Source organism: Callorhinus ursinus, unplaced genomic scaffold (assembly GCF_003265705.2).
Source record: "Callorhinus ursinus isolate GAN/ISIS: 27379988/994484 unplaced genomic scaffold, GSC_fseal_2.0 scaffold40, whole genome shotgun sequence".
Lineage (NCBI taxonomy): Eukaryota > Metazoa > Chordata > Mammalia > Carnivora > Otariidae > Callorhinus > Callorhinus ursinus.
This window is the reverse complement of record NW_027397102.1, coordinates 4,096,043-4,168,131: the sequence shown is the minus strand read 5'-3', so window position 1 is coordinate 4,168,131 and position 72,089 is coordinate 4,096,043. Positions and strand designations below refer to the sequence as shown.

Genomic DNA, 72,089 nt, shown 5'->3' with positions numbered 1-72,089 from the left:
TGGAAGAAATGGTTGCCTTCCTGGAAACTTATAAATTTCCAAGACTGAAACAGGAAGAAATACACAATCTGAACAGACCAATAACCACTAATGAAATTGAAGCAGGAACCAAAAACCTCCCCAAAACCAGATGGCTTCCCAGGGGAATTCTACCAAATATTTAAAGAAGAAATAATACCTATTCTACTGAAACTGTTTCAAAAATAGAAACAGAAGGAAAACTTCCAAACTCGTTCTATGAGGCCAGCATTACCCTGATCCCAAAATCTTACAGAGACCACATCAAAAAGGAGAATTACAGACCAATATCCCTGATGAACATGGATGCCAAAACACTCAACAAGATCCTAGCCAATAGGATCCAACAGTGCATTAAAAGGATTATCCATCACAACCAGGTGGGATTTATTCCTGGGATGCAAGGATGGTTCAACATTTGTAAATCAATCAACAGAATAGAGCACATTAATAAAAGAGAAGAACCATATGAGCCTCTCAATCGATGCAGAAAAAGCATTTGACAAAATACAGCATCCTTTCCTGATTAAAACTCTTCAGAGTATAGAGATAGAAGGAACATACCTCAATATCATAAAAGCCATCTATGATAAGCCTACAGCTAATATCATTCTCAATGGGGAAAAACTGAGAGTTTTTCCCTTAAGGCCAGGAACAAGACAGGGATGCCCACTCTCACCACTTTTGCTCAACATAGTACTAGAAGTCCTAGCCTCAACAATCAGACAACAAAAAGAAATAAAAGCATTCAAATTGGCAAAGAAGTCAAACTCTCTCTCTTCACAGATGACATGATACTTTATGTGGAAAACCCAAATGACTCCACCCATAATTTACTAGATCTCATACAGCAATTCAGCAACGTGGCAGGATACAAAATCAATGCACAGAAATCAGTTACTTTTCTATACACTAACAATGTAACTGTAGGAAGGAAAATTAAGGAATAGATTCCATTTACAATAGCACCAAAAAACATAAGATGCCTAGGAATAAACCTTACCAAAGAGGTAAAGATCTATACTCTAGAAACGACAGAACACTTATGAAGGAAATTGAGGAAGACACAAAAAGATGGGAAAAGGTTCCATGCTCATGGATTGGAAGAAAAAGCATTGTTAAAATGTCTATGCTGCCTAGAGTAATCCAGTTTCAATACTTTCCCTATTAAAATACCATTGGAGGGGCGCCTGGGTGGCTCAGTCGTTAAGCATCTGCCTTCAGCTCAGGTCATGATCCCAGGGTCCTGGGATAGAGCCCCGCATCGGGCTCCCTGCTCAGCAGGAAGCCTGCTTCTCCCTCTCCTGCTCCCCCTGCTTGTGTTCCCTCCGTAGTTGTTTCTTTCTCTGTGTCAAATAAATAAATAAAATCTTTAAAAAAATAAAATATTATTGGCATTTTTCAAAGAGCTGGAACAAGCAACCCTAGAATTTGTATGGAATGAGAAAAGACCCTGAAATGCCAAGGGAATGTTGAAAAAGAAAAACAAAGCTGGGGGCATCACTTTGCCTGACTTCATGCTATATTACAAAGCTGTGATCACCAAGACAGCATGATATTGGCATAAAAACAAACACATAGATCAATGAAACAGGATAAAGCCTCCAGAAATGAACCTGAACTCTATGGTCAACTAATCTTTGACAAAGCAGGAAAAAATATCCAATGGAAAAAAGACAGTCTTTTCAATAAATGGTGCTGGGAAAATTGGACAGCTACATACAGAAGAAACTGGACCATTCTCTTACACCATACACAAAGATAAACTTAAAATGGATGAAAGATGAGACAGGAATGCAACAAATTGTGAGACAGGAATCCATCAAAATCCTAGAGTAGACATTAGGCAATAACCTCTTCAACATCGGCCATGGCTACTTCTTTCAAGACACATCTCCAAAGGCAAGGGAAACAAAAGCAAAAATGAACTTTTGGAACTTCATCAAGATAAAAACTTCTGCAGGAGTGCCTGGGTGGCTCAGTCGTCAAGCGTCTGCCTTTGGCTCAGGTCATGATCTCAGGGTCCTGGGATCAAGCCCCACACCAGGCTCCCTGCTCAGCAGGAAGCCTGCTTCTCCCACTCCCCCTGCTTGTGCTCCCTCTCTCGCTGTGTCTCTCGCTGTCAAATAAATAAATAAAATCTTAAAAAAAAGATAAAAACTTCTGCACAGCAATGGGAGAAGATGTTTGCAAATGACAGTACAGATAAAAGACTGGCATCCAAGATCTACAAAGAACTTATCAAACTCAACACCCAAAAAACAAATAATCCACTCAAAATATGGGCAGAAGACATGAACAGACACCTCTCCAAAGAAGATACACAAATGGCTAACAGATACATGAAAAAGTGTTCAACATCACTTGCCATCAGGGAAATTCAAATCAAAACCACAATGAGATACCATCTTACACCAGATAGAATGGCAAAAATTAACAAGGCAGGAAACAACAAATGTTGGTGAGGATGTGGAGAAAGGGCAACTCTCTTACACTGTTGGTGGGAATGCAAGCTAGTACAGGCACTTTGGAAAACAGTGTGGAGGTTCCTCAAAAAGTTAAAAATAGAACTACCCTATGACCCAGCAATTGCACTACTAGGTATTTACCCCAAAGATACAGATGTAGTGAAAAAAAGGGAAACATGCACCCCAATGTTCATAGCAGCAATGTCCACAATAGCCAAACTGCGGAAGGAGCCAAGATGTCCTTCAACAGATGAATGGATAAAGAAGATGTGGTCCATATATACAATGGAATATTATTCGGCCATCAGAAAGGATGAATACCCACCATTCACATCAATATGGATGTAACTCAAAGCGATTATGCTAAGTGAAACAAGTCAAGCAGAGAAAGACAATTATCATATGGTTTCACTCATATGTGGAACATAAGGAATAGCAGGGAAGACCATAGGAGAAGGGACAGAAAACTGAAGGGGTGGGAATCAGAGAGGGAGACAAACCATGAGAGACAATGGACTATGGGAAACAAACTGAGGGTTTCAGAGGGGAGAGGTTGGGGGAATGGGGTAACCGGGTGATGGGTATTAAGGAGGGCATGTGTTGTGATGACCACTGTGTGTTATACGCAACTATTGAATCTTTGAACACTACATCAAAAACTAATGATGGCTAACTGAACATAATGAAAAAAAGAAAATAACACCAGTATTTTTGTTTCCACAAGGGTGGTTTCTTTATAGTCCTATACACATTCTTTTGTCTATCTTCAGGTTTTTTGTTCATGCTATGCCTTTTTCCCCACCCCTATGTGGAATTTTATCATGACTTGCTCTGTATCTATCCAACTCCTACCCATCCATACTCAAGATCTAGTTACCTTCCTCCACAAAATCTTCTCTAATAATTCTACATTCAGATCTCCCTTCTCTTTATTCCAATTCTATTGTGATCAAGATTTAATTTACCTTCAAATTACTTACTGCCTGTCTATAGTCTGTGATAATCTATTTGACCTTCTCATTTTACCAATTTGATTATAAAAAGGAAAATTATTATTTTCTTGTTTCTCAGCCCCAAGACTGCTCTAAGACAATCCTGAGCTTATGGGGGATTTAATAAATTTAATCTACTCTGACCATTCTGATAATAACCCATGTATAGGAAATACAGTGAAATAGATGGATAACAGATGAAACAATTTTATTGATTCTGTTTCCACTTCAGCTGAGGTCAGCAAATGCATAGTTGAGGAAGAAGGCATACATTTAAGTGTAATATGTCCCTGAAATGGATTGTGAGAAGTAGCAGAAATCAGAGGATGGACTAGGGTATGCCTGTCTACCTGACTACAAGAAATCGAATCTGACTTTTGTTCCATACAATCTCTCTTTAACATTTTGGGGCTGATTCAAACTGTCCCTAGTTATCAAAAGCTGCTTTAAATTAATAACTGTCTAAAAATATATTAAATGGAAATAAACATTCAGCTGCACACCTGTGGAAGTTCTTTCCCTCTCAGAAGAGAAAAGTTAGCATATACAGATTTTGATTTCTATGAGGAATCAGCTCTGACAAGAAGTAGGAATAATGAGGTCAGAAAACTCTTAGTCAGTTGAATGTAGACAAACATCAAAGAAACCAAAATGAAAGGGAAACAACTTAGATTTTAAAGTTTTCCTCTTAGAGTCCCACTTGTTTTACTGAGTGTGTACCTCAGATCATAAGCCAATGCTGGCAAAATCTGGAAAATTCCACAAACTCAGTTGGGTGGCAAAAGTTTGTTTTCATATGAGAAGGGGAATTTTCTTACTCTCTGAAATCCCTAGGAGCTCTTTGAAGACCTCAGAAAATATCAGACCAACACAATTCCAATTTAAGTAAGATTAGGGCACCTTCTTTTTTTTAAGATTTTATTTATTTATTTGACAGAGAGAGAGAGAGAGAGACAGCAAGAGAGGGAATACAAGCAGGGGGAGTGGGAGAGGGAGAAGCAGACTCCCCACCAAGCAGGGAGCTCGATGCGGGGCTCGATACAAGGACCCTGGGATCATGACCTGAGCCAAAGGCAGACACTTAACAACTGAGCCACCCAGGCGCCCCTGGCACCTTCTTTTTATTATTCTTTTCCCAGGACATTTGGCAATTAGTACTTCCTAAAGTTAATCGGTTATTACCTGAAAATAAAGAAAAACATTATGGAAACCAAGTCTCCATGGTGAGAGCATATCAGGATGAAAAGTAAATAATTTAATAGAGCTAGGGTTTTGTGTGTTGCTTTCCTGATTTATTAAATGACCTAGCACTACATATGTAAGTTAGCAACTCAACTAATTTTTTTCAGTAATTAGAGCAGTTGCTTGATTGAATTGATTGTTTATCAAGAGAGGTAAGACCAAAGGCACAAAGATTGTGTTTGGTTCTGTCTATTGTCATAAACAGAGAACAAGAACTGCATTGTTAATGTTTTTCAAGGACTAGATTTTTTTAAAAAAGACAACATTTTTGAAGAAGAAGCATTCATTGTTAATTGACAAAATCAATTTCATAAAAGTACTGACCCATAAGACAATTGTGAAGTAGACAGTTTCTTCTAAGGCCTCTTACATCTTAGTCACTTAAAAATAGAAATGATTCCTGGAATCTGGTTATTTTATTAATTAATGCTTATTATTATTCCTTTATTAGCTAGTATTTATTGTGCCCAATTGTTTATGTTAATCCTTTCATTTTCATAATAGCCCTATAAAAAGATATTAATATCTCTATTTCAGATGTATAAACTGAGCATCCCTGAACTTGGATGACTTGCTTATTTGCATAATTACAAAGCAATGGATCAGGAATTCTGGTCCAAGCAGTCTGACTTCAGAGTCCATGCACTTAACTCTTATTTTGAACTGATTTACCTTATAACCTTCCTTCTTTGTTAATCTATTCAGGCCTATTAACGCAGAGATGTAGTTTGGAATAATTAAGAAGATGGACCTCATAGTCATCAGTCATCCAGTCCAGACCTGGATTTAAAGCCCAGCTCTACCACTTACTAGCTGTGTGACCTTAGGCATTTTATTTAACTTTTCTGATCTTACCTTCTTTTGCTTCAGTAAAATAAGCTTAGTAACAACCAATTGACAGAGTTGGTGTGAGGATTAAATTGGCATGATGAATATCACATGTCTGGCACAGAGTAGATGTTCAGTTCATTATCCTCTTTCCTCATAACAGCTTCCTAAGTAGATACCCATTGACCACCATGGATAGCCCTTGGATATTTAACCTGTTTAATTCCCCACTCTTATTCCCACCACTAGCACAAAAAATATTCAACTAGGCCTCTCCTTCCTTTGCCACCAAGTCTGGTAACACCTCATGTTCATGTTCACATTAGAGTTCATGCTTCAGATCATTTTTCTCTTTTCCCAAACTTCAAGTTAAACATTTCTGTACTCCACGAGTGATAACGGTTATAAATATGTTACTTTTCCAAAGCTCAATATTTATTTGCATTTTACTGGGACCACCTAAAGACCTTATCCCAAACATAGCATCTGCTTTCACCTTCCCAACACCATCGATCCACAGAACAAAACAATTAGTGTAAGTTAAAAAGGTACAAAATTAAGACTCATTGTATAGCTTCAGAGTGACAAAAAAGTTATAGATTGCTCTGGGTAGCATAGACATTTTAACAATGTTTATTCTTCCGATCCATGAGCATGGAATGTTTTTCCATCTTTTTGTGTCTTCAATTTCTCTCATGAGTGTCTGTAGTTCCTAGAGTATAGATCCTTTACCTCTTTGGATAGGTTTATTCCAAGGTATCTTAAAGTTTTTGGTGCTATTGTAAATGGAATCATTTCTCTAATTTCTCTTTCTACAGTTGCATTGTTAGTGTATAAGAAAGCAACTGATTTCTGTGCATTGATTTTGTATCCTGCCACATTACTGAATTGCTGTATGAGTTCTATTAATTTCGGGGCAGAGTCTTTTGGATTTTCCACATAAAGTATCATGTCGTCTGCAAAAAGAGAGAGTTTGACTTCTTCTTTGCCAATTTGAATACCTTTTATTTCTTTTTGTTGTCTGATTGCTGTTGCTAGGACTTCTAGTACTATGTTGAACAATAGTGGTGAGAGTGGACATCCTTGACTTGTTCCTGATCTTAAGGGAAAGGCTCTCAGCTTTTCCCCATTGAGGATGATAGTCGCTGTGGGTTTTTCATAGATGGATTTTATGAACTTGAGGAATGTTCCCTCTATCCCTATACTCTGTTTTAACCAGAAAAGGATGCTGTATTTTGTCAAATACTTTTTCTGCATCAATTGAGAGGACCATATGGTTCTTCTCTCTCCTCTTATTAATGTGTTCTATCACATTGATTGATTTGCGAATGTTGAACCACCCTTGCATCACAGGGATAAATCCCACTTGGTCGTGGTGGATGATCCTTTTAATGTATTGTTGGATCCTATTAGCTAGGATTTTGTTGAGGATTTTGGAATCTGTATTTATCAGGGATATCAGTCTGCAATTCTCCTTTTTGATGAGGTCTTTGCCTGGTTTGGGGATTAACATAATGCTGGCCTCATAGAATGAGTCTGGGTTCCTTCTGTTTCTATTTTTTGAAACAGCTTCAGGAGAATAGGTATTATTTCTTCTTTGAATGTTTGGTAGAATTCCCCAGGGAATCCATCAGGCCCTGGACTCTCGTTTTTTGGGAGGTTTTTGATCACTGTTTCAATCTCATTACTGGTTATTGGCCTATTCGGGTTGTCAATTTCTTCCTGTTTCAGTCTTGGCAGCTTATAGGTTTCCAGGAAGGCATCCATTTCATCCAGATTGCTCAGTTTATTGGCATATAGTTGTTGCTAATAATTTCTAATAATTGTTTCTATTTCCTAGGTGTTAGTCGTGATCTCTCCCCTTTCATTCATAATTTTATTAATTTGCGTCCTTTCTCTTTTCTTTTGGATAAGTCTGGCCAGTGGTTTATCGATCTTATTAATTCTTTCAAAGAACCAGCTTCTAGTTTCGTTGATCTGATCTACTGTGTTTCTGGTTTCTAATTCATTGATCTCTGCTCTAATCTTAAATATTTCTCTTCTAATGCATGGCTTAGGCATCGTTTGTTGCTTTTTCTCTAGTTCTTTAAGGTGTAGAGTTAGTTGTGAATTCCGGATTTTTCTATTTTTTTGAGTGAGGTTTGGATGGCTATGTATTTCTCCCTTAGGACCGCCTTTGCAGTAGCCCATAGGTTTTGGACCCATGTGTTCTCATTCTCATTGGTTTCCATGAATTGTTTAAGATCTTCTTTGATTTCCTGGTTGAACCAAACATTCTTGAGCAGAGTGGTCTTTAGCTTCCAAGTGTTTGAATTTCTGCCAAATTTTTTCTTGTGATTGAGTTCCAGTTTTAAAACATAGTCTGAGAATATGCAGGGAATAATCTCAATCTTTTGGTATCCATTGAGACCTAAAATTTGTATGGAATCAGAAAAGACTCCGAATCGCCAAGGAAATTTTGAAAAAGAAAAACAAAGCTGGGGGCATCACGTTGCCCAATTTCAAGCTATATTACAAAGCAGTGATCACCAAGACAGCATGGTACTAGCACAAAAACAGACATAGCGACCAATGGAACAGAATAGAGAACCCAGATATGGACCCTCAACTCTATGGTCAAATAATCTTCGACAAAGCAGGAAAAAATATGCAATGGAAAAAAGACAGTCTCTTCAATAAATACTGCTGGGAAAATTGGACAGCCACATGCAGAAGAATGAAACTCTACCATTCTTTAACACCATACACAAAGATAAACTCAAAATGGATGAAAGACCTCAGTGTGAAACAGGAATCCATCAAAATCCTAGAGGAGAACATAGGCAGTAATCTCTTTGACATTAGCCACAGCAACTTCTTTCAAGATACATCTCCAAAAGCTAGTGAGACAAAAGTAGAAATGAACTTTTGGGACTTCATCAAGATAAAAAGCTTCTGCACAGCAAAGGAAACAGTCAACAAAATAGAGAGGCAACCCACAGAATGGGAGAAGATATTTGCAAAGGACACTACAGATAAAGGGCTGGTATCCAAGATCTATAAAGAACTCCTCAAACTCAACAACCAAAAAACAAATAATCAAGTCAAAAAATGGGCAGAAGACATGAAAAGACACTTCTCTGAAGAAGACATACAAATGGCTAACAGACACATGAAAAAATGTTCATCATCATTAGCCATCAGGGAAATTCAAATCAACACCACATTGAGATACCACCTTACACCAATTAGAATGGCAAAAATTGAAAGGGCAAGAAACAACAAATGTTGGAGATGTTGTGGAGAAAGGGGAACCCTCTTACACTGTTGGTGGGATGCAAGTTGGTACAGCCACTTTGGAAAACTGTGTTGAGTTTCCTCAGAAAATTAAAAATACTGCTACCTTATGACCCAGCAATTGCACTCCTGGGTATTTACCCCAAAGCCACAGATGTAGTGAAAAGAAGGGAAACATGCACTCCAATGTTCATAGCAACAATGTCCACAATAGCCAAACTGTGGAAAGAGCTGAGATTCCCTTCAACAGATGAATGGATAAAGAAGATGTGGTCCATATATACAGTGGAATATTACTCAGCCATCAGAAAAGCTGAATACCCAACTTTTACATCAACATGCAGGGACTGGAGGAGATTATGTTAAGTGAAATAAGTCAAGCAGAGAAAGTCAATTATCATATGGTTTCACTTATTTGTGGAACATAAGGAATAGCATGGAGGCCATTAGGAGAAGGAAGGGAAAAATGAAGGGGGGGGGGAAATCGGAGAGAGAGATGAACCATGAGAAACTACGGACTCTGAGAAACAAACAGGGTTTTAGAGGGGAGGGGGAAGGGGGATGGGTTAGCCCGGTGATGGGTATTAAGGAGGGCACGTACTGCATGGAGCACAAAACCAATGGATCATGTCTCACCACATCAAAAACTAATGATGTATTTTATGGTGACTAACATAATATAATAAAATTTAAAAAAATTAAAAATTAAAAATAAAATAAAAAGCTGAAAAAAAAACCCAATGATGTATTGTATGGTGACTAACATAACATAATAACATAACATTAAAAAAGAAAAAGAAACTTACTTTGCCACACAAAATCATCACTTTTGTCTACATACAACTGTTAATATTCCTTTGGTTAAATAAAAATTATAGGCATAAAAAAAATCCTCAGTGAATGGAAGAGAATTTTACAAAATCACACAGTGTTAGAGCCAAGACTAAAAGTTAGATCCTTGAGTCCTAGTCGAATTATCTTTTCAAAATCCCATACTTCCTCAAAGTGTTTGGGTTTGTTTCATTCTAAGAACAAAATAAAACACCCATTTTACCCTTGTGTAAAGATGAAAACAGAGAAAAATAAATTCTAATCAAAAAATACCACAAATAATAAAGGTCAATATCAAATCTCTTTTACTGAGATAATTAACAAATCCTGAGTTAACTGGCTCTCTTGCAGTTTTGTCGAATAGTGGCTCTGGTTCCCCCACCCCCCAACCCCCAGCCCACATCTCTCCAGGGGTGGCGTTAGCAGTCTCTTTTCTTCAATTGCCATTTCCAGACCCAAACATTCCTCCTCTAATGTACCAAAATTTTTATCCTTTGGAACACTTGCCATCTAGCTCTACCATTCTTTCCTTCCACTTCAATGCCATTTGTTGACCGTTGCCCCAGTCCTTTAATGAGGCCTCTAGTTCCAAGCTATTTTACCATTTCAAATCACGACATCATCTAGAAAGATTCCACTGTCCACGTAAATAATCCACCTATTACCTTAGTTCTATGTGGTTTTTTGAGCTTTGTAACTACAATCAATTTTTTTTTTTTTTTACAAACTCTGCTCCCCTGGCCACATCTGAACATTACCGTAAGGCAAAACTACTTCATCTAAAAACATAAATGCTCTCAGTGTTATACGCAAACAATGAATCAGGTAACATTACATCAAAAACTAATGATGTAATGTATGATGATTAACATAACATAATAAAAAATAAAAATAAAAACATAAATGCAAATATCTCACTAATGGACTCCAAGACATTCTCCTTCCAGTTCTCGTACTTCTTTCTATATTCTTTTCTCTGACCTATAGTCATTTAACCCCTCCCTTTTTCCCAGTGTGCAACTTGTCTCTCTTCACTTCCTTCTCTATCTGGTTTGGACACTGTGGACCTCAATTTTTCCCTTTACCAGGACCCTCAACTCCTTTTGCCTTTTATCCAAATCATATCTGCCCCGTGAAACCCCAGTCCTGGGGCAATCTAAGCACCCTCCTTCTCTGCTCTTGAACCAAAGCACCTAAGAGCGGCAAGGGAGAAAACTACACAACCATACAGAGAGTGACCACAACAAATCCTGTCTAACAGGGCTTCAGTGTAGTTCAGAAATTCTTCTAGTCACCTCCTTATCCTATTATCCTCATGAGTAATTTCAAATTTCTTTCCTGAATCCCCTTCACAACTGCCCACCTCAAGAAAATTCTATCATCCCTTATGTACTAAGAAAAATAGAGGTCATCAGGTAAGAACTTCCATGACTTACTGTCCTCAACCCTACAAATTTGTCTGTATCTGTAGCTATCCTTAACTCCTTTCCTCCTGACATCTCAGTGGGAAGAAGTATTATTCCTTCTCCTGTTTATTGCTTATCACATTCTTTCCTGCTTTCTTGACAATCTTGCTATTTCCTTCCTATTATCTCTCTCCCTTCAGTATATGAACTTGTTCAAGTATCTCAACCTTAAAAACAACAACAAAATCAACAACAATAATTCCCTGGACCCTATTTTTCTCCTCTAATTTTCTCTATCTCTACTTCACATACAACTTTGTAAAAAGAAAAAAGATGAGTCTTTCTCCACTTCCTCACCACCAATTTACTTCTCAATGTACAGTAATTTGGCTTCTATTCCAACCACCACTTTCACAAGGGTCACTGCTGACTTGCTAATTTCTCAGGTCACTGAATCATTTTAAACCATGATCATACTTAATTTCTCTGGTCATTTACAATTAATTGAAACATACCTTCGTCCTTTGAAACTATCTCCTACCAACTTTCTAGAAACTGTTTAGTTTCCTTCAAGGGTTCTTCCTTCCTTTTCCTCTTTGTATTATTTTGTTATAACATTAAAAATATGTTCAAACTAGATGTAACTTCCTTACCTTTATGGTATATGATACACTGTGAAACCAAACCAAACTTACAAATTGAACATACACAATATTACAAAACTCAAAAAACTACATTAATTGCTGTGACAATATTATCTGTTTCATTTAGATAACATATTATCTGTTTCATTAAATACAAAGTTGTATTTGTTTGCTTTATGCTTGACTGGCCAATTTTATCCATTTCATTCTGAGCATAATGGAGTATCAGTTGAGTCACTGTAATTATCAATGTTGTTTATTTTTCTTTTTAACAATTGACTCTTTTTATCTACCATATGCTATTTTGATGAAACAGTCAAGTGAATGCTATCTCAAAGTTTCCAAAAACATAATTTCCCCTACTTCTGTCTTAAACTCAATTATCTTTCAATGTTCCCTACCTTTATAATAGCACAATTATCTACCCAGTTACCCAACTCAGAAATTTTGGTATCATCCTGAAAAACTCTATCTCCCTTTTTTTCTAAGAGGATATAATGTAATTGGTTATAAACAGAACTAATTTGCTCCCTTCTTTTCATTCCCCTTACCTTTAAGTCAACACCTCAGAACTGGTTATTTGAATTAACAAGAGCTCTCAAGTATTTTGCCTCTCTCTTTGCTTCCCTTTCTAATCCATTCTTCATAGAGCATTTAGAGTGATCTTCCTAAAGTAATCTTCCTGATGTCCCAAAATTATGTCATTTTATTGCCCAAACCCTTCAGTTGCCTATGGGTTAGGTACAGAAATTTCAAACCCCTTAGCATGGAATGTGAGGCCTGTGTCCAAATCATATTCATCTATCTCCTACAATGTGCACCTCTCTATAGGTGTTCAGAGAATTATTTTTGAATTGTATCCTTAAAGAAAGATATAATAACTTCACCAAGTATATTTCTTCCAAAAGACATTAATAATATGAAAATGCCAGCTATTTCAGGACAGAATCTTCTGAGATATGACCCATTTCATCATTCATGGATGTCCAGGTCAAGAGCACAAAGTTATCTGGGTTTTTTTAGCAAGTAAATGAATGTAACTAAGATTCTAAGCTCCAGATGGTTAAAGCTGTGGATGGACGTGACACATATGTCATGCTCCTGGCTTTGACTATCTTTGAAGACACTTGTAAAAATGTCATGGTGAAATCCCTGGCACTTTTTTTCCTTATCACTTGGGACTGTGAAGGTTAGCACTCAGAAAGCTGTACTTGGGCACCTGGGTGGCTCAGTCGTTAAGCATCTGACTTTAGCTCAGGTCATGACCTCAGGATCCTGGGATTTAGCCCCACATGGGGCGCCCCACTCAGTGAGAAGTCTGCTTCTCCCTCTGCCCCTCCCACCACTCAAGTGCTCTATGTGTGTGTGTTTGTGTGTGTCTCTCTTATGAATAAATAAAATCTTTACAAAAAAAAAAAAGCTTAACTTAAAATAATTTAGATTTGATCCAAAGTTGTTAAAGAAGGCCATGACTATTGGGAATGTACTGAATATTTGAAATCAGTGGGTATTGATGAATAAGACATTCTTTTTTTGGAAATATAAAAAAAGGAACATGGGCATTATTGTTAGACACACCTGTGTTTGAATCTTGGCAGCTTCCCTTTACTTGTGTCACTTTAGTCATTATTTAACTTTTCTGAACACAAATTATCTGCATATAGAGATAATAAAACATGTTATGCTTTTATCACAGGATTGTTATGATGATCAAGAGATGAAATCATGTATGTAAGAAACTACCTGGCCCAAAAAATTTCCCATACCTTCATTGTTATATTATCTTAAACTGACTACCATCTTCAACTACATTGGCATATCTACTGTAAAATAACAAAATAAAGAGATCGTCAAGAAACAAACAAGTAAAGGGGAACAAAAGAGAGAAGGAGAGAGAGAGGAACCAAGAAATTGACTCTTAATTATAGAGAACAAACTGATGGTTACCAGAAGAGAGGTGAGTGGGATGATGGGTGAAATAGGTGATGGGGATTAAAGAGTACACTTATCATGATGAGCACTGAATAACATATAGCATTATTGAATATATTGTATACCTGAAACTAATATAACACTGTATGTTAACTATACTGCAATTAAAATTTTAAAAACTTAATAAAAAAAAGATCCTGGGGAAAGCACATAAAATTGCTTTGAAAGAACTAAAAACTATAGAACTGATGTAAATTTAACAGAAACATATTAAAGATACTGAAGGAACAAATCCACTGTCTAGCACATAGTAAATTTCTAACAAATTCTTTTTTAATGAAAATGAAGGGAGAGAGAGAAAAGTAAAAAGCAGTCAGTCTAATAAAGTACTCCTAAATGAGTAAGCTATTAGTGGGTAGAATATTTCAGGTAGTCTCATAACAGTATGAATATTCTCAACTCCTGATCTCTATTTCTCTAGAATCTCATAGATTATGGTTTCCAAGATTTTTTTTCTTAGATAATTTGCCTCTGTCATCTGTCCCAACAACCTACCTATTACCTTGCCTTTTGAACACAAACTCTGCCCAGGTCTGGTGCCACATAATATTTGTGAGCATGACACAGGGTGTAAGATCTACATTGTACTTCTGAATTTACCTTTAACACATACTCTCCATTTGGGTCACTGCTATTAGACAGCAACTGATGCACACAAAAGGATATGAATAATAGATAGATAATAGTTAAATAGATTTTAATGGTATGAAAATGAAATACAGGAGGTACCTGGGAAAAAATATGTCCAAAAGGCTTTTCTTTTGGTCTTTTAAAATGTAATTTTTATTCCAGTTAGTTAAAATACACTCTTATATTAGTTTCAGGTGTACAATATACTGATTCAACAATTCCATACATCACGCGATTCTTATCACGACAAGTGCACTCCTAAATTCTAAACACTTATTTAACCCATCCCCCAATGCCCCTCCCCTCTGGTAATAGTTTGTTCTCTACAATTAAGAATCTGTTTCTCCTTTTTTAAAGATTTTATTTATTATTTAATTATTTATTTATTTGAGATAAAGAGAGAGCACAAACTGGGGGACAGAGGGAGAGGGAGGAGGAGGCTCCCCACTGAGCAGTGAGCCTGACATGGGGCTCAATCCCAGGACCCCGGGATCATGACCTGAGCCTAAGGCAGATGCTTAACCGACTGAGCCCCCCAGGTGCCCCAAGGATCTGTTTCTTGATTTTCCCTTTTCCTCTCTCTTTTTTTCCCCTTTGCTCATTTGTTTCTTAAATTCCATGTATGAGTGAAATCATATGGTATTTGTCTTTCTCTGACTTGTTTTGCTAAGCATTATACTCTCTACCTCCATCCATGTCATTGCAAAGGGCAAGATTTCACTTTTTATGGCTGAATAATATTCCAATATATATATATCATATATATTATATGATATATATGAATATATATCCATTATATATGAATAATTATTCATATATATCATATCATATATATTCATATATATCATATCACTTCTTTATCCAATCATCAATCAACAGATACTTGGGCTGCTTCCATAACTTGGCTATCATAAATAATGCTGCAATAAACATATCGGTGCATGTATTCTTTTGAATTTGTGCTTTTGTATTATTTTGGTCAATGTCTACTAGTGGGATTACTTGATCATAGGGTAGTTCTATTTTCAACTTTTTAAGGAACCTCCATGCTGTTTGCCAGAGTGACTGCACCAGTTTGCACTCCTACCAACAGTGCATGAATGTTCCTTTTTCTACACATCAATGTCAACACTTCTTTCTTGTGTTTGTTTTGTTTTGTTTTGTTTTTGTTTTGTTTTTTAATTTTAGCCACTCAGACAGGAGTGAGGTGATATCTCATTGTAGTTTGGGTTAACATTTCCTTGATGATGAGTGATGTTCAGCATCTCCCTATATGACTGTTGGCAATCTGTATGTCTTTGGGAAAAATGTCTGTTCATGTCTTCTGCCCATTTTTTAAATTAGATTATTTGTTTTTTGGGGTGTTGAATCTTTTAAGTTTTATTATATATTTAGGACACTAATTCTTTATTGGATAAGTCATTTGCAAATATCTACTCCCACTTAGTAGGTTGTTTTAAGTTTTGTTGATTTTTTTTCCTTTACTGTTCAGAAGCTTTCTATTTTGTTATAGTCCCTCCCAATAGTTGATTTTTACTTTTGTTTTCCTTCCCTCAGGAGACTTATCTAGAAAAAGTTGCTATAGCCAATGTCAAAGAAGTTACTGCTGTGTTCTCTTCTAGTTTCATGGTTTCAGGTCTCACTTTTGGTCTAATTCATTTTGAGTTTGTTTTTGTATATGGGGTAAAAAAGTGGTCCAGTTTCTTTCTTTTGCATGTTGATGTCCATTTTTCCCAATACCATTTGTTGAAGAGACTGTCTTTTTCCAATTGGATATTCCTTCCTGATTTGTTGAAGATTAATTGACCATAAAATTGTGGGTTGATTTTTGGGTTTTTGATTCTGTTCTGTTGATTTATGTGTCTATTTTTTGTGACAGTACCATACTGTTTTGATCACTACAGCTTTGTAATATAACTTGAAATCTGGAATTGGGATGCCTCCAGCTTTGCTTTCCTTTTTCCAAAATTGCTTTGGCTATACAGGATCTTTTGTGGTTCCATACAAATTTTAGGATTGTTTGTTCTAGTTCTATGAAAAAAAGCTGTGGGTATTTTGACATAAATTGCATTAAATGTGTAGAATGCTTTGAGTAGTACAGACATTTTAGCAATATTTATCCTTCTAATGCATGAGCATGGAATGTCTTTCCATTTCTTTGTGTCATCTTCAATTTCTTTCATCAGTTTTGTATAGTTTTCAAAGTACAGGTCTTTCACCTCTTTGGTTAGGTTTATTCCAAAGTATCTGATTTTTTTGGTGCAATTATAAATGGGATTGTTTGCTTAATTTCTCTTTCTGCTGCTTCATTATTGATGTACAGAAATGTAACAAATTTCCGTACATTGATTTTGCATCCTGTGTCTTAACTGAATTTGTTCATCAGTTTTAGCAGTTTTTTGGTGAATTGTTTCAGGTTTTCTATATAAAGTATCAGGTTGTCTGCAAATAGTGAAAGTTTTACTTCTTCATTACCAGTTTAGATACTTTTATTTCTTTTTATTGTCTGGTTGCTGTGGCTAGGACTTCCAGTACTATGTTGATTAAAAGTAGTGAGAATGGACATCCTTGTCTTCTTCCTGACCTTAGGGGAAAAGCTCTCAGTGTTTCCCCATTAAGGATGTTGTTAACTGTGGAGTTGTTATATTTGGCCTTTATGTTGTTGAAGTATGTTCCCTCTATACCTACTTTGTTGAGGGTTTTTATCATGAATGGATATTCTTTGTGAAACGTTTTTTCTGCATGTATTGAAATGATCATATGGTCCTTATTCTTTCTCTTATTGATGTGAGGTATCACATTGATAGGTTAGCAAATATTGAACCAGGCTTGAAACCCAGGATTAAGTCCCACTTGATTGTAGATAATTAATTTTTAATGTATTGTTGAATTGGGTTTGCTAGTACTTTGTTGAGGATTTTTGCATCTATATTCATCAGGGATATTTACCTGTAGTTCTCTTTTATAGTGGTGTCATTATCTGGTTTTGGTGTCAGAGTCATTCTGGCCTCCTAGACTGAATTTAGAAGTTTTCCTTCCATTTTGATTTTTGGGAATAGTTTGAGAAGAGGTATTAACTCTTCTTTAAATATCTGGCAAAATACACCTGTGAAGGCATCTGATCCTGGACTGTTGTTTGTTGGAAGTTTTTTTATTACTGGCTTAATTTCTTTGCAGGTTATCAGTCTGTTCAAATTTTCTATTCTTGTTTCAGTTTTTTTGTTGTTGTTGTTCATACGTTTCTAGGAATTTATCCATTTCTTCTAGGTTGTCCAATTTTTTGGCATATAGCTTTTCATAACATTCTCTTACAATTATATTTCTATGCTGTTGGTTGTTATTTGCCCTCTCTCATTTGTGATTTTATTTGAGTCTTTTCTCTTTTTTTCTTGATAAGTCTTGCTAGAGGATTATCAATTTTATTGATTGCTTCAAAGAACCATCTCCTGGTTTCATTGTATGTTCTATTGATTTTTTTTTTTTTAGTTTCTACATCATTCATTTCCTCTCTAATCTGTATTATTTCTTTCCTTTTGTTGGTATTAGGTTTTGTTTGTTGTTCTTTTTCTAGTTCTTTTTCTAATTCCTAAGGTTAGGTTGTTTGAGACTTTTCTTGCTTTTTCAGAAAGTCCTGTATTGCTATAAACTTCCCTCTTAGAACCACTTTTGCTGCATCCCAAAGGTTTTGGACCATTCATTGTATTTTCATTTTCATTTGTTTCCATGTATATTTAATTTTTCCTTTTATTTCCTACTTCACCCATTCACTGTTTAGTAGCATGTTATTTAACCTCCATTTATTTTTCCTCTTTCCAGATTTTTAATTGTGATTGACCTCTAGTTTCATAGTGTTGTGGTCAGAAACGGTGCATGGTATGACTTTGATCTTGAATTTGTTGAAGCTTGTTTTGAGGGCTAATATGTGATCTATTCTGGAGAATGTTCCATGTGCACTTGGAAAGAATGTTTATTCTGCTGTTTTAGGATGGAATGTTCTGAATATATCTGCTAAATCCATCTTTTCCAGTGTGTCATTCAAAGCCATTGTTTCCTTGTGTATTTTCTGTTTAGATAATCTGTCCATTGATATAAGTGTGGTGTTAAAGTCCCCTACTATTATTGTATTATTACCAATTAACTCCTTTATATTTTTTATAAATTATTTTATGTATTTGTGTGCTCCCATGTTGTCTAAATATTTACAATTGTTATATCTTCTTGTTGGATCATCCCCTTATGATGATATAGTGTCCTTTGTCTCTTGTTACAGTCTGTTTTAAAGTCTATTTTGTCCAATATAAGTATTGCTACTCCAGCTTTCTTTCACATCCATTTTCATGATAGGTGTTTCTCCATCCCCTTTCAATCTGCAGGTGTCTCTAGGTCTAAAATGAATCTCTTCTAGGCAATAAATAGATGGGTCTAAGTTTCCTTATCCATTTGGTCACCTTATGCCTTTTGATAGGAGCATTTAGTCCATTTACATCCAAAGTAATTATTGATAGAGAGTATTTATAGCCATTTTATTACTAGTTTTGTGATTGTTTCTGAAGATTTTCTCTGACCCTTTCTTGTCTTTCTCTCTTTCATGGCTTGTTGGTTTTCTTTACCTATATATTTGGGTTTCTTTCTCTTTATTCTTTGCATATTTATTAGCAGTTTTTGATTTATGGTTATCATTAGGCTTGTATATAACATTAAAGATGCCCATTTTTATTAGCTTTAATTGTTGTGCCCTGTTTTTAACTTAGTGAAAGGGTTTTTTTCACTCAACCTTTTTTTATTATTATTTCTTTCCTTCTGCTGGTATTAGGTTTTTTCCCCTTCTATAGCCTCTGCCCCTGCTCACTGCCTAGAAAAGTCATGCCATTTGTGACAGGCAAAGACAGCACACAGCTCATTGAAAATCTATTTTTTGGGGAACAGCTAATACCCAGGCATGCTCTGCTATAGAGGGAGGTGTGTCAAGCACTCCACATATGAATATCTGAACATGAAACCAATAATGGTCCAGAACAAACCAAAGCTGTGGACAGAAACATAACTGCAAGTGTTTTAGCAGGAAACAAGCAGGTGAATTAACAGTAAAATACATGTCTTCATAACCAACCAGACAACTTTCATTTTATTCTTGAGATGAGTCTGGGAGAAAATTGGGTACATTGGTCAGAAACTAAATAATTCTTGGTCAGTGTTCAAAACCAAAACACCTTCTCTGGTCTGCAGAAAGCCAATATGGAATTGAGAAAAGCCTCTGAAAACAGATTCAGTTTTGCTTAAACAAGATAGGATTTTTCTCTCCTTCAAGTCCTGACTATTTCACAATTCACCTCTGTTAAGAAACAGGCAGCTATACATTATCCTTATAAATTCCAAACAGCTACTGCTCATTTGCATCTCCTTCTTCAAATCCAGCCACCCCAGTTCCTCTGAGGTTAGCTGCCCAGAAGCTAAGAAGAAATGTTTTCTCTATGAATGCATAAATGGTCATTGATGAAGAAACAGGCACTCACTCAGTCTTAACTGACCTAGGAAAAAAGTTTCTAACCATATTTCCAGATGTCCATGTCAGTCAACACAATCTCCATATAATTTATAAGGTATTAAATATCAAAAATAATGGATCTTTTCAGTTAGCATCTTGGCAGATGATGATAGCAGTACATTTTATTTGAGAAGCCAGCACAGACTTCTCCCAGTGAAATTGCAAAGAGAAAACTGTGAGCATTGGCCCCAGATCCTACTAGAAAAAGGCTGCCATTATACTCCATTACAGTTAAAGCTATGTATGTACCTCCTGGTTGGCATCCAATCACATAGAACTTTTCCCTCTCTCTTAATTTTTTTCTTTTTTATTAAAAATATGTCCTCTCAATGGCTAGACAGTGGTTTCTAATAAAGAAATAACCTGAAAATCAACCAGGGGAATGTGTGTTGAAAGTAATGGGAGATTTTTTCAGAATCACCAGTAACAAGATACTTCTTTGTAGTCAACTTTCTGTGCTATGTGACATGCCATAGGGACTAAACGCGCCAGTCTAATGTATAACTCAGAAGTGCCAGTGAAGTGCCAGAAAGTACAAATTAAATGAGGGGAAACTGCAAAAGGAAAGGTGGAGTTATTTACTTAGGACTTGAATGTAGCTTAAGAGTTTTAAACATGCTCAAGTTTGTTTTCTCTCTCTGAGCTCTTCTTTGAATATCTATCTGGAAAGATATTTGGGCATCCTTACATTCTACAGGGAAAAAAAAACCCTCAAAAGTAAAAGATGATAAGGTAATTAAAGTAGCCTTTTTAGGAAATTAGGTATGTATTTTGCCGATTGTATTCTAAAAGTAAGACATTTTACTCCTCAATGTTCAGGTTCTGATGAAAGTCAATATGAAGCAGTTGGAAAAGATGTTGCACTTTAGGGAAAAGAGGAGTCTCAAAGATAAATAGAAGGTCAGTAGAGTATAGAGCAAGGGCCTTAAAGTCATACAAACTTGGTTTCCCATTTCAGATCTACCACTTTTGTTTATTCACAAATATCACTTGTGGCTACTATATGCTAGATACTGTACTGAAATAGAATATTATCACTGCCCTCATGGAACATACATCTTATGGATAGTGACAGACACTGAACAAATAAATTAAACAGAAGAATATCAGAGAGTGCCTTGAAGAAAATTATAATAGGGTACAGTGACATAGTAACGGTGTATCTATTGTAGATTGAATGATCAGGAAAGGCCTCTCTGAAGAGGTGACATCTGAACCTGAATGATAACAAAGAGCCACCCACATGACGACGTAGTGGAAAACTATTCTAAACAGAGTTAACATCAAAGGCAAAGGCCCTAAGACAAAAATGAGCTTCATTTATTAAAGAACGGAAAGAAGACTGGTGTACCTGGAGTTCAAGTATGAAAAAGAATAGTAAGAGATGAGGTTGAGCAATAGATAAGAGCCTTATCTTGGGAAGTCTTAACCATGGTTAGGTGTTGGATTTCATAAAGACCCACTTAATAACTATGAGACTTTGGGCAAGTTGCTTAACTCTGTGTCTCATTTCCTTCACTTGTAAAAAAAAGATAATAAAAGTACCTACCTCTTATGATTGTTGTAAAGATTAAAAGAAAAATATGTAAAGCACAATGCCTGACACATAGTAAATATTCAATAAATGTAATTGTTATTATATATTAGAATAAGTCTCTCTGTAACTGGGGGCTTAGAATCAGACAGGCTGTATGCAAGTCGTGGTTCTGCCAGTGATTGATTGGCTGTATGACTTTGACCAAGTTACTTAAGCTCCCTAAGCCTCAGTTTTATCATCTTAAAAATGAGGTTAGATTTTGTGTGCTACTTCCTGACACATATTGACCATTTGAAATGTATTAATTAATATTGTTATTGTTATTATTCAAACTCTTTCTGGTCTCATAAGTGGGAGTAGGCAGCCACTTTTGTGGAATGTTTTCAAAAAAACTTAGAAGGATTTCTTTTCCCCAAAGCCTCCCTCTTCTCCTTAATGGCAGAAGTTCCACCATTAAAAATGTTCCTTATGCTTAAGCCTCAGTCCTGGCTGGACAAAACAGTACTGGTTAAGAAAACAGGCTTTAATGACATACAGAAATGGGATCAAATCAATCTGCCACTTAAAGTTCTATGACTGTTTGTTCTTCAGCTTGTTGAGCCTCAGTTTTCTTATCTGTAGAATGTGGCTAATCATAAAATCTCTCTCATGTTATTGTTGTGAAATAATGCGTGTAAATTTCTTAGCACAGTATCTGGCACTTAGTAAGCACCATCATCTATATCAGTGTTATTAAGAAGTACTGTTAGTCCTGGCTCAGCGTCAAAGACTCTAGAGTTCCAGACTTAGAACTATCAGAGACCTCAGAGATAGCTGAGAACAACCTACTTATTTTACTTATAGGGGAATTCAGGCATAAAGGGAGGGAAGTACTTGCCCACATTTACACAGTGAGTAGAAAAGCTTAGTATGAAAACCAGATTTGAGCTTCCAGCCCAAACTTCTTTATTACAACACGGAGTTAGCATTTAGATCTTGCTCAGGGAGCACATTTTGCTGAAAAGAATGGTGGAGACAGAGACAGAAATAGAGAAAAAAAACAAGTGAGCCTCTTGCCGCAGGATGAAGCCTAAGGTCATGACATGATCAGCTTTGCTGACTGAAAGTTGCCTAGGCTTGGGTCTTCATTAGCCTTTTAAGGACTTTGTGGCTTGGACAAGAACATAAATGCCCAAAGGTAGACAGACTAAGCACAGAATCACAGAATTTTGACAATTCAGGGCTTTATAACCCCTTTAAAAACAAAAAAAAAATGTGATGTTTTAAAATCAGAATTTCCTTATACTTCCTTATATGCATTGATAAGTATAGCATAAACTTAATTAAAATAATTGTATTTATTTAGAGAGAGGCATCCTTCTCTTTTTAATGCTTATGATCTTTAAAGTTTTAATCCAGTCTTACTGTGGAGCCTGAGATTTGGTTCCAGGTACATATTCCCCTTTATTTTGCTCTGTCTTTTCTATAGCACTTATCATTACTTTTTAACTTGGTTATATGTTTGTTTTTGGCTTTCCCTGCTCTGACTCTAGAATAGAATATTTAAAACAGCTTTTTGTCTGTTATTGTTACCATTGCATCTTCAATAATTAGAAGGGTGTCTGGCACATCATAGTTGATGTTCAAGAAATTTGTTAAATAAGTAAATAATGAATTCTGGGTCCCTAAGAATTTCGCCAAATGAATTCCAAGAACTACAAACTGCCTTGAACTAAGGCTAGTCCAGAAGTCCCAGGATCTTCACTGAGGAAGGTGACCCTTATTTTCGGCCTTGATACTACCAACTTGAGTGAGGAAAGTAACAAGCTGAGCAGTTTACCCTGGACTAGCAAATGGGAGGAGTGGAGGCTTTCTGTAATAAAGTCTTCATCTATAAAGTTGGAGCTTCTCCATGATAAGAAGGAAAGCTAGTTGTTATGGCCATAAAAGTCATCCCAGTCTTTGAGCCTGCCTGGCTTCCCTCACTGCCACATTTTAGGCCTCACACTGGCTTTACTCTTCTATACTCCTGAACTTAGTACGTCTCTGGATGCTTGAGAAAGAAGAGCTTCATTCCCAAATACTCAGAGAGGGAAAGAAGTGAAGCAGTAAGAAGTACATAGCTTTTCAAAAATCTGAATACAGAGTAAATTTTTACTCAAGTAGTCTGTGCTTTGGCTTCCTTGTTAAAACAAACTGCTTCATATTTTAAGAAGCATTTCACCAAATCCTCTAGAATCAGGAGACATTTGGGGAAAGAATCCAAGCATATATGAAATGAGAACATAGATTTCGAGCTACTGCAGGCAGTTTTGGAAAACAGGGATATCTGGAAAAAGGCAGTGTATGTTTTGGACTCAGTGGTACACAAGGTAATGTTAGGAGTGGGACAAGAAAGTTGCAGTTGCCGAAGCCCTACTGTGAGTTGAAGGATGCTGATGCTCAAGAGGACAGTCATGTCTCCCTATCCCAACCCTGCTTTAGTTATTTTAATTAACCAGATTCCTTTCCTAAGATGCAAACACCAATGGGAGGAGTAAAACCTGTGGGTGGAGGAATCAATCATTTACACTTTAGTGTAAATCTATTCAACCTGTCATTGTCCTGACAGAGGTTTATGTATTGGTTTTGGTGCACAAAAAAGCAGTATTTCTGAAGAAGGTGAGGAGGGATGTTGGAGAGGGTCACAGGAAAGACAACGTTTGGGAAACCATAACAAATATAAGATGCAGTGGTTTAGGGATGGAGACAGAGAGGGAAGAAAGTTAATGGAGATATAAAACAAACTCTGTCTCCATTTTTTTGGAAGACTTGGCCTAGAAGGTCATGAACAACAAAATTCCTATAATTTTAAACCTGACCTAGGGTTGATCACACTGGTAATGCTTTTAGAAAAGGCAGTGTTTGCTGTCATTTCATGGGAACCAACACATAATATGGTTTGTGAGATCTTAGCATTGCTTTCCCTGAGAGTTAGAAGGTACGAGGGTGATAACTGGGCATTCCCTGGGCTGCCACACTGGGACCATCACCTATTCTAGTTATTGATCAGTCAGCTATCCAGCTCCAAAATCATCTCATTGTTGTCAGATGGTCTGTTTGCCCTGACTTTCTCCAGGACTCCTAGCTGTCCTAGGGAATTTAATCAAATCTTAGAAATCAGGAATCAGCTTGGCAAGAAGTCCCAAGTAAATCAAAGCCAAATTGGACAAATCAGAGAAGGTAGAAGTTAATCTTTCAGCTTGATTCCTGAAAAGTCACCCAAGGGTTTGCCATTTACAATTCTGCATTAGTCTTCAGACAGCCTGAAAAACAAAGTATTGGAATTTACTTGAGTACAAATATAACTTAATAAGTTCTTTCTTGAAGGATGGAGAGAAAATAAAGGAAAAATGGCTCTGGGTGCCTACAAATAAAGGCAAAATTTAATAAATAGTTGACCAAGTATAACTGCTAGATAATCCAAATATATTTATTACATTTGATGAACATTTGAAATCCAAGTGTAATTAAAGCTGAATTATTGCTTTTGTTTTTAAATGTAAAATAAAAATCAATTTTGTATTTAATTATACATTGCATTTTGTTGGTTACATTGTTCATATGACACAAGTTTTTATTATTAGCAAGTTATATTAACTATAAAAATTGAAATCACTTAAAATAAACTGAAATATGGAAAATTAAACAGAACTAAATATGGAAATTACACAAAAGGAAACTAATTTATTGATATATTTTATGTCAACCTGGTTAACATATCCCATTAAATTGTTTGGTGTCATCATCCTAAAATTTTATAATTTTGAGAGCCAAGGGTACAAACAAAAAGTTACATACAGTTTATACTTTACAAGTGGGAAAGAAAGAATACCAAAAAAAAAAAGATTACTCATACTTTGATTACTAATTTGATCTTACAACATAACCTAACAAATGAACTTAGCCTAACTTAACCTAATTTAATTGAACTGAACCTAATGCTTATACATTCTATGTATAATGTTTTCACAAGACAATATAATGCATGATTATTTTTAGGACTTTAGATAACAAGGAAAAAGTAATGCATTTTTGAAAGTTTAGTTTTATTATTGTTCTATGTTTTAGCATTTTTTTTCAATGATTCCTTAACCCAGGCTCAGATTTAGTCATTTTAGTCATTTGTATCCTGGTAAAGAAACAGATCTTACAAAAGAAACTAGGCAATTTACTGTATATCAAGCCTGGAATTTTTTTTTATTTCTTTCTTTCTTTAATATAAGACTCATCAACAAACAGTATTAAGTCAGGATTTGGTATTGGAGCATCCAAAAATTCTGTTCTGGGCCTGGATACTTTTGATTTACAGAATCACAATGAAAACATTCTCCTCATTCAGTAAGGGTTATAGAGTTGTTGGAGAATGTTACACTAGCAAATGTTAATACAAGGAGGAGAAAACAAGAATTCGTAATTAATCACTTAGCATAAAAATGTTGGATGGTTTCCATCAGCGATAGGGATTTATACATACGGTAACATTTGATTTAAAGGTTTCATGTAAGGGGAGTGGGTGAGGGTATGGGTGAAATAGGTGATGGGGATGATTAAGGAGTGCACTTGTGATGAACACAGGGTGATGTACAGAATTGTTGAATCACTATGTTGTATACCTGAAACAAATATAACACTGTATGTTAACTATACTGCAATTAAAATAAAATAAAATATAAAGGATTCATGTAAGAAAAAATAAGGTTACATTATGCTCATGTTTTAAACTTAAAAATCAGTATTTTTAAATCTATATATCATCAGAAAGAAAAACAAAGGTTAATGAGAATTTTAAGAATTTGATTATTGCTTAAAATTCTTACCTTTTCTATTAATGTTTTATGGTGTTTGGGGTTTTTGTTTTGTTTTGTTTTGTTTTTAATCACTTCCTGGCACAATTTAAGCAACTTAGAAGATGCATTGTTCCTGGAGGATTTACTTTAAAAGTCTTAGCATTTTTAAGTTGCCATATCATCCGAATATTTTTAAAATTAATTAATATAAGTTTTAAGAATGTTTTATTGTTTTGCAATGTTTTAATTGTTTTGTCTTGTGTGTGTGTGTGAAGAATGTAGATGAGGGAATATATTTCCATTCCTTCTGACAGGAACACCAGTGTAGCACCTTTCAAGCTATATTGTGCTCAGAAGCTCTATTTACATGTTTTAATATTCTTAAATCTACATTTCATCCAATAAACGGTAAAACGTTTTAAAGATTATTTATTTTGTTGTTTAAATGGGTTATAAAAATGTTTTATCTTCTTTTGTATATTTGTAAATATTGATTTTAATTGCTCCTGAACTAGGCACCAGTTTAGTAGCTTCCTAACTGCATTTTGATCCAAAGCATCATATGAAAGCCATGGTATTTTGCAAGTTTTACAAATGCTCAAAAAAATACAGGTTTTAAATTTTTGTGTGTTTTGTTTTGTAAGGGGTTGTTTTATGAATTTTTTCACTCAGTTTGGTCCTGATTTGGCCACAAATTTAGCAGATTTCTACCAGTATTGTACTCTAAAATTTCACACACAGGATACAGTATTTTTAAATTTTTGTTTTTATCAAAACCTCAAAAAATAAATAAAATATAAATGCAAATGTTAGGAATTATTTTTTGTTGTTTTTATTGTTTTGTAATTTTTTCTGAGTTTTATTGTATTGATTTGGGTTGGGTTTCAATATGCTCCTGACCTGGCCACAAATTTAGCAGCAATCTGGCTACATTGTGCTCCAAAATTTAATATGAAAGAATAAGTGACTTAAAGTTTCAGATCTCTACTCTCAACCCCAAAAAACATTAAGAAAGTTTTAAGAAAGATTTTTAAATGCGTTTTATTGTTTTATTTTTTGTTAATATTTTGTTTTTTTTTCAATTTGCTCCTGACCTGGGCACAAATGCAGCAGCATTCTGGCTGCATTGTGCTCCAAAGTTTTATATGAAGAGTATTTTATAGAATCAGTCTCTCAAAAGAAAGATAATTGGAAATTAAGAAAAAATATTGGTGTTGCTAGTTTTTTAATGGATATTTGTTGTTTTATGTGATTTTCTATTTTGTACTTATTTTGGGCACACATTTAACAGCTTTCTGGATTTAAAGTTTCATATGAAAATTTTAATGTAGTGTAAAAAAAAGAAAGATTTTTTTTTTTAAGAAATGACACTGCTGGGACCTACAAATGTGTAAATCCAGTTACTTTTGTTTCTTCCCATCCATATTCAGGCAAACACAAATTATGTTTCTACTTTCAAAATATATACAATAAATTTTGCCAGCTCTTTTAAATTTGACACATTTCTTATTAATAATGTTAGGCTAAAATATGTTCTTGAGCTAAAATATACTCTATGACAATACAAAAATGGAAAAAAAGACTCACATGTATCAGTAGTAACACAAAGTTTTTTTTTAAATAATCCCTGAATTTGTTCTATATTTATAGGCCCAACCTAATTACCAAATATTACCAGAGTGGAAATATCTTTTTAAAAAATTTTAAAATAATCTCCATATCACTAATGTCAAGGCCACTGGCTACTCATATAATGTGATACAATGAAATTAAAACACAGCAGAAGAGTTTGGCAATCTCTTTTGGTTGTTGTAATTAGACCTGACCTATAATTATTGAACAAAACAGCATATGCACAATAAACATTCAAATAAATGTATCTGACTGTATTCAGTACATTAATCTATTTTCAGTATCATTAGCTTCAAACTGTCTTGTTCATAGCATAGGAAAAATCATAAGAAAGACCATATCTGGACCTAAAAAGACAGTTCTCATTACCTAAAAGGTAGATTCTAACATCATTTCACCACCATTATGTGTTGTTTGATCACTAATCTCTTCTTGAATAGCTGGAAGGGAAGGCTTTGTGGTTAGAGGTGTTTCAGTCTTAAACAGGGACTCCATCTTGATATGGGTATTGATGTAGAAGGACTTCTGAAAAGACTCAAGGGTGAAGTAATAGATAAAAGGGTCAAAGCAACAGTTCAGAGTTGCAAGGCACAAGGTGATTGGGTACATAATCTTTGCAAATCTTTCCAACAAGCAATTGGTAATGGCTTGGGAGCGCACTAGGGCATACAGGAAGAGGACAGAGTTATAGGGTACGAAGCATACCACAAAGACTGCCATATGCACTGTGATCATCTTCAGCACTTTTTTCTTATTGGTCCCAATTTGAGACAGTGTAGCAGGCTTGCGAAGGGTTCTTAGCACCACAGAAGAGCAAGAGACATTCAATATCAGAGGAATGATGAAACCAACAACTTCAATAAATATGGTGATCTTGGACAGATAAGTCTTCCAGACACGTTTGGAGAAGCCCTCAAAGCAGGTGGTGGTTGCATTGTTGACATTAGTGGTGGAGAACAAAGAAGCTGAAATACCACCACTAAGGACTAGGATCCAGACTCCAGCACACACAATGGCAGAATTCCTCCTTGTCCTAATGGTACGAGATCGGAAGGGATAGACAATGGCCAGGAAACGATCCACGCTAATACAGGTGAGGAATAGCATGCTCCCATAGATGTTGGTGAGGAATGCAGTCCCAGAGATCTTGCAAAGGGTGTCACCAAAAGGCCAGTGACGGTTGAAATTGTAAAATATTTTGAAAGGTAGAGTGCAGACAAAGAGCAAATCAGAAAGGGCCAGATTGGTGATGAAAATAGCAGTCTCACTTCTCATTTTCATGCGGAAGCAGAAGACAAACAGAGAGGCACTGTTGGTTATCAGACCCAGGATGAATACAACACTGTAGACAGCACCATTTAGATTATACTTGAAGGAATCATCAACAATGCAAGTATTATTGGCAGTAGCATTGCCTAACCTGGGTCTGAAGCTTGAATTTAAATCTTGAAATTGAAAGTCAATGAATCTTCTGTCACCCATTGATTTTTTTTTTTTCAGAAGGCCTGCTGGCTGCAGGGTTCACCACTTTGAGACTAGAGACTGGTAAGAAATATTTTCCTCCTATGGGAGACAAGATGGAATGAATAATCAAATCTGCCTTCCATTCATTTCTATGGAGTAAAAGATACCCTGTCTACCCAGAATGGAAACAATATGCACATTCAACTGGTTTGACAAGTACATTTTGAGCACCAACCATATGTTAAAAGTTACTATAAGAGTATGTTGCAAGATTGGGAGAGATTATACTCAATATAATATATGCAATACCATATGTAGCATTGCAGTGAACAGGAATAAGAGACTAAACAGCAATGGGGGAGACTAACAGCAATGGGGGGATGGGGATGGAGGCTAAACAGCAATGGGGGATGGGGATGGAGAAACAGACCTCTGATAGTTAAAACAACACTAATAATTTGAAATGCATATGGCATTTTTTAATTTTCAAAAATGAGTTTTATTTGATTCCCATAAGAACACCATAAGGTAGGTAAGAAAGGAATTTATCACATTACAGAAGAAGAAACTGAAGTTTATGTGATTTAGAATTACAATGTCAGAATTAGAAGAATGTGTAAATGGTACTGTCAGAACCAGAATTCAGGTTTTTCATTCCTAACCAAAGAATTGTTAAACTTATCTAAATTATATTGTCTCTCTTCCAATACTAGTAAACTTCATTGTCTGAATATTAGTTCTATTGCACAAACCTACAGGTCAATATGGGACCTCCAGAACATGCTCTTAAAGAAGTTATGACTAAACTTCTGAAGTAAATTATTGATTCACCTTTTTCTTCTAAAACGTGAGTTCAGAGAGCAAGGATCCTTCAGTTGATTAAAGCTTCTGGTGAAAAGATTTTTCACGGTATTACATAGCCTTTCTAGGGTGATAATTCAAATAAAAATCTCAGCGTTTCCCTCTTACAGATTGTAGTTCCTCTCCAAGTTTTTTTCTTCCTAGATGCTTAGCCTAGGATGTCTTCTTCTACCCTTCCCACTGCCCAGTCCGTTACTTTCATGCCTTCAGCTCCTAAAATGGCCCTAATCAATAAAACCTTTCCTGGCTGAATACAAGTGAAGTGTGAAAAGTAGATCTGACTTAAATGCCTATCTCCCTGCCCCACTATATACTTCTGATCTGATCAGTAACCTGCCCTTTGCTTGCCACTGCTTATACATGTGGCAGTCATTAACTTAATCATCCTTGTTGGGTATCTGGGCCAACATTGTTCTAAATTGCATATAGAAATCTTACTAACTTTCTAGGTTAACAACTGTCATAGGAACTGTCTCTTGAATTCTAATACACTATGGACAAGTAACTGCTGAATGAATTCTTTTCAATGAGGAGGATATGGAGTAAAAGTGGTCTTCGCTCCCTGACATAACCAATAATGGATTTTCACATGATTATATTTTAAAATGTTAAAGGCATTTTTCTGAAGTGATTTCTCCTTACATTACCCTTTCCTTTCAACTCCCAGGGAACAGGTTAAAGGGCCACTCTATGTAACAGAGAAGGGAGTGGAAGCAGGAATCTGCCTGAGATATAGAGGCCTGAAGTTACGTCAACCAGCATTTGGATTGAGGGAAAAAAAATGGTTTGAGAAAAAAAAATTCATTCACTGCAGTGCCTAGAGGGAGAAATGGCCTTGGAGAGATGACTTACGGGATGTAAATCAAAGAGTTGTCACTTTTCTCAAGTTAAGATTGGAAACTTGCTATTCCTCAATTCTCATTCAAAAAATCTTTACGGAGTGCCTCCCCTGAGCCTAACACTGCACTAAGGTCATATTCTTTCTTGGCCATTTCATCCCACAGGCCCAGCTCAATGTTTGCCACAATCAACCTTGATATGTAAAAGCAAAGTATAGTAAGAACTTTGACCAAGTAAGGTCCAAGAGGGGAAAAAACCAGACAGGGAAGAAATAAAAATAGGTGAGAAGAGCAAAAGAGGAGATGGGAAAGAAAGTAGCAAAGAAATTACAACTGAAGAATTGAGAGAATGAGAAGAAAAGGTGAAAGAGGACCTTGCTGGGGAGAGGTCAGTACTGCTATCTAATTTGTACTTAGGACCTTGGGAGGTATTTCTGGTTCACAATTCCTCAAATCTTCTCTACTACTTTGCTTCATCTCACTCCTTCCAGTTTTCTCAGAAAGAACAGTATGCAATCACCATGTTTTAAGGTCACTGAAGCTGATCAGCAAAAACAGGAAGAGTCTGAAAAATCTCAGTTAATGGGGTTCATATCTCACTTGGGGAACTGTAGACCTAAGTTTCTGCAGATTCTTTCACCAATGGGATGGCAGAAGGAAAAAGAGAATGGCAAACTTTTCAACTGCTTAAACCACTTTATATACTATTTTAACACCTACCACTCACTACCCATTAGTCTGGATGCCATTTTTTTAATTGTTAAAAGAAATAAAGAGAGTCAAAAATATTCCTGTAATGTAATTACACAATTTAAAGAAATTAAGGGACTGAAAAATCCCTAATATTAAAGCCAAGCTTCATTCATTCTAATCTGCTTGCACCTGCCTTTTACAATAAGTACTGCCAATAAGATTATTTGGAAAATGTTTTCATAATAGATGTCTTTTCACCTGTACCCAGAGTCCCTCCACTCTGTCCACTGATAACCTTTTTACACAGCATGCTTCTAGCTCACTGGCTATTATTTTGTACTACCCAGGATGGTGTGTTTCAAATAGGTGAAATTTGTCTCCCTGGTTTTCCATTCAGTTTTATGTCTCCCAGAACATATACACTATACCAACAACAGGCAATCTGGCACTTCTGCTCTGCTGCTTTGAGGAACCAAATCCTGTGGGACAGAAAGGACCACAGACAAGAAAGCTTTACAGTCTCAATCCTGAAGACAGGGCATGGGAAAACTGTCACTAAGGCCCTATTCATAGCTTTCCTTTGCTTGAACACATAGCACCTTTGCTGTCTAGCAGTAAGGGTGTGGTGCTGGGACTTAACACAGCATTGGAAGCAAGGAGTTCTATTTCTGACCCAGACACTAGTTCACTCTGTAACTTGACTATACTGTTTCTCTTCCCTGTATAAACATTACCTCTGAGTCTCCCAGCTGAGGCTAAGAAGATTCAACAGGGCTTGTGAGTAGCTTTATGAGCTTGCCAGTATTCTGTCCTACCTAATCACAAAGAAACATTATAGAAGATCTTTTTTCCTTCTTTTCTCTGACACAACCAGACACTTATGTCTCTGTCTTTCTTGGTAAGCCGAATTTACCAAGCAACACATCTTTCTCCTAACACCATGTATACCTTATACCTCAGAAAGCCCCCCTTGAATTTCAACCTTTACACAATTTTCTCATAATAGAACAATCCAGGAGGGTGCCCTCAAAAGGACTATCTCCCTTTGAGCTATGGTTAAAAAATCAGAGAGGCATTTGACTCTCAATCTGATTCTAAAGGAGAATCAATGATATTCAAAAAACAAGTTCTCTTCTGATTGACTTCCTTTCTTTTGACTAAAAGAAACTTTTTTAACCACTAGATTTTCATAAATGGCTAATATGCTGTGCACTGAATGAAGGCAAGGGGCCAACATGAGCTTCAGATGAGATGAAGAAGAAAAAATACAGGCTGATTCAGTTAATTAACTATTCCACTGCAGGTAGCATGGGACTATTGTCTTGTAAAGACCTTTGCATCCAATCATTCCAATAACTAATCACTTAGGGGGTTCAGAGTACTGAGTGGATGTATTTTCACTGACAATGGGCAGGAGGCAGATCACCTGAAGGTTGACCAAAGGGAAATCTGACCCTCAATGAATTTTTAACTTTGACCTACACATATGGACCCAATTTGAACAGCTCATAGTAGTGTTCACATTTTTAAAAAATTTCTAATAATGATGAAATATACCATGTTTGGGGGCTTTGGGGCTTTTGAGGAAGTGGAGTTAGCTTTTTGGCCCTATAGAGATGAATACCTAAATCACTTCATTAAATGCTAAACTTTCAGACACTAAATGCTAAACTTTCAGATGATAACACTGAAAACAAAGTTCTAACTCCTGGCATATTCCCAGTAGCCTAGAAAGCCTGGCTTGCTTTTGTTCCCTACGGAAGACAGTCCAAAGTTTAGGAAGACAAGGCCTTGAAGGCAGAGTATACTCAAATTCTCTTACGTTGCTCCTTATTTTTTAAGATTTTATTTATTTTTGACAGAGAGAGAGAGTGTACAAGCAGGGGAAGCAGCAGGCAGAGGGAGAAGGAGAAGCAGGCTCCATGGGGCTCGATCCCAGGGTCCTGGGATCATGACCTGAGCCTAAGGCAGACGCTTAATGGTCTGAGCCCCCCAGGCGCCCCACCTTGCTCCGTTTTTATTGAGCTTGGGTCAGGTCAGAGTGCTTCTGATCCTCAGAGAATTTCCTCTTTCTACTCTGGTTGAAGCTTAGGAACACTGACAATAGTTTTCAGAGGAAGCCAAAACCTATTGTGTCCTTGCCTATAAATATCTAGCAGTGAAGCAAGCTAAAAAATACAAAAATGTTGCAAAAAAATACAGATCAAAACCATTCTGCTGGAGTAATAGGGAATATGTCCAGACTGCTGCTTCTCAGATGAGAGTGGCTGCTAACAGATAAGACCAAGTCACAGGCGAGGGTTTTAGAGGGGAGAGGGTGGGGGGATGGGTTAGCCCGGTGATGGGTATTAAGGAGGGCACGTATTGCACGGAGCACTGGGTGTTATACGAAAACAATGAATCATGGAACACTACATCAAAAACTAATGATGTACTGTATAGTGACTAATATAACATAATAAAATTAAATTAAATTAAAAAAAGACCAAGTCACAGGCATAGGTCACCATCATACACATGGTTCTAATTGATGTTCCTATGCATTGGTTGATGTTTCATAATAGTTTTTAAAATACAACTTAGTTCTTATGGCATTAATAATATGGAGGAGACCATAAGTAAATATTTTACTCCAGAACTAAGCTGGGAAATTGATCTCTATCACATTTCATGCCAAGCAAGCCAGCCCGTGCATCAAATGTTCAGATTGATAAGCTTCATTTAGTTTTGATGAAAGAAATATCTTTTTAAAAATCACATCTCTATGTTGACTTTGATTTGCACTGAGATTATTATGGCCGTTTTGTCTTCTCACTTTGAGAAGAGCAGGAAGTTGACACAGGCCCTAATCTGAGCAGATCCTATCCTCAGTGATTAACTTGATTTTTTTTCACTAAAATAATCCAGTCTCCCACTAACCCTTCACCTAATGACACAGTCTAATCTTTGAAAAATAATACTGTTTAGTCCTCAACATGATGGGGCCAAAGACTGCATCAACCCTACTAAAGTAGAATTTTCCCTAACAGTTATAGAGTAAGATAACTGCAGAGAAATTGCTCAACCTAATATTATGAAATTGTCTAGAGTCTTGAGATTCAACATCATCTCAGAAGAAGCCCCAGACCATTTGGGAAACATTCTGGGTGGGAGCCTGGGTGGCTCAGTTGGTTAAGCTACTGCTTTCGGCCCAGGTCGTGATCCTGGAGTCCCGGGATCGAGTCCCGCATCGGGCTCCCTGCTCGGCGGGGAGTCTGCTTCTCCCTCTGACCCTCTTCCCTCTCGTGCTCTCTATCTCTCATTCTCTTTCTCTCAAATAAATAAATAAAATCTTTAAAAAAAAAAAGAAAAAAAGAAACATTCTGGGTGCTCCTAAAAGAGTGCATTTCCAAATTCTGTGAGGTTCATACATGCCAACTGGGAATTTGGCTTTATTACACATATTTAAACAGGCAAATTAGTTATCAATTTGCATACCAATTCATCTGACATACTTGGATACTGATTTTGATAATATGAGTAAAAAATATGTCTCCTATCTCTAAAGGTATATACCAATGGCACAGAGGGCTTAAATCAAAGGAGCTATATACATCTACACCAAAATTATCTGAATTACAATAAACAATTACAATGACTCCATTCATTCTGGAGTTTTGGGTCTTATCATCTACAATAAATTGGAAGCATTGGTTACAAAAAAAGAAGTTGGAGAATGAAATTAAGAATTTTGGAGAAAGTTATTACCAGGAGAATAGTATATATCAGTTCAATATGAGTTCAAACCAAGATGTAGCACCAATTTTATCCAAGACTTGGATAATCAATGAACTTTCTGAAGATACTATTGTTAGGGATTTCCTCCAATGAATGCTATGAAATAGAATTAGTCACAATACTGTGTCATGGAGAGACCTTTCCAATAACATATATACCAAAATTATAGGTAAAGAAATTTATTATATGATATAAATCAGAGTAAATTAAAGCCAACATATTTTAAAATGGTACCTAAATATTTTGGATTTTTTTATTACAGAATTACAGATAACATTTTATTTTTCACACTTGTCACTGATGAGCCATATTTTATTAGTTATATCAACAAACATAAAGTCCATGAGTCTGTATTACCTATAATCATTAAAGATAACTAGTGACATAAGGCATAAAAATACCTCATCCACTTCCATAAGGCAATACATTACATTAAAAATAATTGAACAAAGGAGATTTATATTTTTTGGCCTGAAAGTATATTGGTTCTTTTTTTTTTTCTTTTCTTTTTCTCTGGCAAAAACTGTTACTATTGGACAGGGGCCTTGATAGGGGAAGAGGAAAGAAGAGTGGAACAACAGGTGGAGACCACACTGCCTTGGCTCTAACCTGCTGGATTTCTTTCTCCCCTAAACTACAGTGATATGAGCAAGGCTTCAATTGCTGGGTATTAGCACACTGACAACCACTGCTGCTTCTACTAGAATGTCCTAGGCCTAGCATATTCTGTAACATCTTCAAATCACAGCTCTGCCCAAATTACTGGTATAGAACTAGAAATACTCAGCAAAGGAATTCTTACAAGTAGCACATGCATTTGAACACTACTCATTTACTGCCTATAAAGTAGAATCATCTGCTAGTGCCAAACTTACATCATGGTCACATCTCACCCTCTTCTGAACAAAAGTGGCCTAAACAAAGCAGACTGGTAAATAAAACTCTTAACTCTCCTGAAATAATTTTTCCTTAATCTAAGAGAACCAAAACAAAACAAAAAAAATGAAGTCATTAGACAATCTAAAATATATTTGAAATCACCTTAATATTAAGGAGAATTGATTTTCACACTCCTCCAGAAAGCAGTATTTTTGAAATAAAATAAATATCATTTTACTGGCTTATGTTAAGGGAAGACAAAAATATTAACATTCCTTTCTTTTATGGCTTTCACAATTGATACAGATTTTTAAGAAAACTTCTTTTTATTTGGAATACAAGCAAACTAGGAAGTTCAAATACCCAGAGGTTCTCATATTTGCTATTAATTCAATATGGCCACATCCAGCCCCATCACTAACTGTGTGATAGCAAGTCACAGTCCCTTTCTGGACCTCAGTTTCTATTCTCCTTCCACCTTCAGCTTTGATTGACAGCAGCCTTTAACTGATGCTATTGTCAGTGGCCTTACAGGCTACTCTCTCCTATCAGTTGTTTCCATCTGCTCCCATTTATTTCTGCAAAAAATAACAATAATCCCTCAAAGTCTGAGATAAAGGAAATTAATATTTATTAAACTCAATGAAACTATTGCTAGGTTTATTTCATTTATTTTTCATTGAAGTATAATTGACATACAACATTGTATTAGTTTCATGTGTACAACATAATGATTCGATATTTGTATATATTGCAAAATGTTCACCACAATAAATCTAACATGTGTTACCATACATAGTTTAGATTTATTTTAATTTCAGAAGCAAATATTGCTAATTAGTGCAAGGAGCTAAGAATTACAGATCAAGATGTCATTATATCTTAAAGTCTTCCTAATGCCCTCTTTTTCCTCATTCCCTTTGTGCCCATATCAGCAGGCATATTGACTCTAGTTATGTAGGTTTTAATCCTCGACCTTTTCCACCTGTCCCCCAGTTATCTCTCTTCTCTGCCAAAGTACTTTAGAACATAACTATATAGAATCAATAGACTACCTAACCTATGCATTGTTCTAATAACCAATTACTTACCTACTAAAAGTGAGGCTGGATTTCCAGTGGTAGGTGGCCTCCTATTAAGTTCTCAATTTTCAGTACTAAAATTCACAAATATATTATAGGGTTTTTTTCCCTCCCCCTTAAGAAGGCCAAGATCAGACTATACATGATAACCATACACAGTTAAAAAAAAAAAAAGACAACTACACAATTAGGCCCTGACCACACCATAGCAAGGGCAAAAATTATCACTGTATTTTCTCTCAAAGGAAACTGAATAAATGAAGCCTTAGCTAAGCTTGGCCTGAGTGTTCTTGCAAGGCATCTTCCCATTCTTCTCTTTAACTCACAGAGGGTACAAATTCTGAAAGTCTAGTCTGATTGTTCCAGTAGGACATTCATTCACATCTCTGACTGGCAGGAAATGCTTTAGAGTGTAGATGCCATCAAATGTTTCAGCTGAACTCATCCTTTTTAGCAAAAGTGTAACTTTTCATCTGTGACATGGCAAAAGGATTAACAATCTATGTTAATGGGGTATGTTTGGAATTTTGTTCTGAAAAATAAACATGTTTCAAAGCCACTGGATAATCTGGAGCTTAGGCTATTGTTGTCTTCATGTTACTCAAATAAAAAGAAAAATGGTATAATTTGGTAAAATAGCAAAGTGAATAATCCCACCAAGCTCTAAATATTCTAATCTTTGGATTCATCTGGTCTTTTCCATGCTTAAATAATGATGAATTACACTGCTATATATCCTAAAGCAAAATAACTAAAACACAATATTTATCAGTTCAACAAGATCTTGTTACTAAAAGTCTTTAAAATATCCAACATATACAAAAAGTTTTAAATGACACATTATTGCATTTGTTCGGAAAACAGTGATTAATTTCACATATAATATCAAATTCAACTTATGCCAGAATTAGTTTTTCATTTAAACATGTTTCTTCTTTTATGGTCAAGTTCATGAATTATTCAGCATAGCAAATGTCACATTTTCCATAAATCAATTAGGAATCAAAGGCATACCGCCAGATAGTTTTACTAAAAGAAACCTCATCATAATAGAAACCACATTAGCTCACAATCAATTGTAAACCAAAGAAATATAAAGCTAGCCAAAAGAATTTCTAAATTATTCTGATTTTAAAGACGCTCTTTAGGACAACTGTATTTACATGAAACAACAGCCTGAAAATCCAGTATCTCTTCCACTGAAGCAGTATTATTGCCAAAACAATAGAAATTATTGCTTTTTTTAAACCATTCAACACAAGGATCCCTGTTCAGCACTTCAGAGTTGAAGTCTAACTTCTTTCCCCAAACACTCAAAGCATCAGTGATTCTGCAGAAGTTTGTTATGCCGTCCCCCCGCCCCCAAACGCCCAAATCAAATCTTTCTCAAAGAGACTTACCCCAAGAAAGAGTGTGCAAGATGAAAGAATGTGCTCATGCCTGTAGACAATTAGCTAATAAACATGTAAATGAACAACTTGCACTTTAGAAGTGCATATTTTAATCCATATTTTTTTACAGGGAAAGTTTCGCCCAGCCCAAAGTAACAGACTCTGGGCTGCCGAAGCTTCTTACAACAAACCGCTCATTCTGAAAATGTGAGCTTATTTACATTTATCTCTTTTCTTTGTTAAGGAATGTCTCTCTTGAATGCGGTAGCCGGCATGCCTTTAACAAACAGGACACAAGAAAAGGCCCAAAGTCCGGGCTGGAGCGAGGGCTGGGGGAACTCTTGGGGGTCTCAATAGGAAATGCTTTTCATTGGATAAGGAGGCATTATTAGGAGCCGAGATCCCGCCCAATCCCCTGTGCTCCATCGTTTCCTTAGTCACCAATCACTGGACTGAAGAAGTTTTTCCTTAAAGAGCATTGCCCAGGAAAAGCAGTTTTCACAGTCAAGAATTAGCAGCTTAAGTGCCACTTAACAATATAAAAAGTGTCTTTCCTGACCAATTAATCCACAGAGAAAGCCTGTGTGCCTGTTTTTGCAGCAGGACGGCTATCTCTTTACAATTCTAATGGATAGGAGGAGACAAAACTTCAAACTGGGAGGAGTGTTTTAATTACGAGCAGCCCATGTTTGCTCCAACTTTAAAATAATTACGACAATATTAATAATAATAAGCAGGAGGTGGGGAAAGGCAAAAGTGAACAATACCATTAATGTATTCCTATTATACTATGCAAAATTAAACCTACCACAAACACATACACAAAAACAATACTATACTCACTTAAGCCAGTGAAGCGTCCTCAGTTGGAGATGTGCTGGGGTCCCCAGAGCTCTAATACCCACCTTCCATGGACTTCAGAGTGTTCTGCGGCAAAAGGAGGGTCTACATTTCTCTTAAATAACTGCCTGGCAGGAAGTCTAATTACCATGAAATTTTCAGAGGTTTTCCTTAAACCAAAATAAATAGTACAGATGCAATCTGTTTATAATGGGGAGTTATCTTCAACTGTATACCTCCTCCCCCTCTTGGCAAGTTCTTTCCCTATAGGTTGACTGCCTTGATCACCCACCCTTTTTTTCTTATCTTTTTCCTCCTTCCTTTCTTCTCTCTGGTTTGAATTTGTTGCAGAAATTCAGTCATCCATATGTAACTTCACTGCTAGCCCTTCCCCTCCACCAACGCCCCCCTTCTATCCTCCACTTCCACCCACTGCCAACATTACCACCAACAGCAATGAAACTCTTGGGTCAGGGATAAGGTGCTTTCTATCTCTGGCAGAGCAATGCCCCTGGAGATTTGAGTGATCCTGTGCCTGCTTCAAAACTTCAGTCTACATAATTAGCTGCCTCCCAAATAAGCCATGCTTCAAGTTTGTTTATTCTACCTCTCCTCAGCTCTATTGTTGCTATTCTCACTAACAGTCAAGGCCAGTAAACAAGTAAGTGTGAAGCTGATACTAGCCTTATTACTGTGACTGAGTCTAAAAAACACATCTCTGTTCCTCCCCCTCTCCCCCACCCCTAGATTCTGTTTTTTCTGTTCCCCTCTCCACTTATCTCAGGTATGTCTATTTCTGTCAGTTGCTAACATCGGCTGAGTCTCCACAAGAGGTCATTCACCCACTCTGGACTTAGATGAGCTCTTGGTGCGTTTGTCAGTGTACAGAGTCTTTTCCCTCACAGTCTAGCTGGGGATACAAGACACATTAAAGAGATACCAAAGGCAAATTTTGAAAAATACTAAAGCAGTTATATGGAGATGAAGTTCTATAAAGGATCAGAAAATGGAGATAAATTCCCATGGATAAGGCCAGGAAGACTTCCTGGTTGAAAGGGTGGGGAGGATTTGGAGCTGGACCATGATCCATGATTACTATTTAAATAAGCCAAAAAAGGAAGAGGAAGTCTTTCCAGGTGGCCAGACCCAAGTGATCAAATGCAGGAGGTGTGAAGTGAGAAGAGGTGAGAAGGAAGATTGTGAAGAAAAAAAGAAGGGTAAAAAGAAGAGCTTTTGGGAAGAGTGGTCAGTTGTAGCAACTCAGTGAACAATGGTGATAAAGTCAACCTATATCCATGGTCACTGTATGACCAGCTCACTATCTTTCTTCTGTTTGTGTTAGTATCACTCAGTCTCCTAATTCATTTCTCCCTGAAGTACTTAAGTACTTTTCTGATTAATCTCACAAAGGATTCGAGATCTTTTACCGTATCAATGGGTTGCATGTCCTTCTAGCATCACTCTTCCTCTAGCTGAGCTCCACCCTCACTGACCTACTTTCAACTTCCTAGAATGAAATTGATCACTCATACCATGGACATTTCCACATGCTATTACCCCTGCCTGGAACATTTCCCCCTCTCCTACCCCCCCTTCGCCAAATTAATTCTTATTCTTCCTTCAGAAATTATACCAGTAACCATGTCTTCAGAAAACCCTTCCTTAATCCCTAGTTCAGGTCATATCCACTTATTATATGCTCTTATAGAATTGTGGACTTCTTCTTTATTGCATTCATCACAGATAAAATTTTACATGCTGTTGTATAATTTTTCATTTGTGTGGTAATCTAATTGTCAGTCTCTCCCAACTGTAAACTCCAAGAGGATAGGGTCTATATCTGCTTAATCCAAAATTAATATTAATAGTGTTTACAAAAACTCTTCTCCCAGACCTTCTCTCTTCTTGAGTAAAGCAGCAGTGTACCTTTTTTTTTTAACTCCTCAGCTGAAAACACGTGCCATTTCATTCATTTACCAACAAGTCCACATCAAGGTGTATTTTAGAACAAAGAATGTACACACATAAAAAAAGTCCCATGAACAAGAAAGTACTGAAGTTTATCCACTACTGTTCTCCTTTGTCCTCATCTCACTCTTCTCACTCCTCACTGCAAACATTCTAGTTTTACTTCCTCTAATATTTGGAAGGTAGAAGGGGGAAAATGAAAGCTTTTTTATGGTGTTCTCCAAACAGCCAGTTTATAGTCATACAACTTAACCCAAAAAGTCCTCAAAACTTTTTCATTGAGTTGCTGATGTACTTGCCACTGGGGGTGGAATGAATATGCAGCTGAAAAAGTGCATTCAGAACTACCTGGGGGAATGAGTATACATTTCCTCTTTAATCTGTTTGAAAAGAAAGTAACAAATATGACTAACTTCTAACTGGGAATTTACGCACTTGAATAAGAACAGCCAGATGCTTGGGATCTTCACACTCCAAACCCAACTCATTTTTTTTTTCTTTCTGCCAACAATATCAAAGGACTGGGTGAATTCACCTCAAGTACCAGGGACCCAGCACTATGCTAATTTCCTTAGAAACATTACAAATGTAACTAAAAACTTTTCACTATGCTTATGGTTTAGGATCCAGTTAACAGTTTTGGTAAATCTCATATTCTCTAAATGAACACAGTGCCTGTATACACTTGAGCAGTGTTCTAAGAAGGAAGACCATTTATTTACTAACTTTGGATTAATTATCAGATGTCTTGAAGCCATTCAGAAAACAAAAGAACAAAAAAAGTTGAGATCCTGAATCTTACAGCCTTTCCTTTAAAATATGGTCTTCTTTTGCTTCAGTGGGAGGAAGGGACCACAAGGTCAGGTTCCAAATCAGTTCATAACACTGGACATTACATTTCTGAAAGGGCAGAAAACATGTTTCCAAGCACAGTCCCTGGAAAATTTTTAGCTCATCCTTCACACTGGAACACCATCACCTCTTAGACATTTCTCTAGATCTGAGATTTCCTTCTCATTAACTAAACAGTCTTGGATAATAGCAAGTTCCCATTGCTACAGGCAGGGTTGGTAGTTAGAAAAAATGAATGTTTTTGCCAAAGAGTTTTGTAAAGTACCCAGAAGCCTTGAATTCTTGCTATAGATTAGAAAAATGTCAAAGTAATAATAATCATGACAATAAAAAATTTTTGTGAGCATAATATATGCCAGGCAATATTCTAAATGCTCTTCCTATATTTATTTACCTAATCTGTACAACTCCATGAGGTAGATACTGTTATTACTCCTATTTTATACTCAAGAAAAATGAGGCAAAGAAAGGTTAAGTGACTTGCCCAAAGTCACACAACTAATTCCAATATTTTTTATCATTTCTGGACTAATAGTTATAACCACATCTTCTTTTGCTACAGTGCTTACAACTCTGTCTAAATTATCTTGTTGGGGCGCCTGGGTGGCTCAGTCGTTAAGCGTCTGCCTTAGGCTTGGGTCGTGATCCTAGGGTGCTCGGATCAAGCCCCATGTCGGGCTCCCTGCTCCGCGGGAAGCCTGCTTCTCCCTCTCCTGCTCCCCCTGCTTCTGTTCCCTCTCTCGCTGTGTCTCTCTCTGTCAAATAAATAAATAAAATCTTTAAAAAACAAAAATAAAAAAATAAATTATCTTATTAATGAGCAAATACAAGGATCTGCATTTTGTAATGAAAGCTACTCACTAGAAGCTGACAAATCCCACTAATAAAATGTGTGGCTTTTGAACCATTCTAAGGTTTAAAAATCTCTGGATCTGATCTATAAATATGAGGCCTAAAGTCAGAAGCTAAGTCTTAAAGGCATAAGGGAAAAGTGGCTTACTTAAGACAACAGAGCTAATAAATGGTAAAACCAAATCAAAATGCTAGTGTTTTGGAATTATGTTATTATAAATTTGAAGGAAATTTTGATAAGTTAAAATAATATTGGAAATCCAAGTGAAACCACTAAGAAAAATACCTTAAAAATATAGTTCAAAATCATTAAAGGAGTGAAAAAAAAGTACAATACAAAATAGGCACTCAAGACAAAGAGATAGTAAAAGCAGAACATGAGATAAAAATAGACATGAAACATAGAAAACAAATAGTAAAATGGTATAAAAAATTACAACCATATCAATAGTAACATTAAATAGGATAAACAATTCAACCAAAAGGCATAGATTATAAAATAATTAAAAAAAACAAGATCAAACAATATGCTATCTATAAGGCATACACTTTATTTTTTTCTTTTTGTTTATTTTTTATTATGTTCAGTCAGCCATCATATAGTTTTTGTTGTAGTGTTCAACGATTCATTAGTTGCATATAACACCCAGTGCTCATCCCAACACGTGCCCTCTTTAATACCCATCATCTGGTCACCCCATTCCCCCACCCCCCTCCCTTCATACACTTTAGATTCAAAGGCAATAATAGATTGAAAAAAAAATAGAAAAAGATATACCTTACAAAAAATAACCAAAAAAAGAGCTACAGTGGCTATACTAACATCAGACAAAGTAGACTTAAGACAACTACTTGTTACTAAGGATAAAGAAGGACATGTTATAATGATAACATGGTCAATCTGTCAGGAATATTATAAACATATATGCACCCATACACAGAGGCACAAAATATATGAAGTAACAACTTACATAATTGAAGGGAGAAGTAGATAATTCAACAATAATAGTTTGAGATGTCAATACCTCACTTTCAATAATGATAGAATGACTAGACAGAAGATCAAGAAAGATATTGAAAAATTGAAAAATGCTGTACATCAACTAGACCTCATAGATAGACCTAATTGTCCTATAAAATATTCCAGTCAACAACAGTAGAATATAATTCTTCTCAAGTGCCCATGGAATATTCTCCAAGAAAGATCACATACACATAAAATATATTTCAATAGATTTAATAGGATTAAAATCATGCAAAGTATGTTGATAACCTACAGTGGAATTAAATCGCAAATCATAAACAGAAAGAAATTGAGTTTGTTTTCTGTTTTTTGTTTTTACTGTGGAAATTAAACAATACATTCCTGAATACCAGTGTGTCAAAGAGGAATCATAAGGGAAAACAGAATACTGTAAGATGAATAAACATTAAAAACACAACATATTAAAACTTATGTAATGCAACAAAATCACTTCTCAGAGGGAAACTTATAATGGAAAATAACTATATGTAAAAAAGATTAAAAATCTCAAAACATTGTCCTATCATTTCATCTTAACAAGATAAAAAAAAGAGCAATGTAAACCTAAAGCAAACACAAGGAAGGAAATAATGATGATGATGATGTGACGATGATGATGATGATAATGATGACAATTAGAGCAGACATTAATGAAGTATAGAATAGAAAAAGAGCAAGAAGTAGATGAAACCAAAGTTTGTTTTTTGACTAGATCAACAAATTTGACTAATCTTTAGCTAGACTGACCAGGAAAAAAAGATAGGAGGCTCAAGTTACGAAAATTGGGAATGAAACAACAAACATTATTGAGGACCTTACAGAACTAAAAACTATTATAAGAGAATGATATGAATGATTTATGTTAACAAATTTAACACCCTAAATTAAATGGACAAATTCCTAGAAATATACAAACTACCAAAACACTCAAGATAAATGGAAAATGTAAACATCATATAACAATTAAAGAGACTGAATTAGTATTCAAAAAGCTTTCCATAAAGAAAATTCCAGGAGTAGATGGTTTCACTGATGAATTTTGTCAAACATTTAGGGAAGACTTAACACCAATCTTTTGCAAACACTTCTTAAAAATAGAAGAGAACACTTCCAATTTATTCTATAAGTCCAGTATTCTACTGATAATAAAACAAAGACCTCCCAAGAAAAGAAAAAAAATAGACTAATATCCCTTGTGAATACAGATGTAAAAATCCTTTAAAACTACTAGTGAACCAAATCCAGCAACATATAAAGAGGATTTATATACCATGACCAAGTGGGATTTGTCTTAAGAGTACATGGATGCCTCAACATATGAAAAATTACTACATTAATAGAATAAAAGACAAACCACATTATCATCTCAATATAAGCTGCCAAAATCCAATACCCTTTCAAGATAAAACCAATGAATAAAATAGGACTAGAAAAAAAATCCTCATCATGATAAAGGATGGCTATAGGATGCCTGGGTGGCTGTCAGTTAAGTGTCTGCCCTGCTCAGCTCATGATCCCAGGATCCTGGGATCCAGTCCCACAACAGGCTCCTTTCTCAGTGGGGAGCCTGTTTCTCCCTCTGCCTGCTGCTCCCCTTGCTTGCTCAGTCTATCTCTCTCTCTCTCCCTCTTCGACAAATAAATAAATAAAATCTTAGAAAAGGATACTTATAAAAAATTCACTGCTGAAATCTTATTCAAAGTGAAAGACTGAAAGTTTTCCCACTAAAATAAGAACAGTCAAATAAATGTTTCATTTCACCACTTTTATTCAGCATAGTACAAGAAATTCTAGTCAGAGCAGTTAGCAATAAATAAATATAAATAATAAATAAATAAATAAATAAATAAATAAATAAATAACATCCAGATTGGAAAGAAAGAAGTAAAACTATCTCTATTCACAGATGGCATAAACTTGTATATAAACAATTACAAGAAGTCCAGAAAATAACCATCAGATATAGTAAACAAAGTCAACAAGGCTACAGGATATAGGATCAATATACAAAAATCAGCTGTATTTCTAAATACCAGTAATGAACAATCTAAAAACATTTTTTTCTTTTTTAAATTTTTATTTAAATTCCAGTTAGTTAACATACAGTGTAATATTAGTTACAAATGTACAATTTAGTGACTAAACACTTACATATAACACTGGGTACTGATCACAAATGTACTCCTTAATCCCCATCACCTATTTAACCTCTATCTACACCCACCTCCCCTCTGGTAACTACCAGTTTGTTCTCTATAGTTAAGAGTATGTTTTTCAGTTTGTCTCTTTCTTTTTCCCTATACTCATTTGTTTTGTTTCTTAAATTCCACGTATGAGTGAAATCATGGTATTTGTTTTTCTTTGACTTATTTTGATCATTATAATAGTCTCTAACTCCATCCATCATATATATATATATAGGTATCTATCTATCATCTATCTATCTATCTATCTATCTAACCTCTTCTTTATTCATTATTCAACCTATTCTCTATTAATTCAACAGTTAATGGACATTTGGGCTGTTGCCATAATTTGGCTATCATAGATAATGTTGCTACAAACATTGGGGTGCATGTATCTCTTTGAATTAATGTTTTTGCATTCTTTGGGTAAATACTTAGTACTACAGTTGCTGGATGATAAGGTAGTTCTATCTTTAACTTTTTGAGGAAACTCCATACTGTTTTCCAGAGTGGCTGCACCAGTTTGCATTTCTACCAAAGGTGCAGGAGGGTTCCCCTCTCTCCACATCTTCACCAATACTTGTTTGTGTTGTTAATTTTAGCCATACTGACTGGTATGAAATGATCGCTCATTGTAGTTTTGATTTGAATTTCTCTGATGATGAGTGATGTTGAGCAACTTTTCATGTGTCTATTGGCCATCTGTATGTCTTCTTTGGAAAAATGTTTATTCATGTTTCTGACCATTTTTTAACCTAATTATTTGTTTTTTTGGGTGTTGAGTTTGGTAAGTTCTTTATAGATTTTTGATACTAACCCTTTATCAGATATATCATTTGCAAATGTCTTCTACCTTTCTGTACATTACCTTTTAGTTTTGTTGATTGTTTCATTCACTGTGCAGAAGCTTTTTATTTTGATGGAGTCCCTGTAGTTTATTTTTGCTTTTGTTTCCCTTGCCTCAGAAGACATATCTAATAACAAGTTGCTATGGCTGATGACAAAGATAAAATACTGCCTGTGTTCTCCTCTAGGATTTTGATGGTTTCCTGTCTCACACTTAGTTCTTTAATCCACTTTGAATTTGTTTTTGTGTATGGTTTAAGAAAGTGGTCCAGTTTTATTCTTTTGCATATCACTGTCCAGTTTTCCCAACACCATTTGTTGAAGTGACTGTCTTTTTTCCATTGGATATTCTTTCTTGCTTTGTTAAATATTAATTGACCATATTGTTTTTTAAAATCCCATTTGTAATAGTATCAAAATAAATAAATTAAAAAAAACACTTGGGAATACATTTAACAGAGAAATGCAAAACTTGTATACTGAAAACTACAAAGCATTGTTCAAAGAAATTTAAGAGTATCTAATAAACTGAAAAGACAGCCTGTGCTTATGAATTGGGTGACATAACATTTTTAGAATAGCAATACTCCTCAAATTGATCTACAAATTCAAAACATTTCCTGTCAAAATCTCAGCTGGCTTCTTTGTAAAAAATGACAAGCTAAAATTCATTTCGAAATGTGAGAGACACAGAATAGCAAAAATAATCTTTAAAAAATAACAAATTTGATAGACTAACACTTAAACAATTTCAAAACATACTACAAAGCTATGGTAATCAATACTGTGTGGTACTGGATTAAGGATAGACAGGCATAGATCAATGAAATAGAAGTGAGAATCTAGAAATAAACCCACGCTTTTATGCCAATTGATTTTTGACAAGTGCACCAAAACAATTGTATGGGGAAAGATAGTCTCTTCATAAATGGTACTGGGTCAACTAGATATAAACATTCAAAAGAATGGCTTTGAATTTCTACCTCACACTACACACAATGCAAAACTTAATCTAAAGTGGACCATCTGCCTAAAATTAAGAGCCAAAATTATAAAACTCTTAGAATAAATAATCACAAATCTTCGAGATTTGGGGTTTAAGCAATGATTTCTTAAATACAATATAAAACCCACAAACTATAAAAAAGATTGAAAAGTTTCACTTCATCAAAATTTAAACTTTTGTGAGCCATAGAACACCATCAAGAAGGTGAAAAGACAATTTACCGAATAGAATAAAATATTTGCCAATCATATCTGGTTGGGACTACTAGGCACAGTGTATAATGAACTCTTACAAGTCGATTATCATATGGTTTCACTTATTTGTGGAACATATGGAACAGCATGGAGGACATTAGGAGAAGGAAGGGAAAAATGAAGGTGGGAAATCGGAGGGGGAGACAAACCATGAGAGACTATGGACTCCGGGAAACAAACTGAGGGTTTTAGAAGGGAGGTGGATGGGGGGATGGGTTATTAAGGAGGGCACATATTTCATGGAGCACTGAGTGTTATACGAAAACAATGAATCATGGAACACTACATCAAAAACTAATGTACTGTATGGTGACTAACATAACATAATAAAATTAAATTAAATTAAAAAAACTCAATAAGATAAAAAAACAAATGCCCAATTTAAAAATGGGCAAATGACTGGAAACCTATATCCCCCCACTCCCTTCCACCCATATTGCCCATTTCTCCAACCCCTCCCCTATGACAATCATCAGTTTGTTCTCTGTATTTATGGGTCTAATTCTGCTTTTTGTTTATTTGTTTCTTTTATTCTTTTTAGATTCCACATAAGTGAAATCATATGGTATTTGTCTTTCTCTGTCTGACTTATTTCACTTAACACAATACCCTCTAGGTTCAGCTATGTTGTTGCAAATGGCAAAAATCTTATCCTTTTTCATGGCTGATTAATATTCTATCATATATATAAAAGGTACTGCATAGGGAACACAGTCAATGGTATTATAATAGCATTGTATGGTGACTGACAGTAGCTATGCTTATGGTGAGCATAAATGTATAAACTTGTTGAAACTATGTCATAGACTTGAAACTAGTGTAACATTGTCTGTCAATTATACCCAATATTTTTAAGTGAGCAAATTATTAGAATAGATGTTCATTCAAAAAAGATAAATATATGACCAATAAATACATGAAAAGGTGTTCAACATCACTAATTATCCAGGAAATGCAAGTGAAAACCATAATGATATATCACCTTGAACCTTTAGGATAGTTATTATCCAAAAAAAAAAGAAAAGTAGTGAAGAGGATGTAGAGAGATTGAAATTTTTGTATATTGTTGGTGGAAATGAAAAATCGTGCAGCCACTATGGAAAACTGTATGGAAATTCCTCAAAAAATTAAAAGTAGAACTACCATATGATTCAGCAATCCCACTTCTGGGTATATGTCCAATAGAGAAAATAATTGAAATCATAATCTCAAAGAGATCTGGACCTCCATGTTTATTGCATCATTATTTACAATAGCCAATATATGGAAACAACCCAAATATTCATTAACAGATGGAGATAAATAGATAGATAAATACATAAATACATAGATATAGATGATAGATGAAAGATAGATGATAGATAGATGATAGATGATAGATAGGTAGATAGATAGATAGATAGGAGATAGATAGACCATGGAATTTTATCCAGCCTTAAAAAAGAAGAAAATCTTACCATTTGCAACAACATGGATGAACCTGGAAGACATTGTTAAGTGAAGTAAGCCAATCACAGAAGGACAAATACTGTATGATTTCATTTATATGAGGTATCTGAAATAATTAAACTTATAGAAGCAGACAACAGAATGGTGATTACCAGAGATTTGGGGGAGGAAAAAATGGGGAGTTGTTCAATGGACATAAAATTCATAAAATTTCAGTTATAAAAGATGAAACAGTTGTACAGATCTGATGTACAACATTGCGTTTACAATCAACAATATCATATTATGCACTTCAAAATTGGTTAAGAGGATAAATCTCATGTTAAATATTCTTACCACACACACACACACACACACACACACACACACACACACAAAAGAGGTGCAAGTAAACTTTGGTGATAATATGTCTATTTTCTTGATTGTGGTGATAGTTTCATGAGTATATGCATAAGTCTAAACTCATCAAATTATATACGTTAAGTATGTACAGTTTTTTGTATATCAGTTATACCTCAATAAAGCTGTTAAAGATAAAAATATATTGATTATAAAAATATTTATTGAAGGATAATAATATTTTTAAATTAGGTTACTGTGTGGTTGCATAACTCTTTAAATATACCAAAACCACTGAATTATACATTTTAAACAGGTGAACATTAATCATATATAAATTATATCTCAATAAAAGTCTTTTTTTATTATTATGTTCAATTAGCCAACATATAGTACATCATTAGTTTTTGATGTAGTGTTCAACAATTCAATAAAGGTCTTTAAAAAGATGAAAGTGTTGAACCAAATGGTCTCAAAGATCCTTAGGGCTCTCACATCTAGGACTCTATAATGTTAAATCTAATCTATTTTATCCATGTAACCACTTTCTGTTGTCTGCTTTCTTTACTACGCACTCTACTGGATTCCTTTCACCTCTGAACTCAAAATGAAATGACTATTTTAAAATTCCATTACAGTCTTATCAATAGTTATTAATAAATGCACTTATCTGGCATTTTTGAGATACCCTTAATGTACAAAGCACAGAACAAAGTGATATAACTGATACAGAGATAATTAAGTTTTGGCCCCTGCCTCCAAGCATCTGACAGATATGAACTCAATGAGCTGTAAATCAATGCAGAAAGAAGTCCTGCTGAATATACCAGGGAGAAAAGGCTTGACAAAGTAGGAAGAATTCAAGCCTTAAATAATGAATAAGCATTTAGTAGGTGGACACAACAGTACTCTAGGCTAAGAAAATTATGTGAACCAAGGATACAAACTGAAAAGTCTGTTCTTAATGCCATTCCCCCAAGGACCTCATCTATACAATACCCAGTCTAAATTCAGTTATCATAAATATTTGAATGCCATAAATTACATTCCTTTTGGAAATATTGTATCATTCATACTGCTTACCTCTATCCTCCAACTAATGTAAACTGGTAAGGTTTATGGCATTCTTACCCATATTGCTTCACTTAATGACTACAAAGCAGTTCAATTTTTTATGGTCTTCTGTGGATTAAGAAAGTAACACATTTTTTTCTTTGAAGTCAGAACTTGTACAGGACGCAGTCCAAAACTAAAATAAAGAAATACTCATTCTTTTCATGACATCAATAAAAATGTGTATAACAAAAGATTCCCCAGAAAATTTTGCATTTGAAGATTTTTAAATATTATTAGACTTTATTATTTAGAGGAGTTTAGGATTTACAGAAAAATTGAGAAAAAGTACAGAGTTCTCATACACTTCTCTCACTTTGCACTCACACACAGTTCCCTTTACTATGAACATCTTGCATTAGTGTGGTACATTTGTTAAAAGTGATGAGCAAATATTGATGCAATATTATTAACAAAAAGTCATAGTTTACATAAGCGTTCACTCCGTGTTACACAATTTCATGTTCTTTTTTCTTCCAAGATTTTATTTAAATTCAAGTTAGTTAACATATAGTGTAGTATTGATTTTAGGAGTGGAATTTAATGATTCATTATCACATATAACACCCAGGCTCACCACAACACATGCCCCCCTTAATGCCCATCACCCATTTAGCCTATCCCCCACCCACCTCTCCTCCTACAACCCTCAGTTTGTTCTCTATAGTTAAGAGCCTCTTATGATTTGCCTCCCTCTCTGTTTTTATCTTATTTTATTTTTCTTTCCCCTCCCCTATGTCCATCTGTTCTGTTTCTTAAATTCCACATATAAGTAAAATCATATGTACAATTCCATGGTTTTGACAAACACATGTTATGTGTCCACCATTACAGTATCATACAAAATAGTTTCCCTGCTTTAAAAACTTCCTGTGCTCCTTCTACTTATTCATCCCTCCTTTGCTTTCCCCGAACCTCTGGCAAGCACTGATCTTTTTACTGTCTCAATAGTTTTGCCTTTTCCAGAATGTCATATAATTAGAATCACAGAGTATGTAGTCTTTCAAACTAACTAATTTACTTATCAATATGCCTTTAAGGTTCCTTGATGACTTTTTATAGCTTAATAATTTATTTCTTTTTATGACTAAATAATATTCCATAGTCTGGATGTACCACAGTTTGTTTATCCATTCACCTACTAAAGGACATCTTGACTGCTTCCAAAGTTTGGCAATTATGAAAAAGGCTGCTATAAGTATTTGTGTGCAGGTTTTTGTGTGAACAAAAGTTTTCAACTCATTTGGGTAAATACCAAGGAATGAAATTGCTAAATTGTATGGTAAAACTGTTTAACTTGGTGATAAACTACCGAACTGTCTTCGAAAGTGGTTCTACCCTTTTCCATTCCCACCAGCAAGATGTTACTACCATTTCAAAATTATTTTAATGAAAACTATTTTTAGTATTGAGTTATGTGACCTTCTCAACCATTGTGGCTAATTTCTGTATCTAGAAAATAGGTGATAAGAGGGAAAACCAGAGTGTGACTTCCAATTATCCATGTGGCTTTCTGGAGATCACAATTCCTTTCAAAAATCCACTGAGCATTATAGTGCAGATAGTACCAAAGCCTGCCTAAAGGGGAAAGGAGAATTTCTGCAAGACTGGATTTTTATGCAATGAAAATGAGTTTGAAAATCTGTTTTCCAATTCTGTTGATATTTTCTCAGTGGTGTTTACCCACTGAACAGCTTCAGACAGTCAAGGGTAGAAAAAACCACACACGAATCTTGTATAGTTTGCAGAACTTCAAGGGTCAGTATTTCCAAACCAATCTTTACCTTTCATTGAGCGTGCTGTCATTATTCCTTCAACAGGAACTGGGAACATAGTGTCTGTTATATTAGTTATTTTTGATCTAGATAACCTATCTTTCCAATTAGATTGCTAACTCTTTGAAGGCAGGGATCCTATTAATCACCTTTATATTTCCATCTGCAGTATCTGGTATGACAGTTTGCTGTTTTGGTTAGCTCTTTTTTGGTTACAAGGAGAGAGACCCAATAAATCCAACTCAAGTAAATGAGGAGGGGTGGGTTAAAGATATAAAGGACTCTCAAAGAAAGTGAAGAACAAGAACTGATATATAACCAGGCTTCACAGGAACTGGAACTGGGATAGAAGTAGAGTATTTATGAGTGCTAACTCTGAAGCCAGACTGTCTGGGTTCAAATCCTTATTACCTCTGTGACTTTATATGTCACTAGGCAATCTGTGCTTCAGTTTCTATATCTTTAAAATAAGGATAATGATCATATTTATTTCATAGCAAGTATGTAAAGATTAAGTGAATTAGTATAGGTAAAGAGGTAAGTAGAGTGGCTGGCATATAGTAAGTAAATATTAAATATTGTCACCAGGTGCTAAGACAAACTCTCTCTCTCAGTTTCATAGTCTTTTTCTTTACATCTCTAGTTTTATTTATGGACCATCCCTGTTGTGCTTTTTTTGCAAATCACTTTCCTCTGTCTCTATATTTTTTCTGCTCTCTTAAAATTTCAGCTTGAACGTTGTCTTCTACCTTATTTTCTTGGTCAGTCTACCTAATGGTTTGTCCTTTGGCTTACTATACTTCAAACTGAAGGCCATGTAGTGTAGTGGCTAAAAGAGCATAGACTCCGGATTCAGACTGCTTGGGTTTCAATCTTAACTCTACCACTTACCTGAGTGTCCATGAGCAAGTTACTTAGCCTCTTTGTGATTCCATTTCCTAGTTTGTTAAAGGGTGATGATAATAATAATAGAATCTATCCCATAGTCTGTTGCAAGGAATGAATGAGTTAAGATTTTGCCTGGTATATATAGCAAGTGCTTCATGAGCATTTGCTTTTGAGTTTTGTTTCTGCTGCTAACTGCATCAGAATAGAGTTTGTTTGGCTTAGCTCATCTTTTGTAAGCTGGGATTCATGGATTATAAGTTGGTGCTAGGCCTAGGAACCAATTTCCTTTGTTTAGGTACCCATTTATGGTCCAGTCAGTCATGACCAGAGCAATAGGGCCAAAGAATACAAAGAAGACATCATTACTACCCTTGGTGGGACTGCAGGGGTGGGCAGTTTACATTTCCTTTAGAATGTGAGTGAGCAAGTGCTGTAAATATACCTAGGACACATAGAGTTCTCAATAAATATTGCTAATGTTGAGTGAGCTGGATGACAAATTCAGATATAGATTGGCCTGAGTATGTGTGAGGTCCATCCAGATCTCTTCTTGGAAATATGCTTGAAACTAAATCCTAGAACCACAGAATGCCAGAGCTGACTAAGGTCTTAAAGAGATCCTCCAAGTACAAACTCCTTACCCATGATTTCTGCCCCATGTTTCGGCTTAGAAAACTAAAATCCATAAACTGGATACAATAGCTCAAATCATATAGTAAATTATCAAGAAATCTGTTATGCTGTAATTGCTGATGTACCATTTAACTCATCACTTAATCCAAATACTTGTATAAAACCATTTTCTACAGATCTCTAACCATATGTCCCATCTATTTTGTCAGTTTTATGGCCAAACCTTGAGCCAATGGCTATTTTTATTTAGGTTCTCATATTCCTTCTTAGCGGTTCTACCTAAAGATGGCAACTCACAATATAATGTTTTTGAATGGCTTTCCCACAAGACTCCCTGCCACATAAAGGAACTACAGTCAGAAATATTGGAGGAAAAAAAAACAACTTATAGCATGGTCTCATCCATAATCCAACTTTACTGCATAAGGCACTTATGTATAATATATTGTTATATCCACCAAAATATCAATATTTTAAAGGAAAATATAAAACATATAATAAAAATAACTGTATATCAACAAAAAATCCAAGCTTGAGGTCTTATTATTTCAGACATTACTCACAAAACAAGATGTCTCCTGATTGGCAAAGCCATGGAAAGCAACCTGTAAGACCTGAAGCAAGACTATAAGCAATCAGGAACATAAATACTAACCAAAGATACATTGTGCAAGACCAATTTAATCACTTTACATTGGAAAAAATTAGAATCGTTTTCAAATGAAGACCCTCATCAGACATCCCTGAAATTAAGTAAAGCAATCAATAAGGGCTCTCTGGGTTGTTGTTGGGGATAAAATTGACTTCAAGACTGATTAGCTTTGAAGGCCATATGTATGCTTTGCAGCATGAGAAGAAAGGGTATTCTTATAATGGTTTTAGGCAACACAGAGTCAAATAATGGACAGGGATCATGGTCCATTTATAAAGAAAAATAAAAACCCTGAGGTGCACAAAAGGACTTCTCCAAATTCAAATCTGGCCATATTAACAGACAGTAACAGCAAATAAAGCCATTAAAAGACCACTGCTGCCTGGCCCAGAACTTTGGAGTTGGCTCAGTTTTTATTCATTGGCCATACAATACTGTTTTCTGTTTCTCTCTTTTTGTGCTACCTGTCCCTCCACAGTTTCCCCAAGTTCTGTATGGTTTCACACTGCCCCTTGGTGACCCATGATCCCCTACTGTAACCCTCTCCCCCGATAATGAGGGCTCTTGACTTCCCTTTTCTCCTGAACTCAAAATTGCCCTGCCCTATCTTCTGCTCACCACAGTATTCAGTCCTCAAATGGCTCCATGGATCTGGCAGTACATAAGAAGAACCTGAGAATTTACAACATCATGAATTAGATACCTCTTCCAAGAAGATCAGTATATTAACACAAAATAACTAAATCCAAAAATCTGAACCCCTAATAGTGGTGATTTTCACATCAGCAAGCTAGGAAAGAGATCTGAATATAAATAATTTGAGAAGTAAATCAAAGATGAAGAATTGGAGACATCAAATATGAACTATTCCTTCAAGAGGTTTGGTTATAAAAGAAATGAGGCAGATATAGCTTGAGGAAAAATATAAGAAATATGTTTTGATGTCTATAAAACATTTTAGACTGGAATGCATTTGTAAGCAGTGAGGAAAGAGAAGAAGAGTTAAAATGAAGTTCAGTGCTATAGGAGAGGAGGAAGAAAAGGATGAATAACTACCGGGTCATTGGATGGGTGAGTAGGAGAGAATTGTTACCTGGTGGCATTTTTTAGTGAAACAGAAATGTAGGTCATCTGCTCAAAGTGAAGGGGCAGATGTAGGGGCTTGAGAAGAAGAATGAAGTTTTAGAACAGCTGCAGTGGGAAATGGAAGAGCCAACTACAGATGAGAAAAGGATTAAGGATGAGAGTTAAGGGTCCAGCTGAGTGAAATTAGAAAGCATACATTTGTAGTGGAGCCAATGAGTATGGATATGCACTTTTTCCCAGATGAGGCTTCAGCAGACTAGGAACAACAATAAGCAAAGTATACCACTGAACTGAGCCAAGACTGGGCAGGGATTGCCAAAGGTATGAGATGGAAGGTGAAGAAGTCAAAGAATGGAAAACGCTTGTGAGTGTGTCATTGAAATGGGGTCTAAAATAGGGTAGAAGGGAGAAGACAGGATGTGGCTGCTAGCCGAAGAGATTAGGTAAGAGAGGAGGGAATGAAGATCACAATAAAGAACAATTTGGTTGATCACAAAGCCATTCCTCAGCATTTCACATACAAGTTCGGGTAACTGTATTACCTCTGTGATGTGACCAAACCTCTGAACCCTTTTAGTTTGATAGCTGTTGATTTTCCAGGAAGTGTAGTGTTAATGAAACTTAAATGACTGCTTTCTATCATGAGTTACTTCACTGTGGTGATCTTGAGTCCAGTTTTCCCATTGTTTGCAAGGAATTTCTCTCAACTAGTCTTAGCCAATTCAGCCTGGGTTGAGGAGAGGACTTAGGCACAAGGGAGAGAAGTATGTATGTGTATGGCTCTAGGTTTCGTTCTGCCTCAGAAACACTTTACTGTGAGGAACACAAATAACATTTGGAAGTTATCAATTTTCTGAAGGTCCCAAACAGCTGCCTGTTCTAAACAGAAATCCTGGCTAATCCCCTTCTCAGTCCTCCTCTAGAGGGCAGTTTGGAAGCACGTTGCCAGATAGTTGTTCACCATTTGCAGGTTGTGATTTTACAGCAGTAGGGAAGTTGGGTATGAGTGGGGAGGGATGTTTGTTTATCAGAGAATGCAGAGGACTTAAGGCCTATCAATTCCCAACCCATAAAGTCTTCCTCCAGCCTTCTGGATCATGTCACCAAGGTTCAGGAAAAACTTTTCTTTCTGACCACAAAGTTGTGGTAGATTCAGACATATTTACATCAGTAATAATTGCCCCTGACTAGCAAAAAAAAAAAAAAAATAGGAGTAACTCCTTCAGCCTTCCTCCAATTATAGGAAAATGTCCCATACCTCTGACTCTATTTCTTCATTATTGAATGGTTTACTTAAGATAAACACTTTTGAGGGAAAAATGTTTCCAATTGTTTTTTTTCCTGTCATTTAAAAATTTTTTTTTATTATTATGTTCAGTTAGCTTTAAGATTACCAGCTCTGGTGTATGACAACATAACTTTTAATCAGTGTGCCTTATATTTTCAGGGACAAAAGTTTATGCTCATAGAAGCTATAAAATACTTACACTCCATCATGTTGGTCTCCTGCTCCTTGCCGTTGGAAAATAGCAATTTACTGGAGTCACTCAAATAGGTACTAGATATTCTGTTCTCCTGCACATTATTCATCAAATGAAAATCTCCACAGAATTTGATATTCTATCATTTCTCTCAATACAGTCCTGTTATTTTTATGCCCAAAGGCATAAAAGTTCTAAATGTCTGTCTGGCTGTTCAATTCTTATTGAAACTTTGCAATCAGTCTTAAAAGTTGCAGCATAACTATTATTTATACAATTAAAAAATAAAATCCACTAAGATAGCCTTAAAATGCAACATCAATTATTCATAGAACAAATGTTCATGAGTTGTGTAAAATAGTTGTTAAAGAAACAGACAAACTAACATAGTTTTGACTGTAGCTCTTCTCAATCTTTGGAATATGAAGAACCAATTTTGGTACCAATATATCAGTTTTGTTGACAAAAAAAGCTTTCAAAGAAAAACTTGTAAGAGTAATGCAGCTGTCATAGACTATATAAGTGTGCTAGACATTTTTAAGAGTCTGTAATTAAAGAGGCAGAAATATGACTGTAAGTCTGCACAAAAGTAGCAATATTTGCAGTTTTATAAGTTTAAACAAATCCAAAATAATCTAGTCCTGTATAAAATGAAAAAAAAAGGCTTTGGCTTAGCTTGAGGCTAAATTATACTTGCTGAAAAAGCCCTTCTAAGATCTAATTTAATATCTTTCAGAAGAGAAGTCAAAACTGTATATATGTATATACAAATATATAATGAATTCATAGAACTCAATAGCAAAAAAACAAATATTCCAACTTAAAAAATGAGCAGAAGATATGAATAGACATTTTTCCAAATAAGACATATGGACGGCCACAGGCAAATGAAAAGATGTTCAACATCACTACTCATCAGGGAGATGCAAATCAAAACAACAATGAGATATTACTTCATACTTGTTAGAATGGCTATTATATATTAAAAAAAAAGAAATAACAAATGTTGGAGAGGATGTAGAGAAAAGGGAACCCTTGTACACTGTTGGTAGAAATGTGAACTGGTACAGCCACCGTGGAAAACAGTATGGACTTACCTCAAAAAATTAAAAATGGAACTTCTACATGATCCAGCAATCTTACTTCTGGATATTTACCCAAAAAAGTGAGAACATTAATTCAAATAGATATGTGCACTCCCACATTCACTGCAGCATTATTTACAATAGCCATGATATGAAAACCACCTAAGTGTTCATCAATAGATGATGGATAAAGAAGATGTGAGATATATATAAAATACTATTCAGCCATAAAAAGAAGGAAATCTTGCCATTTGTGACAACATGGATAGACCTTGAGGGCATTATGCCTGTGAAATAAGTCATACAGAGAAAGCCAAATGTTGTATGATCTCCTTCATATGTGGAATCTAAAGAACACAACACAAGAAAACAAAAATAAGGTCATAGATACAGAGAACATATTGGTGGTTGCCAGAAAGGAGGGGAGTGGAAGTGGGAAAAATAGGTAAAGGGGGTCAAAAGGTACAAACTTCCACTTATAAAATAAATATATCATAGGGATGCAATATACAGCATGGGGACTACTGTTAATAATACTGTATTGAAAGTTGTTAAGGGAGTAAATCTTAAGAGTCTTTATCACAAGAAAAACATTATAACTGCATGGTGATGGATGGTAACTAGACTTATTTTTGTGATCATTTTACAATGTATACAGATATCAAATCATCATGTTATATACGTGAAACTAAGATAATGTTATATGACAATTATACCTCAACTAAAAAAAACTGTACATGCAAGTGATTTCAACCTGCTACCTAGATCTTAGCTACTTCTATCTTGTATTCATTTTCTAACCTCACTTTCACTTTGCAAAAGAGGATCGTGTAAACTATGCTTGATGAATCTTAAATGTAAGACACTTGTTCTCTTTTAGGTTTAAGATGGAGGAAAACATGTGCTTTTGCCATTCCTCTGGAATATTTTAGCACTGACTTTAAATGAACTCAGCCCACTAAAAACTATCCACAGCAACTTTTATTTCACTTTTGACTCATATCCTGTTGCTTCTTTCAGGTAAATGACCTTGGCATCTCTCCATACCAGAGCCTTCGGTTTACTGGCTTTCATTCCTCAAAGTACAGCACACCAAGAAGAAAAAGGTCTTTCAAAAGTCTGGCATATAGTGTTTGACTATAGGGAGGTCTATTCTAGGACACAGTCATTAAAAAACTTTTCTCTATCATAAACCGAAACATATTCTCTGTTGGGGGTGGGTGATAGAAGCTCCTCAGCTACAATTTTTATGAGTAAAGAAATAAAGATGAGTCACTTTTAGATACATATATATGCATGTCTGCTTTTGTCAGGCTGACTTGACAGCTCAAAAAACTAATCAATATGTTTATTCTAATATGTAAGGGGGAGTACAAGACTACTACATTTCAAAATGTTTATAGGTTAGTTTTGCAGGAAGAAAGAACAGCTTTATCTAATGGATCAAGGACATTTACTGCAAAAGAAGCCAAGAAGTCTGTTTTTCAAAATATTTGTAGTAGGAAAAAGTACCCCTAAGACAGCCCTTTTTGTGAAAAGGCTGGAAACCTTTTCTGGGTGATTTAAACTGCTCTCCAGTGAATCATGGCCAACCTGTGATTAAAAGCAGAAATAAAAACTAAAATAAAACTGCAAAGTGTCCTTTTGGTAGGGTTCTATTTTTCAGAAATCTGTAATATGTCTGATTTATGTATTATCCAAATCCAATGCGCTAGTAAGTCACTGAAATTGTCTTTAAAGAGGCAATTTATGAGTAAGGACCAGGCCCTATGAGGCCACAGTAAATGAACACAAAATAACTGCCAGTACAGTTAGTAGCAGGCCATTTTAATACCTTGAAGGTGGAGAAACCAGTATATCTTAACAAACAGCAACTCACTGCTCAGACCAAGTAGGTACTCATGCACATTGTATGATTTGGAGAAACCAATAAAGACCATCCTAACCCAAAATATCTCCCCTTAAGCCTGATTTGATGATCAAAATTTCTACCACAACCATCTCTTTTTTTGGGTTAAGGGTGCTGTTCAATAGGTCTACCCTTGAGAGCTAACATATAAGTTAACATGAACAAATTAATGTGGCTTCATTATCTATTCCCTAGAAGAAAGAAAAGCTCTGACAATGATAGAGAAAAACTAAGGATGTGCATGTAAAGTAAACCAATGGGTAAGAGAAAGGTCTGAGTTTGTTGTTGGGTTTCACTTGGAAGGGTAGCCTAAATGCTAAGGACATGGGCATTAAACGAACTCTAAAAGAAAATATGGAACATGAGAAACACCATGATGTGGTGGAAAGAGCACTAGCCTGGGAGTTAAAACATCTAGTTCTAGTACCTCTTCCCAGAAATTTCATCCTATGACTTTCAATAAATCCTATCCTGGATTGAAATTTCTCCATATATCAAAAGGAAATGGGATTGATGGAATATGAGATCTCTGAAGTCCTATAGAGCACCCTTCTAATCAGAAAGGGTATGGGCAGGATGTATCTGAGTACAAACTGGCTATTTCACTATTTTGCCTCACCCCACCCTTAAGCTCTAGGCCCCAAATAACCTTCTGTGGAGAAACTATGGAAGCCATAAGAAGCAAAATGGATTACTCTTTAAAGAAACCAATTTCAATGAGTAACAACATTCTTTATCAAAGAAATTATTATTTTCTCCCTTTGCTCCTTCTTTTTTGTCATTGCTTTGATTGCTAAAATTAATTGGCTGCCTATTAACAAATTTCATGCCAGTTTTCTTCATCTGACACAACGAATTCGTGACACTTTTTTTTCTATCTTCATTTAACCACATTTTATTTATTGAAGACCTAAGGCTTACCAAGGGAAATTCTCTGTTCATTTTCCTAGCTGGCCTTTCAAATATGTGTTGTAACAAAACAATAAAAACATGAAAGTGATCATAAGAGACACCAAATGAAGATTTAGGAAATATTTTAAAAGCCTCTTGCCAGTACAGGATTGTTTTCTATGATTAGTCTTTAAAAATATTGCACAGTTGGAGGCACTTGGGTGGTCCGACTCTTGATTTCTGTTCAGGTCATGATCTGAGATCATAAGATCGAGCCCCACATTGGGCTTCCATGCTTAGCGGGGAATCTGCTTGAGATTCTCTCACTCCATCGCCCTCTGTCCCTACCCCCACTTGCATGTGCTCCTCTCTAAAATAAAATAAGTCTTTTAAAAAATATTGCACAATTGATGTTGAAATGCCTTAACAGATGCTAGTATATCACCTTGGAGACCATACTTTAGTCCAAAAAGATGGTACTATAAAGAAATTTTTAACTGATACTAAATCCAAACTCTCCTTTTACTTCCATGCCTTCTCATTAAACGTTATGCAACAGTAAAAAGGAAGTCCCCCCACCACAACCACTTTCTTTTCTACAATTTCCACAGTTCCAAATCAGTTGAATACACTTTCTTTAGCATGTATCCTCCCAGCTCTTTAGCCCAATCTTATGACCAACTTGTTTTGCTTAAATTTGCTTGGGCCTCTCCTAATAAGACAATAATAAATTACACTACTGGATATTTATCCCAAAAAAGCAAAAACACTAATTTGTCCCTTTTGCCAGTGGAACCTGTAGTTCAATTTCAGCAAAGGCATTCCTCAGGTTAAACTAATAACTCTGTAAATCTAATTACCCAAACTGTATAAGAAAGACACCTGGAGTATTCTCTTTATCAGAATGGAGGCTTGATGTTTTAGGAAAGATATATCTTTAAAAAATTGTTTCATCCTTGATATCTTACTGTCCATTTAACACAGTGGTATCTTTGGACTATTTGAAATCTTGATTCTAATTGCTCATATTGTTGTGGTCATAACCGCTCAACAAACTGGAAATTTGTTTTGGAAGTGTTATTTGTGTGAAATACAAAACATTTACAAATGTCTAATTCTACTACATGTGGACTTCATGAGACAGTCATTCACCAAGGTATCTGGCCATGTTTGATACAGTAACTCTCTTGGCATATTCTGGAAATAATAAATCTGAAACAAGGGAAATAGGGAAGTTCTGGAGCTCCTCAAGGGCACGGAGATCATCTAAAAATAAATACCAACTATGTTCAGGTCATTGTTAGTTTAGGTATATATAGATAAATAAACATGGTTTCTGCCTTCATGGTGCTTATGAAAGATAAATTATTTCTCATAAAAATCAGTTCAAATATGGTAAATGCCATTAAAAATGTACAAATTGCTGAAAGGATTCAGAGCACATAAGTTGCTTAAAGCTGTAGAAATCTACAACAGCTGACTCAGTAACAAAAATAATTAAATATCTCTAGACTGACTGAGTGAATGAATGAATGAATGGGTGAATGAATGATTACAAGATATGGCAGGTATGTGAACTGAATCTTGAAGAATATATAGGAGTCATGGTTGTTTCTACATGCTAATAATAAAATAGCAGAAAGAGAAATTAAGAAAATGCTTCCATTTACAATTAAACAAAAATAATAAACATATAGGAGTAAACCTAACCAAGGATGTAAAAAACCTATACATGGAAACTATAAAACACTGATAAAAGAAATTAAAGACAACACAAACAAATGGTAACATATACCATTGGATTGGATATAACTTGGCTTGGAAGAATTAATATCATTAAATGTCCATATTACCCAAAGCAATCTAGATTCAATGCAATATCTAACAAAATACAAATAGTAATTTTTTAAGGAACTAGAAAAATAATTCTAAAATTTGTACAGAACCATGAAAGACCGCAAATGGACAAAGCAACGATGATAAATGAAAACAAAGCTGGAGGTATCACAATCCCAGATTTCAAGATACACTATGAAGCTATAATAAAACAGTACAGTACTGGCAAAAAAAAAAAAAGACACATACATCAATAGAACAGAATAAAGAGCCAAGAAATAAGCCCACAATTATATGGTCAATTAATCTATGACAAAGGAGGCAAAAATATACAATGGGGAAAAGACAGTTTCTTCAATAAATGGTGCTGGGAAAACTGGACAACTGCATGCATAAGAAAGAAACTTAATCACTTCTTACATCATACAAAAAAATAAACCCAAAATAGATTAAAGACCTAAATGTGATACCTTAAACCATAAAAGTCCTAGAAGAAAAACATAAACAGTAAACACTTTGACATCAGCCTAAGCAACATTTTTCTAAATATGTCTTCTCTTGCAAGGGAAACAAAAACTAAACTACATTATTGGAACTACACACAAAGCTTTTGCAAGTCAAAGAAAACCTTCAACAAAATAAAAAGGCAACTTATTGAATGGGAGAAGATACTTGCAAATAATATGTCTGATATGGGGTTAAAATCCAAAATATACAAAGAACTATAACTCAACACCAAAAAACAAACAAACAAAAAAAGAAAAAACAATCTGATTAAAACATGGGCTGAGGACTTGAATAGACATTTTTCCAAAGAAGTCATATAGATCACCAATAGACACAAGAAAAGATGCTTAACATCATGATCATCAGGGAAATGCTAAGCAAAACCACAGTTAGATATTACCTTACACATATCAGAATGGCTAGTATCAAAAAGACATGAAACAACAACTATTGGTGAGGATGTGGTGAAAAAGGAATCTTCTTGCTTTGGTGGGAATGTAAATTGGTGCAGCCAGTGTGGAAAATAGTATGGAGGTTCTTCAAAAATTAAAAATAGAAATACCATATGATCCAGTAATTCCACTAATGGGTATTTATCAAAAAAAATGAAAACACTAATTCAAAATGATGTATGCTCCTCCATATTTATTGCAGTGTTGTTTACAACAGTCAAGATATAGAAGGAAACTGTGTCCATTAATAGATGAATGGATAAAGAGGTTGTGAGATATACATATATATATGTGTGTGTGTGTGTGTATTTCCACAGTTGTATATATCCAAAACAAATTTCCAGTTTGTTGAGCAGTTATGACCACACCAATATGAGCAATTAGAGTCAAGATATACATACATAACATAAATACATATGGTGGTCGCCATATGGGAGGGGGTGAGAATATGAGCAAAACGTGTGAAGGGGAGTGGGATGTACAGGTTTCCAGTTATAAAATGAATAAACCATGAGGATGAAAGGTACAGCATAGCAAATATAGTCAATGATATTGCAATAACATTTTATGGTACATATAGTAGCCACACTGGTGGTGAGCATAGCATAATGCAGTCATTGAATCACTATGTTGCACACTTAAAACTAATGTAACATTGTGTGTCAACTTGATTTAATTAAAGATAATAGATAGATGATAGATAAATAGATAGATGATAAATAGATAGACGATAGATAAATAGATAGAGAGATGGATTTAGATGGAAGAGATGGGGATGGTACTTTCCAAAGAAAGGAAAAAGCTTGCTGAATGGAAAGTTAAGATCATATCATGGAGAGATTAAAATGCAAGGGTAAATGCAGTCAGTCTGGAAAACAGTATGGAGGTTTCTCAAAAAGTTAAAAATAGAACTACCTTACAACCCAGCAATTGCACTACTGTGGATTTACATAAAGGATACAAAAATACTGATTCAAAGGGAAACATGTACCCTGATGTTTACAGCAGCATTATCAACAAAAGCCAAACAATGGATACAGCTCAAATGTCCATCAACTGATGAATGGACAAAGAAGATGTGGTATAATATAGCAATGGAATATTACTCAGCCATCAAAAGCATGAAATCTTACCATTTGCAATGACATGGATGGAGCTAAAGTGTATTATGCTAAGTGAAATGTCAGTAAGAGAAAGACAAATACCATATGATTTCACTCATACGTGGAATTTGCGAAACAAAACAAATGAACGTATTGGAAGGAAAAAAAAGAGAGGGAAGTAAACCATGAAAGACTCTCAACTATTTTTGTGTCAGTACCATACTGTCTTGATGATTACAGCTTTGTAATAGAGCTTGAAGTCCAGAATTGTGATGCCACCAGTTTTGGTTTTCTTTTTCAACATTCCTTTGGCTAATTCAGGGTCTTTTCTAGTTCCATACAAATTTTGGGATTATTTGTCCCAGCTCTGTGAAAAAAAGTTGATGGTATATTGATGGGGATTGCATTGGATGTGTAGATTGCTCTAGGTAGCATAGACATTTTCACAATATTTTTTCTTCCAATCCATAAGCATGGAATATTTTTCCATCTCTTTGTGTCTTTCTCAATTTCTTTCATGAGTGTTCTATAGTTTTCTGAGTACAGATCCTTTGCCTCTTTGGTTAGGTTCATTCCTAGGTATATTATTGTTTTGGGTGCAATTGTAAATGGGATCAACTCCTTAATTTCCTTTCTTCTGTCTCATTGCTAGTGTATAGAAATGCAACTGATTTTTGTGCATTGATTTTATATCCTGCCACTTTCCTGAATTCCTGTACAAGTTCTCGAAATTTTGGGGTGGAGTCTTTTGGGTTTTCCACATAGAGTATCATGTCATCTGCGAAGAGTGAGACTTTGATTTCTTCTTTGCAAATTTGGATGCCTTTTATTTCTTTTTGTTGTCTGATTACTGAGGCTAAGACTTCTAGTACTATGTTGAATAGCAGTGGTGATAGTGGACATCCCTGTCATGTTCCTGACCTTACAGGAAAAGCTCTCATTTTTTTTCTCATTGAAAATGATATTCTCTGTGGGCTTTTCATAGATGGCTCTTATGATATCGAGGTATGTTCCCTCTATCTCTACACTGCAAAGAGTTGTATATTGTCAAATGCTTTTTCTGCAACTATTGAGAGGATCATACGGCTCTTGTCCTTTCTTTTATTTATGTAGCGTATCACACTGATTGATTTGCAGATGTTGAACCACACTTGCAGCCCAGGAATAAATCCCACTAGGTCATGGTGAATAATCCTTTTAATGTACTGTTGGATCCTATGACTAGTATTTTGGCAAGAATGTTTATATCCATGTTCATCAAGGATATTGGCCTGTAATTCTCCAGAAACAGACACATAGATCAATGGAACAGAATAGAGACCCCAGAAATGGACCTTCAACTCTATGGTCAACAAATCTTCAATAAATCAGGAAAGAATATCCAATGGAAAAAAGACAATTTCTTCAACAAATGGTGCTCGGGAAATTGGAGAGCCACATGCAGAATGAAACTGGACCGTTTCCTTATACCACACACAAAAATAGACTCAAAATGGATGAAAGACTTAAATGTGAGACATGAATCTCTCAAAATTCTAGAGGAGAACACAGGCAGCAACCTCTTCCACCTCAGCTGCAGCAATGTCTTGCTAGACACATCTCTAAAGACAAAGGAAACAAAGGCAAAAATGAACTATTGGCAGATGCTTGGGTGGCTCAGTCTAAGCATCTGCCTTCGGCTCAGGTCATGATCCCAGGGTCCTGGGATCGAGTCCCACATTGGGCTCCCTGCTCAGTGGGAAGCCTGTTTCTCCCTCTCCCACTCCCCCTGCTTGTGTTCCTGCTCTTGCTGTGTCTCTCTCTGTCAAATAAATAAATAAAATCTTTTTAAAAAATGAACTATTGGGATTGATCAAGATGAAATGTTTTTGCACAAAGGAAACAGTCAACAAAACCAAAAGGCAACTGACATGATAGGAGAAGATATTTGCAAATGAAATATCAGATAAAGGGCTAGTATTCAAAATCTATAAAGAACTTATCAAACTTAACACCCAAAAAACAAATAATCCAATCAAGAAATGGGCAGAAGACACCAACAGACACTTCTCCAAAGAAGACATACAAATGGCTAACAGATACATGAAAAAATGTTCAACATCATTAGCCATCAGGGTAATTCAAATCAAAACCACATTGAGATATAATCTTACACCAGTTAGAATGGCTAAAATTATCAAGGCAGGAAACAACAAATGTTGGCGAGGATGTAGAGAAAGGGGAACACTTTTGCACTGTTGGTGGGAATGCAAACTGGTACAACCATTCTGGAAATGTATGTAAGTTTCTTAAATAATTAAAAGTAGAACTACCCTATGATAACAGCAATTGCACTACTAGGTATTTACAACTGAGCAAAGGAAAAAAAATAGTGAGAGACAAACCAAGAAACACACTCTTAACTACAGAGAACAGACTGATGGTTATCAGAAGGGAGGTGGGGGGAGGAGATAGGTTAAATAGGTGATGGGGATTAAGGAATGCACTTGTGATGAGCACCAAGTTGTTGTATGAAAGTGTTGAATTACTATATTATACACCTGGAACTAATATTACACTGTATGTTAACCAACTGGAATTAAAATAAAACTTCTTTAAAAAGACACACACACACACACACACACAAGCACACACACGCACACGCACACACACACACACACACACACTGAAGAGTTTACCTTTCCATTTTTTCTTTCCAATTTTTATTTAAATTTTAGTTATTAACGTATAGTGTAATATTGGTTTCAGGAGTATAATTTAGTGATTCATCTCTTACGTATAACACCCAATGCTCATCATAAGTGCCCTCCGTAATACCCATCACTCATTTAGCCTATCCCCTACCCACCTCTCTCCATCAATCCCAAGTTTATTCTCTATAATTAAGAGGCTCTTTTTTAAATTTAAATTTGATTAATTAATATATGTATTATTGGTTTCAGAGGTACAAGTCTGTTAGTATTATTGGTTTCAGAGGTACAAGTTTGTGATTCATCAGTCTTATATAATACCCAGTGCTCATTACATCACATGCCCTCCTTAATGTCCATCACCCAGTTACCCCATCCCTCCACCCCTCTCCCCTCCAGCAACCCTCAGTTTGTTTCCTATGATTAAGAGTCACTTATGGTAGTTGGAGGAGCAAGATGGCAGAGGAGTGGAGACCTAAATTTTGTCTGGTCCCAAGAATTCAGCTAGATAGGGATCAAATTATTCTGAACACCTACGAACTCAACAAGAGATGGAAGAAAAGAATAGCAGCAACTCTCTGAAGAGAAAAGCGACCACATTCTGGAAGGTAGGACATGAGGATAAGTGAATCCGAGGAGATATTTGGGAAGATAGATAGTGGGGGAGGGGGCCTCCAGCAGCAGATACTGGCAAGTGATAGAGCAGCAGAGCACAAAATCAGAAATTTTAGAAGTCGGCTCCGCTGAGAGACGTCACTCCAGTGACGTCACTCCAGCCACTCCAGTGGCTAAGCAGGGGGTAGAAACCTCACTGGGACAGTGTGGTCTCAGGACCCTCGGGGTCACAGAAAGACCGGAGGTGACTGAGTGCGGCAGAGCTCCCAGGTATTGGAGCAGGGAAGCTAGCAACAGAGATGGAGCCAAAGAGTAGGCTCTCAGCTTGGTGTGGCCATAAACCATGATCCGCAGCACACCTGGGCCACTGCTCTTCCAGCAGAGACCCAACAAGCGGCAGATCAGGGAAGACACCCCTTCCTCCCCTGGAAGGAGTGGCACAGGAGCACACCAGTTTCTTCTAACAGACCAAAATATACCCTAAATCTCTAGTTCTATGGCTTTGTTCTATTCTGCTGCCTGATCACATTCTCTCCTTTTTTTTGTTTAAATCATTCATCTGTTCAACCAACTTCTTATCAATTCCTTATATAAAATCTTTTATAATTTGCATCTTTACAGTCATATTCCATCCCTTCATCATACTAACCCTTATTTTTGTACATATATAAGTTTTTCTTTCTTTAAAATTTTGGGAGGCACTTTCTTTTAACAGACCAAAATATGCCCAAAATCTAGTGTGTGGCACTGATCTATGTACCAGACTGATCATATCTGATAATATTCTGGGTGGGGTTTTTTTTGTCTGTTTTTATCTTTTTCTTTTTCTTTTTTTTTTTTTCTTAGTTTCTTTCCTTTTCTTTTCCCCTGGTTTCAGATCTCTTCTGATTCGTTTAGTGTATACTTTTCTGGGGACGCTGTTACACTGTTAGCATTTTGTTATCTCATTTATGTATTCTCCTCTGGACAAAATGTCAGGACGGAAAAAATCACCTCAAAAAAAAGAACAAGAGGCAGTACTGACTGCCAGGGACCTAATCAATATGGACATTAGTAAGATGTCTGAACTAGAGCTCAGAATGATGATTTTAAAGATACTAGCGGGGCTTGAAAAAAGCATGGAAGATATTAGAGGAACCCTTTCTGGAGAAATAAAAGAACTAAAATCTAAACAATTTGAAAATAAAAAGGCTATTAATGAGGTGCAATCAAAAATGGAGGGTCTAACTGCTAGGATAAGTGAGGCAGAAGAGAGAATTAGTGATATAGAAGACCAAATGATGGAAAATAAAGAAGCGGAGAAAATGAGAGTTAAACAACTACTGGACGACGAGGGCAGAATTGGAGAGATAAGTGATACCATAAGACAAAACAATATTAGAATAATTGGGATCCCAGAAAAAGAAGAAAGAGAGAGAGGGGCAGAAGGTATATTGGGGCAAATTATAGCAGAGAACTTCCCTAATTTGGGGATGGAAACAGGCATCAAAATCCAGGAGGCACAGAGAACCCCCCTCAAAATCAATAAAAATAGGTCAACACCCCGACATCTAATAATAAAACTTACAAGTCTCGGAAACATAAAGATAATCCTGAAAGCAGCTTGGGAGAAGAGATTTGTAACCTACAATGGTAGAAACATTAGGTTGGCAACAAACCTATCCACTGAGACCTGGCAGGCCAAAAAGGACTGGCATGATATCTTCAGAGCACCAAATGAGAAAAATATGCAGCCAAGAAGACTGTATCCAGCCAGGCTGTCATTGAAAATAGAAGGAGAGATAAAAAGCTTCCAGGACAAACAAAAACTAAAGGAATTTGCAAACACGAAACCAGCCCTACATGAAATCAGGAAGGGGTCCTCTAAGCAAAGAGAGCCGAAAAGCAACATAGATCAGAAAGGAACAGAGACAATATACAGTAACAGGCACCTTACAGGCAATACAATGGCACAAAATTCATATCTTTCAATAGTTACCCTGAATGGAAATAGGCTAAATGCCCCAATCAAAAGACACAGGCTATCAGATTGGATAAAAAAACAAGACCCATCGATATGCTGTCTGCAAGAGACTCATTTTAGACCCCAAAACACCCCTTATTGAAAGTGAGGGAGTGGAATATCATTTACCATGCTAATGGACACGAACAGAAAGCTGGGGTGGCAATCCTTATATCAGACACATTAGATTTTAAACCAAAGACTGTAATAAGAGATGAGGAAGGACACTATATCATACTTAAAGGGACTATCCAACAAGAAGATCTAACAATTGTAAATATCTATGTAAATATCCCTAACACGGGAGCAGCAAACTATATAAGGCAATTAATAACAAAAGCAAAGAAACACATCGACAACAATACAATAATAGAGGGGGAATTTAACACCCCCCTTACTGAAATGGACAGATCATCTAAGCGAAAGATGAACAAGGAAATAAAGACTTTAAATGACACACTGGACCAAATGGACTTTACAGCTATATTCAGAACATTCCATCCCAAAGCAACAGAATACACATTCTTCTCTAGTGCCCATGGAACATTCTCCAGAATAGATCACATCCTAGGTCACAAATCAGGTCTCAACTGGTACCATAAGATTAGGATCATTCCTTGCATATTTTCAGACCACAATGCTTTGAAACTAGAACTCAATCACAAGAGGAAAGTCGGAAAGAACTCAAATACATGGAGGCTAAAGAGCATCCTACTAAAGAATGAATGGGTCAACCAGGAAATTAAAGAAGAATTAAAAAAATTCATGGAAACCAATGAAAATGAAAACACAACTGTTCAAAATCTTTGGGATGCAGCAAAGGCAGTCCTAAGAGGAAAGCATATAGCAATACAAGCCTTTCTCAAGAAACAAGAAAGGTCTCAAATACACAACCTAACCCTACACCTAAAGGAGCTGGA

The 72,089-nt window shown here is 35.7% G+C and overlaps 1 protein-coding gene across 1 annotated transcript; it reads right to left on the bottom strand.

Annotated features, from left to right (window-relative positions):
- Positions 1–27,891: 27,891 nt before the first annotated feature.
- LPAR4 (lysophosphatidic acid receptor 4) lies at positions 27,892–39,117 on the bottom strand. The gene is made up of 2 exons (XM_025866455.2): positions 38,845–39,117; positions 27,892–29,412 (listed from the first exon to the last, which is right to left on the bottom strand). Exon 2 carries the CDS (start codon positions 29,329–29,331, stop codon positions 28,219–28,221), a length of 1,113 nt encoding a protein of 370 aa, XP_025722240.1. The 5' UTR covers positions 29,332–29,412; positions 38,845–39,117; the 3' UTR covers positions 27,892–28,218.
- Positions 39,118–72,089: the final 32,972 nt, after the last annotated feature.

Coding starts and splice junctions, on each gene's coding strand:
- LPAR4 (XM_025866455.2), bottom strand. CDS start 29,331: ATGGGTGACAGAAGATTCATTGACTTTCAATTTCAAGATTTAAATTCA.